Here is a 70,782-nt window from a genome sequence, read left to right on the forward strand (position 1 = left end):
CAATAAATGTAGGGGTTTGTGCATTTACTGGGCCAATTGTTAATTGTAGCAGTAAGTCACAAAATGATTCTCGAATGCCCATGGAACTTTCAACCAATGAGCAACCGTAGTTCCTCCAGGTAAAACTCCAGCTCCTCCTGGACATCCTCAGACTCAGCTCAGACAGTCACATAACGGCCAATGTGTCTGAGTGCCAGGACTTTTCCTTGTTCTAAGAGTCGAGAACGGATGTTGCCCGCGCGTAACCAAAGGATCCACCCGAGGTTAGCCCAGCAGCAAGCCTCGTGAACCCACCGCGAACGCTCACCTGATCAACGAGTGAACTACAGTCAGAGCTGTGGACAGCTGAATATATTCAGGACTCGCGCTACATCGGGAACGAACCAGTCTTCTTCCTGTCTAAAGATTGTGACTTTCTCGGATCTGCAGTCACTTTTCTGTGTGCAAACTCTCGTTAGTTTAAGCCAACACTAACTAACCAGTCTTCAGAGAGCATCAGCAGCGCACCGCAGCAGAAATCTCTCTCCTCCTTCTCCTTCTCTCACGTCGAAACAGCACTGCCTGGCACTGGGCCAAAGAGCGCCGATTGGACGCAGCAACAGCCTGCCTCTGCTTCTTTGCCTCCGCAGGACATCTGAATCCCCACAGAGCGGACTAGTATTCAACATTCTGCATTACAGCTCAAGAATTCAATTGTTACCTCACTCTGAGTTGATATCAATTGAATTCCTATGAATCATGTACTTGCTTTTGAGTATCTATTGTACAAGTTGTAACAAAGTTCATTTACAAAATGATCTAAATGAATGATATACGGAAAGTATGTCCCTCTTGGTTTGTAAGTCTTCGTGATTGAATATATACCTTTTGTATTCTGCTAACCCTCACTATAAGATCTGTTATGTTGATATGCACATTTTATGTAATAATAAATGTATTTCCGTGTATTAGTATCCATGTGTGTGTGCCTTGCTGAGTTATCCCGCTGGGTCGGTCTTCTAATAACCATCAAAGAATCATTTTGTGACATACTGCTACAATTAATAGTTGTCCCGGTAAATGCACAAGACACCTACATGTATTGGTGCCTCGTGAGAGGATGCCTACAAGCTCCTCCAGTAAGGACAGTAGGCTCTACTGTACACAGAGAGGGGTGGGGGCGTGGATTAAGCCGATACCCTGGCTTCTCTCCAGACACAGTTGGATGAGCTCCTCCAGTCAGGACAGAAGGCACTACTGTACACAGAGAGAGGTGGGGTGCGGAACAAGCTGATACCCTGGCTTCTCTCCAGACACAGCTGGATGAGCTCCTCCAGTGAGGACAGTAGGCTCTATTGTACACAGAGAGGGGTGGAGGTGTGGAACAAGCCGATACCCTGGCATCTCTCCCGACACAGCTGGATGAGCAGCTCCAGTTAACACAGGTGGCTCTACTGTATACAGAGAGGGTTGGGACAAGGGAACAAACTGCCCAGCCTTGTTGTTACCCTGTCGATACCCTGCCTACAATCTCCTCCAATTAGGACAGGTGGCTCTACTGTACACAGAGGGGGGAGCAAGCTGATACCCTGCTTCTGTGTACACCGAGAAGGGTGGAGGTGGGGGTGTGGATTAAGCCAATACCCTGGCTTCTCTCCAGACACAGCTGGGTGAGCTCCTCCAGTCAGGGCAGGAGGCACTATTATACACAGAGAGCGGTGGGGGTGTGGAACAAGCTGATACTCTGGCTCCTCTCCAGACACAGCTGGATGAGCTCCTCCAGTCAGGACAGGAGGCTCTACTGTACACAGAGGGTGGTGGGGGAGGGGAACAAGTTGATACCCTGGCGTCTCTCCAAACACAGCTGGGTGAGCTCCTCCAGTCAGGACAGGAGGCGCTACTTTACACAGAAGGGGGTGGGGGAGGGGAACAAGTTGATACCCTGGCGTCTCTCCAGACACAGCTGGGTGAGCTCCTCCACTCAGGACAGGAGTCTACAAACACTGCTGGATGAGGTTCTCCAGTTAGGACAGGAGGCTGTACTGTACACAGAGAGGGGTGGGAGAAGGGAACAAGCTGATACATGTTTGTCCAGTGCGGGACAAGCCAACACAAGGGAGCAAATTCGCAAACATCCAGGCATCGTAGTGTAGCAGGGTGTAACGGAACTGCTACACTATGGAAACCTGCAGGGTCTGCTGCTGGTGTCTCGCTTGCGTTTTGGGCTGAGAAAGGGAAGCGTCACTTTAGGCAGGGGGCGCTGGAGAGAGGAGCAAAGGGTGCAATGAAACAAAATGCTAAAACCCAGGATTAAACCAGGGACCTTTAGATCTTCAGTCTAACATTCTCCCAACTGAGCTATTTCAGCTGTGCGGACAGGGTCTATTCTTTTCTCGGGGTAGGAGTGAATGTTGAGTTGCCCTTAGAAATGAAGCAGAGCACTTCAACGGTACTGGTGGGTGGGTGGGTGTGTGTGTGTGTGTGTGTGTGTGTGCGCCCTGGTGATTCTGGGAGACAGATCGAACCTGGGCTAAAAGAGAGGGGGCTTAGCCCTCTTCCATTTGCTAGTTCAAAGTTGTACAACCCATTTGTATCTGCTAGGCGGCACAGCCGTCATGCACAAAGAACGATTTGAAAAGCGTCAAAGGCAAGTCATTCCGACCAAGTCATGGTCGTTTGTGTTTTCCATTCAGACGCAAAATGCTGAAATGATCTCTCGGCTCCTCGGTTGTCATTTCTGCTCCGTAAAGGAATCACAGCACGCGTCGGCTTCCAGCACGCTGGGTCGGGACACTGCCTCCGCCGCTGCCACTGCCTCTTTTTCCCCCGACTCTGGCAAGCCTGCGTCCCTCGGCCTTCGACGGGCCTGCCCTCCACCAGGTGAAGTCACTCTCCCTGCCACACCAACTCCTGCCGGCCCAAGTCCAAACTGGCCCCCACTCCAGGTCCAGCCCCAGAATGCAGTCCTCCTGGATGGGTGCGAGGTAGCAGGGGTGGCGCACCATTGCTGCACCTAGACGGAAGGCAAGCACCTGTTTCCCCCTGACTGCAGCGAGCTGTCCCGTTACGGTCCTTAGCCGCAGGCTGGAGGCCTCCCATCCTGAGGGGTTGGTGCCCTCAGTGTCGGGGAGGACGCCCGGCCGGAGTAGGGTTACCGATGAACCGGTGTCGAGTAGGGCCAGGCAGGGTTGGTCCTCGATTTTGCAGTGGAGGTACAGGCCCCGGCTACAGCCGACTCGCCCCACGGTGGCGTGAGGGGCGCCTGTCTTAACAGCGCTCTCCGGAGCGGGGGTTGAGGTGTTCGAGGGGCGGCCTTCCCCACGCTGAGCCGCCCCATTCCCGTTTCCCGACGCCGATCGGGGAGTGCGAGGTTCGGGTGCCCGGCAGAACCGGGCTCGGTGTCCCCTCTTCCCGCAGCGGTTGCAAATCAGCGTGCGGGGCTGATCCGCAGGGGTCGCTGCCCGGGCTGGCTCCTCTTCCCCTTCGCTGGATTCCTCCGTCGCCGTCTCGGTCAGCCGGCAGGGCGCACTGCGTCTGCTGGCACTTCCAGTCACCCCAAACACGGCCTCAGCCCGTGTAGCAAGGGCCAAGGCCTGCTCCAGCGATGTTGGCGCGGCCAGCTGCACGTGGAACTGCAGCTCCTCGGGTGAGAGGGCCTTGAGAAAGGCCTGGAGAGCCATCTCCCGCTGCGCCTCCCGGGGGAAAGTTGGGTATCCTCGGCGGGCGAGGAACGCAACATCAGCGGCAACCGGGCCCAGTCGCTCTCCTGGTCGGCGCCGCCGCAGGGCCAGCCTTTCCCGCATCAAGTCCGGCGCCTCCTCTACACCGAAACGCAGCTGGAGAGCCGCCGCCAGCGCCGTGTATTCGCCTCTGTCCTCCTCCGGGATGTCCAGGAGCACCTGGCAGGCCACTCCTTCCATCTCCGCCCGGCTCCAGCCATTCGTCCGGGCCGCGAGCTGGAACTGCGCCTCGTAGATTTCCCACGGCGCTTCCCCATTGTAGCGATCTGGTCGCACCCGCGCTGATGGGTATGGGAATCGCTGATCGGCTCCGGCAGGGAAAGTATCCTCTATCTGGGGTGCCCGCTGACCAGGAGTAGCGGCCAGTCGCCCCAATTCTACCGGCAGAACCACTATTGAATAGCCCTGGTAAGCACCCAGGAGTTGCTCAGGCTCCCTATGTGCGCTGCCGATGGGTTCTGTTTCTTCCAGCGTCAGCCGGCGCTTAACAGAATCGGGTAGTGTCTACCACGAGTTGTCCATTCTGCCCAATTTAGTGTTTGCAGGTTCTTTTCAGAACAAGGACGAGTGGAGACGCGATTAACAAACAAGCATTAGCTTTAATCGTTTACAACCACACAAAACCAAACACAGGAGTACACACACATGAGGAGACTGACGGAACACGTACACATGTTTAGGGTGGTAATTACCTAACAACACACTATACTTTTACAGGACAACACAGGGCACTAGAATTACTAGGACATTATTTACACAGGTAGGGTCAGCCGCTGGTCATCGTGCTGACCCTCAGACTCTCCCCGGCTACCACTCCCAGCATACCCAGCGGTACTACGAGCGCCTAGGGGCGCTTCCTCCTCACCACCAGGTTAGGGCGTTACAATATGGACTCCCAGGAGGCTCCCATACTTCGGATTCTTGCGTTCTTATCAGAACATACTGATGCGCAAACATATTCATTACCATATTTCAAAGCATTGGAATAATATATGTCTTACAGCAACACAAAAACAGGAAGACAAGTATCACAGCTACTATAATCGGTGTTAGTAACTTAAAGAAAAACATTCCCCCTGGCCCAAACAGTGATTCTAACCAGGAGAGAAGTGGGTGAGGCTGTAGAATGAGGCATTAAAGCACATACATAACAAGATGCATTAAATTTCTTTAACTTTACAGTATGATTTATAAGTTTATACCACAAATTACTCATATCCCCCTCATTATCAGTTGCATTCAGCCAGTTTGTATACAAAGAGGCTTCACATTTAGATTCTTCCTCTTTCTGGGTGGTGACAGGCTTCGACATAAAAAGGAAAAAGGCTGTGCAGATCAGTCCCAAGCATGTGATCCCCATCTATCCCTGTGGAGACATCACTCCTGCGCTTTGCTCAGTTCGTTTGTGACCTTTTTACAGTGGGAAGCATGAATTCAGGACACCCTTTCCGTGACTTTCACAGCAGTCGCAGTGGTCAGCAGCCTTGGTACGGCACCCTCCACCTGAGTGAAGACATACTTTTTCCTGAAGTATTTCACCAGAAGAGTAATAACTCTTAGAAAAATCTACACATTGTTCCACTGCCTCAGCTGTGCCATTTTGCAGAACAATTCTAGCTGAAATTGTAAAATTTCTCATTGTCCCGTTCCTGCAAAACATCTTATTATGAACAAACAAATCATAATAATGTGCATCTAGGGGAATCAGTCCCAAGGGTAACCCCCCCTTAAAACTATATTGTTCTACCCATCAGGTTCTGCCACTAGATAGGAGAACCTTTCCCATGAAATCATTTTTTGACCTTCATGATCCCTTCAGGGCGTACAATTAGCACAGAAGCAGCAGCTTTAGTCCACATGTTTTTCAAGCAGGATATTAACAGTATGATCATAATGAATAATACCAGACACACAAATATGTATTAAACCAGAGACCCTCTCCAGGTTCCTAGCACAGACTGTAGCCATGCACCAAGGCCCCAATCATCTGGATTATAATTATGATATATATTTTTCTTCATCATAGATGTGCTTTGCTAAGTCATTAATTTGCTAATAATTGTCTAGAATACAAGTACTGTTTAGTCTTTGCTCACCTAAACAGCTGTCTATCACACTAATAGAGAATGGCCTAAAACTGTGATTATAGCAAGGAGCATACAGTTATTTCCATTCTAATACATCTGAGTTACACTCAGACTAAAAGCAGGGCTATTTACCCATGCCAGTAAACCTAAATAATCACCTCTATCAAAGGGGATTACTCCCATGAGCATCTTTTATAGCAATACAATCCCAACATGAGCTCTGGTTATTATTTGTGGCTGACTGATAAAGTATTGATTCCATATCCCCATTTTATCAAAGTAAAGCTCCTTACACTTAACAGGTACACTGTCGCCCCCCCTCAGGAAGCTCAACAAACACAGAAACAGTGACAATATAATAATTAATGTTCACTCAGTCTCTGGTGCAGTGGTTCGGTGTCGGCGCAATGCGTAGATCCAGCGATCTCATTCTGTCACTCAGATGGCAGAGTCGGTAGTCAGTTGCACTTGATATGGTCCTTCCCAGCAGGGTTGCAACATCTGGCAGGGTATATCTTCCTCACCACACCCACTCGCCAGGTATCAGGTCGTGTCTTCCCTCTACTGGAGGTCTCCAAGTGTCCAGCACCTGTTCACCAGCCCCGTGCACCACTTCAATTAACAACCTACAATACTACAATAGAGAATTAGCAAATTCAACAATCCATTAGCCAAATTCATCCCTCCAGGAAGTTTCGTTGATTGGCCTGTGATGATATCAAACAGGCTCTATTACACAGTTCTGTTTGATCCAGCCCGCATCCCATGGCGTTCCTTCAGTCTGATGTCTAGTCGATCTTTTAGAGTTCTGTTCCTTCATTCCACTGTTCCAGCAGACTGAGGGTGATCTCAGTCCATCTCACCCCGAATAATCCAGCCACAGCCTGTCCCTTGATCATAATACAAGCGGTAGGTCAGTGCCCACCGAGGGCTTATCTCCATCATCAAGTGTTTGGTAGACACAGAGGCAGTGACAGCAACCCACTGGGAAAACAGATGATAAGAGCCAAGGTTTCCCTTTACAATTGTAAATTGTAAACATTTGCTACTGCGTGAAAGGTTTCTCAGGAGCAGGCCTTTTGAGCTGTAACACCTGCACCTGAACTGTAGTTGAGTTCCTTTGATAAGCATCACATTGAGTTACCACATAAGTGGCTACTGCTTCAAACACGGTCCCCACCCAGGTGTCCGACAGAGTGCATTTGTCGAGCTACAAAGGGCATTAGGCTGTGAGGGCATGCAGAGCATCCAGTGTGCTGGCAGCACCACACTCTTTTCTAACCATGTCCTTTTCTCTGCTTTAGAGGCCTCAGCCTGAATATCCTGTAGCTGTCCCCTTTTCACCAACAGAGGTCTCACAGGGGTCTCAGACTCCTGTTCTACCAGGACTGTGCACCTGACAGCTACATCTGCAAAGTTGTTCCCTCGAGTTACTGGAAACATTTCTTTATTATGTGATCTATACTTTACCACAGCTACTTCAGCCAGTAGCTGCAAAGCTTCTAACAGTTCAGAGACAAACCCAGCATTCTTGACTTCCATGTTGGGGAAATCCCTATTCCTTCACTGCCATCCAAAATTGTAGCATACACCAAATGTATATATACAGTCTATATAAATTGCTACAATTTTCCATTTAGCATATTTACAAGTTTCAATTAAATATTTTCATTCGGTCTGCTAGTTCTACACCAGATTATTCACAGTTTATACAGCCAGGCAGGTAGCCTGCACAACACATAAACACGGCCCCTTGGCCACCGCATCAAGGGGTCCTGAATAATAATAACCCACCAGACGATGCCTATCTCCATGCTCCTGCACCAGCACAATGGCTCACAACCCATTTCTTTCACTTACAGACAGATTACATACAGATGATCTGTCTGAGGGAATACAGTCCAGGGCCAGTGTCTGCAAGAAAGCTTGTTTCAAAACATCAAAAACGGTTTCTGCTGCAGGGGTCAAGGCAATTTTGTCTTTAGACTGCACTACCCCCCTTAAACCAATACGTCACTGGACAAGCTCGTTCTGAGAAGGCATTCACCCTGGCTTTATCATGTAGTTGGTTTTATACTCCTTTTTTTCCTCTTTAGATCCAATACTTGGAGTAGCCCGGCCTTATGGATTCCCTAATTAGGTAAAACAATCACAATATCACATAACTCTATTGAGTTAGTTTACATAAATGCTATTTCATGCAGTAATTCCTTATAAAATGCTGCAGTCTGGGCCTAAAATAGGTCTGGGGTGTCCCCCACCCACATCAGTAGTTGAAACTGTACATCTTTTTCCAAGCAGACTGTGACAGCTTATATTTGCTTTAAACACAACCCTTGCACCCCTTCTCCTGTAGCCTCCTGTTACCCGTTAGAAAACTTTATATCACATCTTTATGCTGTTTTAGTCTAAAAACAGAACAGCTGTGCGTCCCCCAGTTACTGCACACTGTAAGATTATTTCACTTTTATTTCAATCCTGAGATAAATTTAGGAAGGCTAAAGAGGGGTTTACTAGATTAAAGCTGTTAGTTCACGCACGGCTCTCGTTTCAGCTTCTGACATTTTCTTTAATTGTGAAATCAAGCCTCTTTCTTACAATTTCTCCAAAAAACACCTTTTTTTTAGTAACTGCACACCAGCTTATTAGTAGTTTTGTCTTTGGGGTTTTATATCTCGGTATAACATTAAAGTCGCACAATAATTTCGACAAACTGGCGGCTCCCTTTTCTCCTCCTTGGGAGTCTTTTTACCTCCCATTTGCAGCGCTTGCACTTCTGCATGCATGCTTCGCGAGTTATTAAATCAAATCTGTCTCCGCTGTCTGTAATATCAGGAAAGCATAGTTGTACATTCTTGGCAACATCAGGTTTTAACCCACTCAAGTAAATTTGTTTTATTACTGTGGAAGTATCTTCATTCACTTCCTTCTCATCGGCTAACCCGGAGTATACTATCCATAAAGCTATAAACCTTTCTGTAAAATCTGAAACATCCTCACTTCCTTTTGCTGACATGCTCTTACTTTTCTCTAATCAGTTTTTGGTGGGTAATGCTCTTTCAAAAATCTCCACACTAATTCCCACCCTTCTCCTAGATTCTCTCTTAAGGTGTTCTATTTCTTCTTTTGCTGTTTCTTTTTCTGCATATATAAATTCGTTTCGTTCAGCCATTGCTTTTAGCTTTTCCATCAGAGATTTTTGCGTCTCATCTATGATATTCTGTTGAATTCTCAAATATTCCTCTAAATATTGTTTATTTTTATCCAAATGTTCATACACTTTTCTACATTCCTGTTCAGCCTAAATTCCGTCTGACATATTTCTTTTAAGTTTCACTTTGGATTAATCAAACTTTTTTTTTTCTTCACACCAAACCATTTTCACGTCTCCCACGCGCCCCGCGGAACCCCCCAGTCGAGACAAACTGACGAACTATCACAATTCGGGAACACGGACCAGGTTCCAAATCCTGGCTTTAAACACACAGTTGAATCGAGTTACCATTTTCGGCTCTTCTGCGAGTACAGTTCTAGTTACTACCTTCAGCCGTACTGCAGTTGTGTACCAGGATGCAACACCTGGATTGTTTCGCACGGGCAGGGCGAAACGCTATTCCTTCAGCAATCCCTTTTTTTCTACACCACCTTCACAAAACAGGCATCTAAAAACACTTACACCATTAACTCATTTTTCTGTTGTACTTGCTTCAGCACCACAGCAACATGGAGAGGACAAGGGACTTTTTAGAAAAGAGGAGTCCTTACCTCTTTATAGAAGCGGCTGCCTAACTTTTCCTCTCCATGTCCGTGTGGTTTAATTTAGATGGATACTTCTTCATCATTTGGGTCATGTATCCGCCAATCTGCCTCCTCCTTTTTAGAGGACGTTGTAAACCTTTAGGAACAATATAATCTAGCAACAAGGTTATGTCACTGTAATTAGGCTTAAGACAATCAAGAACAAGGCTTGCCTTTCTTCTAAATTCTTTACGGTCATCAGGCAATTTAGGAAAAGACTCAACTAATGCAAATAATTCACTAGGAGACCAATGTCAATGTACATATGCTGGAGTTCCTTCAGGACCTGTTAAAGTGCACATTGGCATTTCACGAACAAGTGTAAAGGCTATGGCTCCGGACCGCTTTCTAGTTTCGGTGGAGACTTTTTCTTTTTAGAAGGCATGGCCATGACTTTAGCTGCAGCTTGCTGTTCTTTAGTTTCAAGACTAGTCTTTTTTGAAGCTTCCCATTATTTCTGTGATTCCTCTTTCCATTACATAAGTTTTCCAATTCACTTTCTTTCCTTTCTTCTCCTTCTCTTCTAAGTTTCCCCTTCTTCAGGAAACTTCTTTTTCCTAATTCAACTTTCCTCTGTCCATTCTGATTCGCTTACAAAGATCCTTCATAGTTATGGGCCCCTAATTATCATATATAAATTATGTGCAAGTTCCCTTACACCTATTACCCTAGCTTTAAAGTTCATGAACATAAAACATTTTTTTTTTACTCTAACCCAGGCTATAATTGTTTCTCTGAATTTGTCGTACATGTACTTTTGCTGGACTGCTCGGTCCCATTTTCATCTTTGAATTTTAATTTCCCATTTTTACTGATCGGTGCCTTACTTAGAACCTTATCACATCAACTACTCCGCAGAGCAAAAACCACACGTCTGTGTTAAGATAAGTTCTTTATATGAGTCCCAGACTCATCAAACCCGCGTGAGAACACCCCTGTGGCTCGCTTCTCAAACTATTAATTTTTAAGGATCATTTAATGGCGTCAGACAGCTGCCAATTCTCCAGACGCGTCTCTGGAAGGATAAACAATTTATCCTCCGAGGTTCGTCCAATTTTGCTAAAATTGTCAGGGTCCGGATGGAGTTTTAGAAGCCGTTCGCGTTCAGGTTTCTGATCCCGGACGAGCCCTCAAATTGTCATGGAACTATCAAGGAAGTCACAAGAGAGAGTTCTCACCTGAGTAAGGTCTTTATTTCAATATTGCAAGCCCTTCTGCCACTTCGCAAAGTGCAACCAGAGACTCAATTTGTTACAAGCAGTACAGGGTTTTTAAAAGATGTTGCGCTGTAAAAAAGCTCAGCGCTTTGTCCCTTCTAAAAGTTCCCCTTTCCCTAAGAGAAAACAGATTACATCAAAAAGCGAGAGAAGAAGCACTATATTTTGTTATTCAAAGCTAATCAGTTACTTTCAGCTAATTCTAACGACCCAGACAGCATATATTGTTTTGGTACCTTGTCTTCTAAAGTAACCTAAACAGTGTACTTTGTTGATGCACTGTTTTCTAAAATTCTGTACGTACTGTAGCACAGCATTTACATCCTTGAAATATATTATCTTAAAGCACCAATATATTTTTTGCAAAGCTTTCTACATTTTAAGAATCAATTTACTTATTAGATTTCCACTTCAAGACTTGTTCGGCTGGCGTTCTGGGTGTTGCGTTTTTCAGAATTGTATTGAGATCGTTTTCCACAGAGCTCAGATGTCAAAGCACAGCAGCAGCTCTCCACAGCGATCGTCTATAGCGCCCTTTCTCCCGCAGCTTCGTCCTCATGGAAGCAAGAGTGAAAGGCTGAAGTGAAATACAGATGCAGCCATTCAAAATGAGCGTTAAAAACCCGCGGTTCAGTAACCAACCCGCAGGGCAACGTAGGGCACCGCGGTAAGTGATTGGCTAGCCAAAATGACCGACAGGGGCACTCGTGGTGCATTGGTTGGTAGTGAAAAGATTTAATCATTTTATGTCTTTACTGTGCACGTTTCAATCCGCTTAGTTTTGAATATTTATATGGAATTTTACCACTAAAGGGAAATTTTAGTAGCTGAGCATAAAAAGAAGAGGAGCATAATGCATCTGAAGGTCATAAACGATATTAATTTAGGAACATAAACATTACTGTATGTACATAAACTGTACTGTGTATGGCTGGTCTTGATAGTTTAAAGAAAAAATACACACCAGTTTTCCATTTCTCCCTAAACATTTTAAGCATGAAAGTTTTATGAAACGGTACCCAAATATGTGATTGCTGTATAGAATGAATTTTAATTTTTAAAAATTATTTAACACGAAAATTAAGCTGTTTACATCTTCCGCCTGAGAACAGTCACCCGTTGCTACCCAACGCAGAAACACAGCCACTAACTAGCAAAGAGAGGACATTAGCTAGCCAATATGATAAAGAAATAATTTAAAGAAACAAAATGATTATTTTGTTTATTTCTTTTGCACATTTATTTGAACATTTCCATCGATTGTACAAGCACTTGGAAACTATCCAATCCCTAGTTCATCAAGCATTTACCAGTCTGGCGCCGGTCTGTGTCTTCTAGGATATAATGCCAGCGAACTCTTGTTTTTATGTCCACTATAACTACGCTGGGCAAACGTTCCAAGGTCAAATTCTTCCAGCACGGGGGTACCTTTAAAGCGGATATGATGGCACCGAAATTTTTTGGCGCGCCTTCTCTTTAAAGCTCTGGCCAAATATGAAGACAGTACGTACAGTTATAATTCAAACAAATTCAAATTAAAAACTACACATCCCAGTTACCATGGTGGTGCTTGTGATCATTGCGTTTAACAAACGAAACAGGGCGAAAAATCAGTCACATGACTTTGGGGCAGAGTTTCGAAAGCTTAACCTATCAGCAACAAAGCGAAATTTACACGATAGTGTCACGGATGTCCAAAGGGACTAACCGTGGGGAGCAGGAGAGCAGAAAAAGACCCATATGCATAGCGGCGAGACGGGCTCATTAGTGCAAAGAGTTCAGGAATGCTGTTTAGAAACCTATGCCCTCAGGGAGCGGACGTGGGGCGCCCTGGTGCTAGGCGGGTCTCAGGACATCCGAACGTCAATGCTGAGCGAGGACAGAGTACAAGACCCTGAAATATATAGCCCAAGGGAAAGAGAGGAACTGGAAGGACAACAGACCGGAAACCAGGGTCAGGACAGAGAAGGAGCGCCCTCTGGCTGCAGAGGGCGTGACAAGTCTCATTGAAACCCAAATACTGACATATCCAGCCAATCAGATGTTTGAGGTTGATCAGCTGCTGATCTATTATGAGAGAGTGAGGTCTGGGCAGAGCAAAGCTCTGGATTCCCCAAGACTAGGAATTCTGTTCACTGACTGCAGAGAGAATTAGTCCAGAAAATACTGTCAAAGTATTTCTTCACTGTGGTTTTAGAGCACTGGAGCTTCATAAGCATAAGTGAAATCTGCACTGAACCATCAACTCTTCCTAAAAAATACAATTTGATTTAAAAAATGTCCTATTCAAGGCTTTTGACTAAATGATTGTAACAACTGTTCTGTATATTGATTTTGTAGCATCCAGGTTCATAAAGAGAGAGATTTAAGTGTAGGTCGTATTCTATTTGATTTTTAAAAAAGCGGCTACTGTATATCTCTTCTTTTGGCCTGTGTAGGTGTTCTGTAAAAGTTAAATACTTGGTGACACTTTGTGGTTTCTCTGGGTGGTTAGGAAGTAGTTGCCTAAAACACCTTGTTAGTAAATTTGTACAATGCATGTGTGCTGTATGTTTATTCTGTGTGTTGTTTAGTGTGAGTATTGTCATTGTTAACAAATATTTAACTCATTGTGTCTGAAATATTACTTGTTTTCCCAAAGCTGTACCAAAGAACAAAGAACGCATCTGCCTTTAACTATACCAAAAGCTTGGGTATATTCTTAGCAAAATTTTAACAATTTTTACAAGGTGGGGGCTATGATTTTTTAAATTATTAATTTATCTACTCTGTCATTTCTGATATTCACCATTTTCATAACCCCTATTTGTAATTTGTAATATTATTTCAATACCTGACTCATTTGACAAACCGAAATTCAAGTATTTATTATGTGATACTATCTATTTCTAGCATTGTTTATAGGCAATTAATTCCTATAGATTTCAAAATCGCACATATACAATTTAAAAAATGCATACTGTACCCATGATTAAAAATTGATGGGTCCAATTTTAAAGACCTGCAAAACCAAAAATATCAGCTTAGAGTGTCGTCCCTTTCCATCAGCTGTCCACTGCCTGTCTCAGAGGCTGTGTCTCTCTGTCAGGTGTCCCCCACACTTGCCCTGGAGTGGACAGGGTCCTGCCCACAATGCCCTCTGAAGAAGGAGCCCCTACCCCTCACAGGACTGACTACGATGATGTTGGGGACGAGTCTCAGGGAGAGGATGGGTGCTGTGAGACTGACAGGGCTGTCTGGGAGAAGTTCCTCCTGCAGGTCTAGACACAGAAGAGCTTCACCAACAGAGTCACACAGTCTTAGAACAACTCTGAGCACTGAGACTGTCTGACATTGTCTGTGGCCTGAGTCCACTTCACTCCACGGTTTCCACACTGACACTGTCTGTGACCTGAGTCCACTTCACTCCACTGTTTGCACACTGATACTGTCTGTGACCTGAGTCCACTTCACTCCACTGTTTCCACACTATCCTCAGTGTCTGTGTCTACAGTACCTGCAGCTTGTGTTTTAGAAAAGGGAGGCTTGAAGATCCCATTTCTGCTCAGTCTTTCTTCTTTTTATATTTTGATGTTTTAGAAATTAGAAATAAAACCATTCATTGATGTACAATTCTGAATGTACCACTTTTGATGGTAACAATTTTTATAAATGTTATTAAAAAGATGTTTTGCAATAAACTTTTTAAAACTATTTTTGTTATCTGTGTGTTATTTCTAATGTTTGATATCAAAAGTATCAATAAAAAATTAAGGAGCCCTTGGCCAATCACAATGATAATCTTCACCCCACAGGAAAAGGAGATTTAAATGTTTATAAACTTAGTCATATAAACTGATCTACACAAAGGACACTGTAGACAAAACCAGACACAACATGAGACAACCTGGTATTGAAATTTCCCTACAAGAAGGCACAGAATCCCAAATTTTAAAACTTCAGAAATGTTATAACTACAGACATCTACTAAAGCATCTGGATTCAAATGACAGGAACACAGGAGAGTTAAAAGTATGCTCAAACAATACACACTTTGACAAGTGTGACAAACTGACATTACAAAACTCATGATCCTGAAAGAATGAGCCTTTTAAGCTCACTTCCTAATGTAGATTAAGCCGACTCAGGGACGCCAAATATGTAATCATAGTGGCTCTCTGAAGGCACCAGTTCTGTAGGGTTTGGGCATTTACTGAGACAATTATTAATTGTAGCAGTAAATCACAAAGTTGATTCTTTTGATGGCTTTAGAATCCAACCATGCGACATAGCTCAAACAACGCGCACACACAGGTACTAATACACGAGGATACATTTATTAATACATAGAATATGCATATAAATCTAACAGATCTTATCGAGAGGGTTATCAGAATACAAAAGATATATTCTGTCAGTTACAAAGAGTTACACATATCAAGAGGACATACGTTCAGTATATCATTCATTAAGACCGTTTCGTAAAGTGAACTTGGTTACAACTTCTACATTAGATACTCAAACAAGTACATAACTCTTAGGAATTAAATTGATATCAACTGGTTTGGATAACAATTGAATTCTCGAGCTGTAATGCATTGAAGTTGAATACTCATCCAATCTTTGGGGATTCAGATCTCCTGCGGGCACAAAGAAACAGTTGCAGGCTGTTGCTGTCCAATCCGCGCTCTCTGGCTCCGTGCCAGGCTGTGCTGTGCGGCTTGCGACGGTGCGCTGCTGATGCTCACTGTTGGCATTAACTAGCAAAGTTTGTGCACAGGAGAAAAGATGACTGTGGGTCCCAGCAAATCAGGAAGAGGACCGGTTCGTTCCTGATGAAGAGCTAGTTCTGAATAGTGATTCAGCTGTCCACAGTTCCGACCTGTTCACGAGGCCTGCTGCTGGTGCTAACCTCGGGTGGATCCTCTGGTTATTCTCTGGCAACCTCCGCTCTAGACTCTTAGAACAAAGGAAAGTTCTGGCACTCGGACACACTGGCCGTTCCGTGGTTGTCCGGGCTGAGTCTCAGGATGGTCAGGAGGCGCACTGCGAGAATGTCCTGCCCTTGGGAGCCTTCTGCTCCTGGGCCGTCCTGCCCTGGAATTCTCCTTTGAATTCCCTTTAGAATTGTTGAATCTGAATCTGAATCTTGTCTGAATCTGAATCTTGTCTCTCTCAGGCTCTCTGTGTTGCCTGTTTTTACCTGGAGGAACTTCAGCTCATTGATTGGCTGAAAGTTCCATGGGCATCAGAGTCCCACGTGGGTTACTCGGCCCTACCAGTCCCTGATTGGTTGATCAAGGTGAGATATGAGTCACTTAGTCCTGACACTTAGGAATGCAATCCAGATGTCCAACTGGCACTCCCTAGACAGATAGGCGCCAATGGGTGACCATTGATCATGATAGCCAGGCTTAGCTAAGTGCATCCCCCTTTGGGAGCTGTCCTTGGACCTTAAATCACCTTGCATGAATGGTTTCTCTGTGGCTGCACCACAGAGATGAACAGAGAAATGAGGCCTCATTTGGGAAGCTCAGAAACACTTAATTCTGCCTTATTATTAAGCCTCGCCGCTACATATCCCCCTTTTTGAAGGTCACGAGGTCCCGAGGCATTGTTGCCTTCAAAACAAAACAGAGTTAAGTGATGTCCCTTGCCATTAGAACATTAATCTTAAATGTCTACATTACTCCTCGAGAATTCATACCGGAACCAGCATTGGATACAAACAGGATGAATAACATCTGGAGTATGTATAAACACGGTAGGAGACATTATCTCAGTCTAGGAATTACACATGAGGAAGTTCACTGTCAATATCTGATACCTCTGTAGTAGATATTTGGGGAGAAGTCACTTCCTTTCTTTTGACATGCTACCTTTGACTCATTCATGCTACCCAGAGTACATCTTGATGTGAGACTACATCATTCAGAGTACACTGTCAGTCATGATCCAGCTACCTGGCAGTAGTGTTACAATAACAACAGTTCCTGTTCCCAGCCCCCCGATAAACCACAACACCTGTTTTGGGTATCTGCTAGGGTGGTTTGGAGGTTTGTTCCATTAAAGCAAACTAACTACCTGTACCTCTTCAGGGCTTACTGTTTCTTGGATTTCTATCCAATTCAATAGTGTGGCACCTGAAGGCATCCATGACCTCAAGTTTGGTCTTATGTTGTCTGGTTCCAGACCGTACAGTGTTAAGTTACCATGCTGTACTATGGCCTCCTCGGGAAAACTATTGGTTAGGTAGCTGCATTGTGGTAGCTGTATCATGCCCGTCACAAGTCATAGTGTCAGTTAAATGTGGTGTGCTGACCAGTCATTTACTTCCCACCTGCTCTTCATGGGGTTCATTAACCTCCCTCTGCTCGTTAATAGCTTTACACCCTTCATTGGTGAATCGTTTAGACACAGCCAATGGATAGCTTTGGTAGCCATACCCATCTCAAGATTTGGAACCGAATTCAATCTTGGATTGCCTTCTGGGTGAGCTATGAGCGATGGGGTTAATGTCACACACTCCTCTACTGAGAAGAGTGGAATCAAGTGGGTTGGGATTTGTGCCGTGGTTAGACTGGCTACAGTGGCACTAAACTCCCTTAACAGGTCTTGTGTCAACATTCTGGCCTGTTGCACACAAGCATATACCCACTGTATAACACCAACAATCATGACCACTGTTTGGGGAATAAGGTTTAACCCTGTTGCATAGGAAGTTGCCTTTAGGGTTTTCCCTAAGCTTTCCAACTTTTGCTGCTGTTGATACAGTCTGTCACTACCCTCTGGCATCTCTGACACCTGCCTTCTTGGGGCAGTCAGGGTGAGAGTGCCAGTAGCACACAAACCTACCAGAAATAGCAAATGCACAACAGTGGTGGCAGCAATCAGTCCTCCCAAAAGTCTTTTCGGGTGGCTGATCCCAGTCATCTCCTTCTGAGTGACTGTTGCCTTTCTAAGCTGGCGCAGCATGTACATGGTGTCTTTCTCAGTATGCCCTGTGGCATCTTGGGCACCAACATCCTGGAAATCTGGGGAGATCTGACGCAGCGGCTGATGCTGCTCCTCCGTTTCCAGGGCATCTGCTTTTTCGATTTGTTCATGCCTGTGCTCTAGGAACCCTGCAGGGGGCGGTGCAGCGGTGGAGCATGCCTGACCCTCGGCTGAGTGGTCATCTGGAGCACCTGAGTGATCTGGGATTGTTATCCCATTCTCACTGTTCAGGTCCACCCTGCACACTTCCTGATTGAGGAATCCCTCTATCGGCATGTTTACAATCGTTCGCTGGGGGTAGGTGTAGGACACCTGCTCGCTCCCCCCTTCCCTCGCTAGGGGTTCAGGGAGCTACCCCAGCAGTGAGATAGCTAGTTCACTGTCTTTGAACTCACTATCACTCACCAGGCCCATGTCAGTGCAGGCGGGGATTCTGACACCCCTCTTTGCGATGTCCTGCACTGGCAGGCGGGTGACTTTACCATCCAGCTCCAGTCTGGCTGAACCACTGTTGGTCAGACTCAGACTGACAAACTGAGCTGGTGGCTGTAAGAAAACCGGCTCGGCTTTCATTCCCTGTCCCTTCTGGGGGACTGGGTGTGTAGGCAACCCTGACGTTGAGGCAGGAACAATCAGGTCAGTCTCACTCACTACCTGGTAGTTGTGAGAAATAATGTTACCTGACTGCAGGTTCCCTGGGTCAAAGCAGAGGGAATCGGCATCTGGGATCAGGTGTGTCCACAGCGCAGTAGTCTCAGCGTCGAGCTGGACCTCCTGTCTAACCTGTGAATGTTGCACCAGGGGCACCTGGCGGTGGCCCTGTGACAGCTGCTCAAGCAGATCCTCACTAATAGAGGACCTCTCAGGGCTAAGGGTGAGGGCTACATCACCAACCTGCTCTCCTGCCATCTGGATCCCTTCCACCACTGCAGGGTGGTGGTCCTGACCCCTCTTGGGTGCCAGGGTGCACAGGGAAAGATCCTTTTCATCGCCAGGTGGGGAGATCTGCTCCTCTTTAGGGATGTAAAAGGGGTGTGCTTTACCTGGTGGATCAGGCGGCTGCTCGGAGCAGCGCTCCTGTGGCAGGGAGGCTGTTGGGACCTCAGCCGGGACACGACTTCCCTGTATATCTGGGGAACAAGGAAATATTTTTATTTCTTGTCCAGAGGGAACAGAAGGAATCTCCGCATAGGCTTCTGTGTTCGGTGGGCACTGTGTGAGCACAGTCTGCCTCTTGGCCCCCCTTTCCTTCTGTACAGAAGGCTTAGGAGCCTTGACCTGTTTCCACACCTTGCCTTTCTGGTGATCCACCAAAGGTTCCTCTCTGAGTCGCATGCCCTTTTCTTTTTCTACCCGTTTGAGCTTGCCGTGTGACATCAAACACCTTTCAACCTCAGTGTCAATCAGTGTCTCACTGTGTAAGACATCTCCCATGGCAGCCTTGAGGTAAAAGCTTTCTGCTTTTCCTCTGTGTTTTACTGCCTGCTCTGTGACTTCAGGGGTGGAGTCAGGACTCACTTGGGAGTGGCTGACCTTATCCAGGCAGGAACCCTTCCGCTCAATCAGATAGACTGAGGGAGGGAGAGGGGGCGGGTCTCCGCCTCCTCCATTGGAGAGTATCAGCTCATTCACGCTTCCGGCAGCCTTGGGGAGCGGTTGTCCCTGTCCTAATAAAGCTTGTTCAAGCCTGGCCAGGCGGGCGGCTACTGAATGCTTTTGTTCAGCTTTATCTAGCCCTTTCCCTCCCCCGGTGTTCTCATGGCACTTAGGACGCTGGGTGCGGTCCTGTGTGAGTGCTTTGGAACGGGGCTTAGCCAGCTCAGGAGCCTGTGCTCCTTCGAGCAGGGGGGAATTAACCCTCCTGGCTCTGACGGCGAACACAGTCGCTTTAACAGCTTTTTGCTCAGAGCGACTTTGGACATCATACTCCCAGGCTTTCTGCACGAATCTCTTGATATCAGTCATTTTCATGGTCTGTGCATCTATATGCATTAAGATCATCTTTCTGACTGACGGGTGGAGATTCGCAATGAATAAACCCTTGAAATGTGTGTTCTCTTCGCAACCCTCATCATTTCGCCCTGCAAAATAAGTTCGTCTAAGTCTCTCGTAAAATTCGCGAGGGGACTGCTCTCTCGTGCTTAATGTTAAGTGCGGCGACTGTCGCGGCAGTCGGGTCAATAAACGCACTGTATTCTTCGATAAGTGCTTGACACAGCTGCTCAAAATCATTACAGACTTCTTTCATCTGTCTAGCCATCCACTCATGTACAGCTCTGCTGGTAGTTTTCCTGACCAGAAACACTTTCTCCTGTTCTGTGGCGTTTGGCAGGTACTGCAGGTTATACCTGAGGTCTTGAATATAACTCTTGATATTATTCTCTGACACTGCGGGGTCAAATCTCTCTATGTCCTCCGCTAGCTCTCTCAGAGAATGGAGATTTATCCTTCTAGCTTCTCCGCTGACGGAGATATGGAAGAGATCGCGGTCAGACCTGTCGCTGCTAGAGAGAGTGCTTAATAGCGATTCGAATTCAGACCTTTTAGCAACCATCGTTAAACTTAAAGAGTATTACTTTTAAGTACGAAATCACAGTTTTACCACAGAAAACCACAAGATCAAGTATGCAATCAACCCGGTAGATCGCAAAAGATCACAAAACAATCAAGCACTGCTTAAAGAGCAAGGGGAACTTTTTTCCTTTCGGCTTTCAGCACACTGTATTGTCGTGTATGAAAACCCGCGGCGTTTTATATTGAATTATTCCGCTTGGTTGACTCATTTCAGTCTTGCCACGCCCGTGCCAGGGACGCCAAATAATGTAGATTAAGCCGACTCAGGGACGCCAAATATGTAATCATAGTGGCTCTCTGAAGGCACCAGTTCTGTAGGGTTTGGGCATTTACTGAGACAATTATTAATTGTAGCAGTAAATCACAAAGTTGATTCTTTTGATGGCTTTAGAATCCAACCATGCGACATAACTCAAACAACGCGCACACACAGGTACTAATACACGAGGATACATTTATTAATACATAGAATATGCATATAAATCTAACAGATCTTATCGAGAGGGTTATCAGAATACAAAAGATATATTCGGTCAGTTACAAAGAGTTACACATATCAAGAGGACATACGTTCAGTATATCATTCATTAAGACCGTTTCGTAAAGTGAACTTGGTTACAACTTCTACATTAGATACTCAAACAAGTACATAACTCTTAGGAATTAAATTGATATCAACTGGTTTGGATAACAATTGAATTCTCGAGCTGTAATGCATTGAAGTTGAATACTCATCCAATCTTTGGGGATTCAGATCTCCTGCGGGCACAAAGAAACAGTTGCAGGCTGTTGCTGTCCAATCCGCGCTCTCTGGCTCTGTGCCAGGCTGTGCTGTGCGGCTTGCGACGGTGCGCTGCTGATGCTCACTGTTGGCATTAACTAGCAAAGTTTGTGCACAGGAGAAAAGATGACTGTGGGTCCCAGCAAATCAGGAAGAGGACCGGTTCGTTCCTGATGAAGAGCTAGTTCTGAATAGTGATTCAGCTGTCCACAGTTCCGACCTGTTCACGAGGCCTGCTGCTGGTGCTAACCTCGGGTGGATCCTCTGGTTATTCTCTGGCAACCTCCGCTCTAGACTCTTAGAACAAAGGAAAGTTCTGGCACTCGGACACACTGGCCGTTCCGTGGTTGTCCGGGCTGAGTCTCAGGATGGTCAGGAGGCGCACTGCGAGAATGTCCTGCCCTTGGGAGCCTTCTGCTCCTGGGCCGTCCTGCCCCGGAATTCTCCTTTGAATTCCCTTTAGAATTGTTGAATCTGAATCTGAATCTTGTCTGAATCTGAATCTTGTCTCTCTCAGGCTCTCTGTGTTGCCTGTTTTTACCTGGAGGAACTTCAGCTCATTGATTGGCTGAAAGTTCCATGGGCATCAGAGTCCCACGTGGGTTACTCGGCCCTACCAGTCCCTGATTGGTTGATCAAGGTGAGATATGAGTCACTTAGTCCTGACACTTAGGAATGCAATCCAGATGTCCAACTGGCACTCCCTAGACAGATAGGCGCCAATGGGTGACCATTGATCATGATAGCCAGGCTTAGCTAAGTGCATCCCCCTTTGGGAGCTGTCCTTGGACCTTAAATCACCTTGCATGAATGGTTTCTCTGTGGCTGCACCACAGAGATGAACAGAGAAATGAGCCCTCATTTGGGAAGCTCAGAAACACTTAATTCTGCCTTATTATTAAGCCTCGCCGCTACACTAAAATAATATCAGAATGTTTTAGTTTAGGAGGAAACTGGAGCGCCTGGAGGAAACTTATGCAAACATGGGGGACAACATACAGACTCCGCACAGATAGCACACAGGTCAGGAATGAAATACAGGGCTCCAGCACTACATGGCAGCAATGTTAACCACGGTGCCACCTGTAAAATAAATATAATTTGTGAAACACTAAGGGATTGTGTAAAACTATATTCTATATACTTTCAGTCTGGATCTTTAACAATGTATTTAACCTTTTGTCTGCAGAAAATGTTAGGTTGCCTGGTTTTGGGAGGAAAGGGAATTTTCCAAATTAAATGAAATTAGCAATTATTAACAGAATATATTTCTACATATCAACACTATAATAAAATATGCAAAATATTATTTAATGATTTGAGTTCTATAATACTGACACAGTAATTGTATTTGAAAAGGTATTTTCAGTCTTGTTACTGTTATTTCCAGATGTTTTTAGCACCAAAACCAGACAATAACAGTTCAGTTTCAAGTAAAGAATCCTGCCGCTACATCACAGAAAGTCTTTCCCACTTCAATCTGCATCTCTCCACTATATTCTCACCAGTGAGGAAGTTAAACACAGTGTTTTTAAACACACTGACTTCATACAAGTCACCCCACTGACCTGACAGCTCCAGTTTCGTGTGCATTTCTTCTTTTATTATTCCAGTAACTTCACAGGAAAGCAACTCAGACCACGTGTATCCACTTCCAGGAAGTAAGGACACGTATTTGCAAGAGTTTCAATTCTTAGTAAAAGAAGCTCTAAAACACAGTCTATGTTGCACAGTGAGCAATCCTTCCCTCTTCCAAGGAGGACTGGGATAGAAAATCAATGACCATTTTGTCCACTTCCAGAGAGTCCAAACACTTAATTGGGAGAGTTTCAATTCAGTGTAGGAAAAAAAATCTCTAAATGAAATTTTATGCTACACAGAGAGCACTTTCTTCTGTATGGCCGGTTAGCTCAGTTGGTTAGAGTGTGGTGCTAATAACACCAAGATTGCTTGTTCCTATACGGGCCAGGAGAGCTCCTTCTCTTCTGCCAAAACCCTTTGATCTTTCTTTCCATGGTGAAATATGATGCAAAGATACCACTAACTATAGATAAATGAGTGTGAAGAGGAAAGTGCTCAAATATTTAAAATCTGGTATGTGAAGAACAGATAGAGTGTCGCTATTTGCAAAAAATGAGGCTTTCAAATAATTTTTTCGTAAAGACGCTCAAATCCAGCCTATTAAGTCTCAGGACCAGATGATTGGCTCAATACTTAGGTGAAGATGGCCAATTAGAGAACTTAGATATTAAAATTGTGTCAGAGTGGATGTTTATTAGTCTTTTAAGGCAGGAATTTGGGTCTCAAGTCCTATATGGGGTGGGGTGTGTCTCACTTCTGTGCTCAAATCCCAAGATTACACTCAAAGTGAGGACGAAGTGTGTTGCGGCAAATGTGATGTCAAATCAACTGCTTTTCCAGAAGCCAATGTGATATAAATTAAAGTTCTCGTTTGACCGAGGATCATCGTGTGCTGAAATTGGTCCTGGAGAAGTGCATACAGTAAGGCAGAAGGTTTGTGTTGTTTATAATAATAATAATAATAATAATAATAATAATAATAATAATAATAATAATTGCTTACACTTATATAGCGCTTTTTCTGGACACTCCACTCAAAGCGCTTTACAAGTAATGGGGATCCCCTCCACCACCACCAATGTGCAGCATCCACCCGGATATACTGTGTCAGGCCAATAGCTCCCTGTTGTTATTACAATATTTTATATAACTAAATATTTATTGTGCATCACTGTTCTTATAGTAGTAAAAAGTAGACGTTTTGCTATGAGAAGCTGGAATGGGTTCATGGAATGACAGTGTGACAAGCCTTGGAAAAAGACATGGTGTGTGCCCATCTTCAAGCGATCAAATCCTATGATTAAATGATGTTCCAGCAAAAGTGCTCTGTTTTACTAAGTCATTATTTCTATGTCTTGTAGAGAAATAGGTGTTTCTATCGGTTCAGGTATAGAACACAAACACCCATTGTAAGCAATTGAGCATTCATAATCCTGAATTTTAAACTGCCAGAATATTTATACTTTGTTTTAGTATTTGTGAATATTAGAGCTTTAAAAAAATGTTTTTACAAATTGTGTGAGCATTTTCTGTTACATCACTTCATTGTTTTGTGCATTCTGCTGACTTTTTAGAAATATATATTTTTATAAAAATATTGTTGTCTTTTGAATGTATTTCTAAATGATTGTTTTTAATATAAATTGCATGAAACACAAACAACACCCATGATAAGAAATTCATTATTGATCGTTCATTTTAAACTTTTTTACTGTATTTAATTATGCTGAGTTTTTTTACATACTGTTAGTATATCACTTTTTATCAAGTGTGCTTTAAATCTTTCGCTACACCATTGATATTCAGTTACACCTACAGTATTTAAAAGTATGTTGTACAAAAATATTTACCGTTTTATTATTTTTGCACGTTACTTCCTAGCACTAAATAGCAATGCATGTATTTGGTCCAGCTAAAGATTAGCAAGAAGCAAATCTCTTTCCTTGCTTTAGTAGATGAATCAAGGACTCTGCTCTCAATGTATTTTAACTAGACACTAGGACAGATAAACGCAGTTAATACGTGCCAAATTATAGTATGAAATTGCTTGAGCAAAACATTGTTCATTATTGCAACCATTATTGGTAGCTTAGTTCCTCTCTATTTTTATACAGTAGTTTCTTTAAAAAAAACATGCCTGTCAGAAGGCCAAAGAAACGAGGTGAACGTAATAACCACCGCGCTATGGAAACGACAGTACACCCCACTCCCAGAGCAGGATTGGAGACTCCATATTCTACAGTTCTCTAGCAATAGAGGAGTTCCGACTAGAGAAATGGGGATAACCTCCTCTTCAAGATGTGGAAATATATTTACCGAGACCAGTCCTTTTTTTGAAGGTCAGCACTCTCTGCCAGTCACTCCTCCCCTCCTCGCGCAATGTATCTCTGTTAACACACCAAAGCGATAACTATTATTACACGTTTTTGCACTCCGCATGCTGTTTTACAGGGCTCTCTTCTGCGCTGAGCTGCTCCTTTGAAATCCAAAAGGCAACAGACGCGCTCCTATACCCGAAGTCGAACCCAGTCCGCCTGGGTGACGGCGGTTTAGAGATTACAAATAATTTAAAAAGACATTAAAATGCTTATAATATGTAACAAAATGTAAAAAAAACGTTAACAAGACTGCAGACAGTTTTTGAAAAGGAGCTCTGTAAAATTCACAAATACTAAGACAAGGTATGAATACTCCATGGGTTTAAAATTCAGGAATATTAATAATTTCAAATTTGTAATTTGTTTACAATTGGAATTTTTATGGTTCGTATGATTTAGCGACTTTTTTACAATATGTAAAAGAAAACAGTACAGCTAAATAAGAAAGCCTTAGAGCCACAGAGGGAAAAAAAATGCGTTTAAAGTTATTTTAAAGACGAGGTAATATTGCACCATAAACTCAAATGTTTGTCCTCTTTGTGGCGCTTGCTTTTTGTTGCTTTAGCTAATTTCATGCAGTTTATTTCTGACCCATGACGTAAAGAGCTTGTGTATTTACGACAAAAAGCAGGGCAACAATTTTCATCGGTCTTATTGAAACTGTTAAAAAGTAAATGAGATCCTGTGTCCAAAATCCTGAGGTGCCTTTTTTCCTGTCTTGTCATACAGAATGTATCATTAAGGACAATCACATAGGGCTTGATTTTGTTAAATGCAAGTACAGTATTTATTTCCTATCTTGGAACCACTTGTTTTTCGAGAAATTCAAACAATTTGTGAAATATGAAATAGAAATCTTGCTTATCGGTGCAGGAGAAATACTGCCAGTTGGCAAGAAAACGACAGCATTTTTTTTCTTTAACCAAAAACCTGCATAGGGAGATGTAGAACAAAAATCCGCTTGAGACGTTTTCGCTGGGGAGGAGGGATGTGAAAGGGCAAAAAAATGTATCTGTTCCGTTACGAACGGCGAAGGTCGCAGGCGATTCACTCCTCTTGACTAGGTGGCGCTAGGAGGTGCAGTGAAGTTTATATCCGGCTGCAGGAACTCCTCTTTCTCAGCTCCGCTTCTCGGTTGTCTTGAAGCCGCATCCGCGCTAAGGAATGACGTCATCATACTGCGCGACACTGCGTGTATTTCACCAACGTGTGGGTGACTGAATCATTTTCTTATCATTATTCATTATTATTTTTTAAATGACTTCAGGTTCTGAATACGTAACGTCTCGTCGGCTGTGTTTATGCTTGAACAGAGCAGGATCTGTGAAGAATAAAAATAAAGAAGCTATTCTGTTTAAACTTCGGAAGTGAGCCTTTGTTTCTGACCGACTCTGAAGAAGGATGGCGGAGTGCTTGTTAAATCTGCAAACCCAGCTTGACTCTTTCATGCAGGTTTTGCTCAAATCGATCGTGTATGAAGTTTCAGAAGTTTTCCGAAACAGAATTTCTGACTCTGAGGACGAGTTTCAAGACAAACTCCTCAGCGTCTCCCAGATTCTGGTGAGACGGGCCGTGTTTAAAATCACGCAGTGTGTGGAGGACAGTGTCGGGAGTGAAATGGCGCAGCTAAAGAAGGAAAACGAATGCCTGAAGTGGAGATTTCAGCTGTGGGAGAAGGATTCGGGAGCAAGAGGAGATCAGGGTCGGACAGATCAGGGTACCCAGACGCTTCCCTGTGAAGTCACTGCAGAAATAAAAGAAGAAATGTTGTCAGGTCAGTGTGGTGACTTGTATGAAGTCAGAGTGTGTGTGTTAAAAACCACTGTATATAACTAACTCACTGGTGAGATTTTTTAAATAACAAACTTTATTTTAAAGAAAACATCTCACAATAGTGAACATTCTCATTCTCATTCTCAGTACGCATTCTAACAAAGTATCTAACAAAGTAACAAGGTATCAAACTGTCATCAAATAAACTTTGAGAGATGCAGAGTGACGTGGGAAAGACATGTGTGATGTAGCAACGGGATTCTTTACTGGAAACTGAACTGTTTTGTCCGGTTACGGTGCTGAAAACCCCTCGTTCACATTCAACAATTGTTCCACTGAATCAATTTGTAATCCAACGTCATTAGGAGACACCATTTATAAATATTGTATTCACGTTGTATCGGTCTAGATTTTTTTATTTATACTAATGATTGTGTAAATAAAAATTATTTTGATTGGTTTAGATATTACCGTCCTCCAGGGTCTGTCTGTATTAACTCCTCTGGAATATTAATCCGGTGTGTCTGTATTAACCTCTCTCTCTCTAAGTGCATTGTTTATGTACTGTACTGTGCAGTAAGTGTGTGTGAATCAACCCCTCTCTCTCTCAGTGCAGTGTTTATATGCTGTAGTGTCCAGTCAATGTATCTGTGTTCACCCCTCTCTCAGTGCAGTGTTAATGCATTGTAGTGTTAAGTCTGTATGTATGTATTAACCTGCCTCTCTCTGTGCAGTTTTAAACTACTGTAATGTGTGGTCAGTGTGTCTGTATTAATTCCTCTCTTTCTCAATGCAGTGTTAATGTCCTGTAGTGTCAAGTCAGTGTGTTTGTATTTATCCCTCTATCTCTCTCAGTACAATGTTAATGTACTATAGTGTCCAGTCAGTCTGTCTGCATTTACCCCCCTCTCTCTGAGCACTGTTAATGTACGGTCTGTATAAATGCCTCTGTCTCAGTGTAGTGTTAATGTACTATACTGTCCAGTCAGCATGTCTGTATAAACCCCTTTCAGTGCAGTGCTAATATGCTGCAGTGTCCAGTCAGTATGTATCTATTAACACCTCTCTCTCAGTGCAGTGTTAATGTACTGTTATGTCCAATCATTGTCTGTATTTACCCCTCTGTCTCAGTGTGGTGTTAATGTACTGTAGTGTGCAGTCAATTTGTCTGTTAACCCACCTCTCTCTCTCAGTGCATTGTTAATGTACTGTTATGTCCAGTGTCTGTATTTACCCCCCTCTGTCAATGCAGTGTTAATATGCTTTTATTTCCAGTTTGTCCGTGTCTGTATAAAGCCCTCTCTCTCACTGTAGTGTTAATGTACTGTAGTGTCCAGTCAATGTGTCTGTATTAACCCCTCTCTCTCTCAGTGCACTGTTAAAGTAAATGTAACGTGATTGTGATATTATTACAGTAGACTTTCTTTTTAGATGGTAGTTAGGTTTTTGACAAAGCTAAATCAGAACACCCCCTTATACCCATTTATTCCGCTATGTTTAAACAACCCAAATTGATTGTCAGTGTACTAGTACGCATGTGTGTAGTTTAAAGCTTTTTAGATCACATGGCCTCAGCTATCACTACTATGCTGATGATACTCAAATATACATCCATACCAAACCTGACGCTGATGTGTCTGTCTCTATTCTATTTAGTTGCATCTCCCATATAAAATCTTGGATGACTCAAAATGTCCTTCATCTTAACTGTGACAAGACTGAAGTCATGCTTATTGGCACCACCCATCAACTTTGTAAAACCAATGCTGTAACTCTATCTGTAGATAATCTTATACTTGAGCTTCAGTCTATATTGAAAAACTTAGGGATGCTATTTGACGTTTGACCCATATGTGCAGCAAAAATATTGCTCCACTACGCCCTATGTTATCACTAACTGTGGCTGAAAAGTGTTGTCTAATCTTGAATCGACTACTGTAATGCTGTACTCTCTGGGGATTCTAAATCCACATTGAACAAACTCCAGTATGTCCATAATTCAGCAGCCAGAATCCTGACCAGGTCTAGAAGAAGTGTTCACATTATTCCTATCCTGAGTCCTTGCACTGGCTTCCTGTCAAGTTGCATGTCGACTTAACAATCCTCCTGCTCACCTATAAGGCTCTCCATGGCTTGGCACCTCAGTACCTGTCTGGTTTATCACCCTACTCCCCACGTCACAACCTTCACTCTTCTAATTGTGTTCTCCTATCTGTCCCCCAGTCCGTCTATAATCAATGGGTGACATGGCCTTCTCCTGTTATGCCCCCAAGCTCTGGAACTCCCCAAGGATATCAGAGAGTCACCTTCTCTAAACTCCTTCAAATCCAGATTCAAAACCTTCTTCTTTAGAAGGCCCTTCATTGAACTGTTCTTTACCCCTCTGCTCCTACTGTATTTAGTACCACCATCTAGTGTCTCCTCTAACTGTGTGTTCTAATCGTGCTTATTTTGTGTATTTTTTGTTGTTGGCATTCTGTAAAATGCTTTGAGAAGCCACCTTTAAAGGTGCTATATAAAATAAAGTTTTTTATTATTATTATAAAGATTTTATCTTGTTCTGTGTTTACAGGCTCAGAGGCCAGTGCTCTCTTTGAGGCTGGGGAAAGGGCTGCTCTTGAACAGAAGCATAGTGCGGAGGAGTGGGGCTCCAGTCTGATGCAGGAGACAGAGCTCACTGCTCCAGAAGGGAAAAAGACTCTCAGTGAGCAGCACACAGAGAGCAGACAGATTGTTGAGGTTCTGAACTCTGTGCCCATGATGAAGATGGAGTCTGAGAGTGGGACACCTGGACTCTTAGTATGTGATGATTTTACAGATAAGATGAATAATCTGTACTCAAACAATATTACGCAGGTTTGTAATGAACTAGGCTGTTTCTCTGTACAAGAGCACAAAGAAGAACTGTGTGAGTTTAATCTTACAGAGCAGGACATGGATCCCCAGTTGATTGACCCTGCAGAGCAGACGACTGATGTACCTGGTGAAGAGAACAATACTGAGTCACAGCACACTGAGAAGAGTCAGTACAGGGAGGAGCAACAGCAGCTCCTACAGGGCTTGATAATCATTAGACCTTGTTCTGTTCAAGTGGAGAGACTGTCATTGCAGAGTCTCAAACAACCATATGATCCCTTAGTATCTGATGACTTTACACACAGGTTTAATGATCTGGTTACTGAGAAAATTGTTGAAAGTTTTAATGAACTGGAGAGTATGTCTGTTCTTCGGCAAAGAGAGGAACAACTGAATGAACTGGATGGTTTTAGTCTCAGAGAGCTGGAGAAGGAGCCCCAGATGATTCACACTGCTGAGCAGCACACTGAGGGACAAGGTGGAGAAAACAAATCTCAGTTTCAGCACACAGAGCAAGATCATTCCATGGAGCATTTTCAGAGTAAGAGACCCCAGCACAATCAGAGGATGAGGAAAGATCAGTCAAGGCCTTGCTCAGATGGAGTGGACAAACTGCCATTATGGCACAGGGAGGAGCAGCGTTTCTGTCAGTCTAGCATTTCAAAACCCTACCAGCACCTTCACACAGGAGAGAGACCTTTCAGCTGCAGTCAGTGTGGGAAGAGTTTTAGTCGGTCACGTAACTTAATAAACCACCAGCGCATTCACACGGGAGAGAGACCTTTCAGCTGCAGTCAGTGTGGGAAGAGTTTTATTCAATCATATGACTTAAAAAGGCACCAGCGCATTCACACAGGAGAGAGACCATTCAGCTGCAGTCAGTGTGGGAAGAGTTTTAGTCGGTCAAGTAGCTTAATAGCCCACCAGCGCATTCACACAGGAGAGAGACCATTCAGCTGCAGTCAGTGTGGGAAGAGTTTTATTCGGTCAGGTGATTTAAAACCCCACCAGCGCATTCACACAGGAGAGAGACCATTCAGCTGCAGTCAGTGTGGGAAGAATTTAAGTCAGTCAAGTAGCTTAATAGCCCACCAGCGCATTCACACAGGAGAGAGACCATTCAGCTGCAGTCAGTGTGGGAAGAGTTTTATTCGGTCTTGTGACTTAAAAACCCACCAGCGCATTCACACAGGAGAGAAACCATTCAGCTGCAGTCAGTGTGGGAAGAGTTTTAGACAGTCAAGTAGCTTAATAGCCCACCAGCGCATTCACACAGGAGAGAGACCATTCAGCTGAAGTCAGCGAGGGAAGAGTTTTAGTCAGATAAGCCACTTGCAATCACACCAGCACATTCACATAGGAGAGTAACCATTCAGGTGCAGTCAGTGTGGGAAGAGTTTTATTCAGTCACATGACTTAAAAATGCACCAGCGCATTCACACAGGAGAGAGACCATTCCGCTGCAGTTAAGAGTGGGTTTTTTTCCAGTCAGGTGACTTAAAAACACCAATCTAGTCAGCAGGTCAGTTGTCAGTCAAGTAAACTAAAATGTCTTTCAGTGCAAGTAGGCATGTGACATCCGAAGAAGGCTCCACAGCCGAAACATTTATTTTCTTCTCTTTTCAGCATGGAACAAACCTTTACTTTAATAAAATATCTATTAGTCACAGTCACTTTGTACTCACCCACTTTTGAGTTCATCTGGTCAATTAAATTATGACTATACTCTTATTTACGATTGACTAAAATAGAAATAGCTCCTGTCACAGAGTTTAATTTATGTGTATAATAAAATGTTTTTAGTTTTATTCAATTTTAAAATGAATGAGGTCTAAATTGAATAAATTTCATTGTCAATTGAATTGGATTCCTTATAGTCTTGGAATGTTAATTTTAGTCCTGTTTAATTTTCCAATTAAGACTGTTCTCATTGGATAAGCTTGTAATTGTGTAACAGCTTTTAACTTACCATGTTATACACAGAATGTGTATAAAACAGATTAAGATCCTTAACTGTCACTCTTTAGGAAAAAAAGTCACACATCTGATTAAATTCTACAAACAAAAGCTCAAAGTCTTTGTTGCACAATCTAAAGTGTATTTTCCCCAGAGAGGATATATATCAAATACAAGAAATATTTATACAATAAAGGGTAAATAATAAAGAACAAGATATCGTATGAATTAGCAATATTTCTATAATAGTCATTTTTTTCAATGCAACTATTTTTTAAACAAGACAAGCAATATATACAGTGCCTTCAGAAAGTATTCATGCCCCATTGTTTATAATGTTAAAATGAAATTAAATATTTATAGTTCTGAAGTAATCTATTAAATAAAAATGGAAAATTACTTAATTGATAAGTATTCACTCCCTTTGTTTTAACAACCTAATTTGGGTCAATTATCTTGAGAGGTCATACTAAATTATGTTAACAAGGTACACCTGTGTTCCTTTCAAGTTCACCGGTGTTCACTTGCTCGATAAATTGCACAATAAATATCACTGACTGTGAGGTCTCACAACTAAAACAGCAGATCAGATCAGTCCTGCTGTCATGAGGACCAAGGAGCTGCCTGTGGAGCTTTGAGATAAAGTTGTTAGGAGGAGAAAAGCTGGAGAAGGTTATAAAAAGATTGGCAAAGCTTTGAATCTTCCTAGGAGCCCAGTGAAGTCCATTGTAACTGAAGTGGGACATGTGTATATATCTCACTTATCCAGCATCACAGTATCACCACTTAAGCACACTGTGAGAGGTGTTGATGGGGTCTGTTAATCTAGCCTCAAACATAAGTTAAACTAAGATGCCATAAAGCTGACCTGCTTTAGCAGCCCCAGTGGCTTAATGCTACATAATAAAAAACAGGAACAACACCCACAAACAGGATAAATCACACCAATGTCTGCTGCATATCAAAGGACAGAACCTAGAGCAAGAAAGAGTAGGACAAGAAGTAATTAGATATCAAAGAACAGGACAAGCACTCAGGTGGTGAAACAAACTTTCTTCTGACTGTATATAAGAATTGGGAAACCCTTGCGGTTTGTCTGTTTTGTGGGGCAGACCCAGCACGCATTGTCAGACTTATTGAGCTCAATAAAACTGAATCTGCACAAGACTGTGTCCTTCTCCTCTGATGAAGAATTTCCCACAACAGTTGGCGTAGTCGACAGGATTCTCCAAGTCTTCGGTAATTCCCAGACAGCACACAGGGTGAGTATATTTTTTATGTTACCACACAATTAGGTTACCGAAAAGGAAGGACCGGAAACATACAGAGAATATAAAGAATCATTTATAGGGAAAAGAGTAAGGACACGCCTCTGAGATTCAGGGTAAAAATACCTTAACCGAGACAAGACATGATTCCTCTGAGCTTGGTTTTGAAACCAAGACAAGACGTGGTTCCTCTGAGCTCTGGGCGGGTCTCTAAACCAGGGAGCTTTCCCCCTGGGGCGAGGCAAAGTCCCTAAACGGAACAAGGTGAGCTAAGCGACGATATTGTGCCAGCAAGATTCCCTCTGAGTCCAGACAGGCACCCCTAAGGTTAATAATATTATTAAGATTATATTATTAACAATATAAGTATAGACCAGTTGTGCTAGCAGTTTAATCACCAGTGACTGCTGAACTGAGTGTTAACTGAGGAGTTGGCCCTGTACGCTAACACCAGACTCATATTCACTGACTGCTTCACAAGGATACTTGTAAGTGTGCTGGCAGCTCCGCTTTTAACAATTTATTAAAATGCTAACAATATGTAAAATAAAAACAACAGCACCGTTAAATGCTGGGGAGACGGGTAGTTTTTTTTTTACAGTCAGATTCCAATCTCTAATGCTGTGTGTGAGAGCTTGTAATGTAAGTTTACTTTTCTCACATTTTCTGACAACTATTCCAAAGGGGCACCCTGTCAACTCGTTATACTTTTTAAAATGTCTGCCTGCATGTTTGATTTTTGTCGTTTTATTTAGAAAAAGTTCAATATTGATCATAACTAAAGAAAATTAGGATCACGAATAAAAAAAGGGGCTAAAGATATGAGTCGCTCTTGAATCAGAGCTGGGTGACACGGGCTTCTGTTCTGATATAGTTGTACGAGAAGCAGGAGGAATCACTTCTCTCCTATGGAGCATGAGCTGAATCAGGAGGGAGACATTTCCTATACTCGTGCATATGTCAACGTTTGACCTACATCGTAAAACTAAAACTAAATTAAAAACTAACATTAAGTTGTCAGAGACATTCATTTATATACGAAAAAGAGACAAAGTAATAATTCTACATTAACTTGTCCTACACTGATCAGACTAATTGAAATGTATGGATGCCCGTTTCCGCCAGGGAGTAAAAATAAAACGCGCTATGGTATCTCAGGATTCCGACTTAGTAACTCAGAATTCCAACTTTATATCTCAGAATTTCAAATTAAAAACTCAGAATTGCGACTTTATATCTCGTAATTTTGACTTTCTATCTCACATTCGCGATTTCGAAATAGCCCATATTTCATTGTCTGTCCTTTCGTTATTGTAATGGATTCAGGTTCTAAGGGCTTGTGCCCTCGCCACTCCCACCCTAGTTCGTGCCTCACTGCATTGGCTCGAACCCAGGTCTTGCCAGCTGAGCTTAAGAACACTTTCTTTAGCCCCGGCGGCCAGCATCCCTGTTATGCGCAGGGGAGGGCGGTGCCATCACCACACTGCAACCAGATCGTACAAATTGTATGTTGCAAAGGAACAAGTAATAGGTTTATTCAATGCTGAAAAAAAAGAAAGAAAACACAATGATCATAGGATCTATAGGCCTGAAGACTTGATAAAAATCCGGATGGAATAGCGGCTTTTAAAAAAAATATTTAAACACCAGAAATACAAAAACAGACACAGAATATGAAATAAGATACAGAAGCGGCGAGGGCACAAGCCCTAGAACCTGAATCCATTACAATAATAAAAGGACAGACAATGAAATATGGGCTATTTCGAAGTCGCAAATGTGAGATATAAAGTCAGAATTCTGAGTGTTTAAGTCGCAATTACGAGATATAAATTCGGAATTCTGAGTTTCTAAGTCGCAATTCTGAGATACCATAGTTTTATTTTTTACTCCCTGGCGGAAACGGGCTTCCATAGGTTCTCAGTGCTGCGAAGCAAAAGCAATCTGAAAAATCAGACAAATTATTATCAGATCATGTCAAAAGCTGATCAGTATTTCTTTACTGGGAAGCAAAGAAATGCTTGTATTACACATTTTAATATGACATGCAAAAATGAAAAATAGTAAACTTATTTTAATTGCGTTACATGTTGATAGAACAGCCCCCTTGATAAAGTAAAGTGTGGACGGACGTGTCGCATGTTCCGTACTCTGTCTGACAGTGAGTTTAACACACTGTCCTCGTAAATTAGAAACTAATTGAACAATAAATTCATCTGAGCCAAATCTACACGTGTGGGTGATTTAATTCTGTCTAAATTGCGTGGAACTCCTCCGCTGAGGTCGGATACACACGGGAAAGTGTTCAGGCGGCTTCCCGGAGTCCCGCCTCAGACTGGAAGCAGGTTCTAATTAGACGCTGAGAACAAGAGTCTCTGTGTGTAATTGATTGTGTTGATTGAGCGGTAGTGTGACCATGTGTGTGGTAGAAGGTCCTGCCAGTATAAAAACCTAGTCACCGCGTTCACACTTTATGCTTTCTTGCTTCAACACAGTTTGGTGGTTTACTTATTTTACTCCTGTAGCAATTTAGCGGGACGTTAATTTGGCGATGCGCTCGTTTCTCTTTGTGCTGTGCCTGTGCACAGGGGCCGGGCTCCCCGCATTGATCTCCGCCGGGCCGGCTGGCTGGGACTCTCGGGCATCAAGAGCGTCCTGTTTCCTCCCCAGCGAGGGCGGCAGCCGGCTCGCCCGGCCATCGGGGGCACCCGAGGAGTGGCCGTGTGGTGCGACTCCAGCAGGATGAACGTGAGGGTCAGTCGGCTCCTGTTCGGCTTCAGCTGTCGGCCATCGGAGGTGACCTTGGGCAACTGCAGCGTCAGCCGAACCACAGGCCGTTACTTCTACTTCATCTACGGGCTTCACGAGTGCGGTACCGAGCGATCGGTAAGCGGGTCTTCCTCTACAGGCAGTGTATCGATGTGAGCTGTAGGGCTAGTGTCAGGGTTGCCTTTCCTGGGAATACCCCTTCCTCTGTGACCTTGCAGGTTGTCCAGGGCCGCCTGGTGTACTCCAACACTCTCCGCTATGCCCCGCCCTCCTCCAGTGCACCTGTGCATCGCTTCATTCCCTTCTCTGTGCCGGTCAAGTGCTCCTACAACAGGTAGGCAGGGCTCTGCTGCTGCTGAGAAGCCGCTGGGAAAGTGTCCAGAAGCCCCTCATCCCCTCTGTCCTGCAGGTTCCACTACTCCTACAAGGTTGGCTATGTCCCCACGTGGGCCAGGAGAAGGACCTTCTTCAAGGACCTAAAGAACAAGCACAGCTTTGTGCTGCTCACCACCAACTGTAAGCTCCTTGAGTGAGTGGCTCCTCCTGCCTGCAGGGGGTGCTGTGTACAGGTGTAATGCTGCCTCTCTCTCTCCAGCCCACTGGGTCCGGCTCTCTCCTAAGGATGAGTACTTCCTGGGTCAGCCCATGTACTTCCAGGCCACTGCCTACTTTGCCACAGTGGAGCAGAGGCTGTACATCCACTCGTGTTACGTAACAGAGAAACCGGACCAGCACTCCCAGCCCCGTTTCCCTGTGATCGACAACTTGGGGTACGGCCCCTTCTGGGAGGGGAGGTGGGCAGGGGCCCTGAGAGCCTGCAGGGGTTCATCCTTGTCCTTGTCCCCAGGTGCATGGTGGACAGCAAGGCAGATGGCTGCCTGTCCAGGTTTGTCCCCTCCAAGCAGAAGGATGTGCTCCGCTTCACGATTGATGCCTTCCTCTTCCAGAAGAAGCTGTCCAGGAAGGTGCTGCTCTCAAAGGCTGCTCAGCCTTCTTGCTCTACTGATCCATTGTCTGCTTTTTCATTCATGATCTAGATGTGAACTAGACTGTGGCAGCTGTAGTGCCTAGAGCTGCCAGCTTGCCTTCACTGATGGCAGAAGGTCCTTCTCTGTCCCTCTATTGGCCTTGATCCCTTAATGCTGTGACCTTCCCTCTTGCAGCATGAAGTGACTGAGCTGTACATGCACTGTGTCATGGCTGTGGCTCCTGCTAAAGCAACACCAGGGACCAAGTCCTGCACCTACAGCAGAGCTCCAGTGAAGATGCTGAGAGCACCAGTGAGGATGTGGAGGGAGCAGAGGACTTTGGAGATGTTGGCCAGTGGACAGGTAGGGTCTGGCAGGAGGAGCTCCTGTAGGGGTGCGTGTCCTGCAGTTCAGCTGGATTGTTCTCCTTCTTCCTCCCCAGGTGCCTGAATGAAGGCTCCAGCCTGGCCCTTGTGACTCTCCTGCCTCCACTTGCCTTGTAATGGCAACATCTCAATAAAGCTGTGAAAGACCCTTCTGCCTACCCTTGTTTCTTTATGGTTTATAGGTTTGAATGGGGTGGAGGAATTCAAGGGAAGTATTTGTGGGGGTTCCCCTTTCAAGAATGCTTCCCGTATTGCTGCCAATGAGGACTGAAAATGGCTGGAGTAATAAAGCGTTGTACTGGGGGAAGATAGCCGCACTATTCCTTGGGCAGGTCATTGTGACTTTTTTTTACTGGGGGAGAGACAGAGGTGTTCAATATACTGGCAGTCCTCCTGTTTCCTAGAGGGGTAGTGCTTATGGAGTGTGAGTTGCTACTGTAGTGCCCAGTAAGAGTGAGATCTGAGGTCCTATTCTAGGCTGCACAAACTGACTAAAAGAAACACAAGGAAGGGATTGTCAACAGGGGCTTGGTGTAAAGTAGGCCTTCCCTTCCTTAGCAGTGGAACAATTCTGGTGCCCAAACATCAGTGAATAAAGGTACAGTTAGAATCTTGGAGGTCTTGTCTTATGGGTGTTGGTTTCACAGTATTGGACAGTCACGGGAAGTATTAGGATTGAAACTGGAGATCCCAGTACTTGATCCGGAAGACAAGTGTTCACAACCACCTCTACCAGCAGCACAGACTGCGTAGATTGAGACTGAACCCTTACTACACAAAGCCTCTCCACTGTTTCAGTGTCCCATGTCATGAATTTCAAGTGAATCCTAGTCTCCCGTTGTGACTACCTATAATTTGCACAAATCCTGCTGGCCCACTAACACTGTTAATTTTTAGCCCTACTGCCCTGCCCTATTAAAGTTTCAAGGATTTAGGATAAACTATTTTATATAATGGTTCCAAAGGTGGCTTCTCAAAGCACTTGTCTTAATTACAATAAGAATACACAGGATAAAACAATTCCAATAGACAGAGGAGACCATGGATGGTGGTACTAAGGAAAGTAGAAGCAGAGGGCTAAAGAATGGAACCAGTTCAGTAAAGGCTCTTCTACGGAACAAGGTGTTGAGTCTGAATTTGAAGGAGTTTAGGGAAGGTGACTCTGGTATCCTTGGGGAGAGAGTTCCAGAGCTTGGGGGCATAACAGGAGAAGGCCTTGTCACTCATACAGTGTAGACGGGCTTGGGGGACAGTTAGGAGACCAGAATTAGAAGAGTGAAGGTTCTGAGGTGGGGAGTAGGGTGATGATAGATCAGACTGCTACTGAGGTGCAACTGAAATGTGACGGCATGTTCTACAATTTATGCAAGAAAGGGTAATGTTAGGCTTTTATGGACCGTTGGTACAACAGCAGTGCTCAAGGATTCATTTCTAATATTGAGGACAATGGGTTATATACCCATCGTTCTTACCAAAGGATCAGAGACCTTTTGCTATATAAAAAGACTCCTTTCCACCACTAATTTATACAGGTTTGGTTCATTTGGGTTTTATCAGTTAAACATTTCAGTGAAGTCATTGTCCTGCTCGCGGCCGAGCCCGACACACTGTACCGTCTGGTTTCTGTCGCTGGGCGCTCACCCTGCGGTCCATATGGGTCCTAATGCCCCAGTATATGGTAGTGGCAATTTCCCTAAGGAAACAAATACTCCACATTAGTCTGAATGCCACATTCTTCATTGGTCCCATTACATCAAAGAAAAACAAAACTACTCACTCTTTAATCTCGTCTAATCCAAGACGCACCGAATATCACAGTCTTCTTTTAACACGCGTGCTGTGATTCCTCTATGTAGCAGAAATGACAACCGAGGAGCCGAGAGATTATTTCAGCATTTCGCGTCTGAACGGAAAACACAAACGACCAACTTGGAATGACTTGCTTTTGACGCTTTTCAAAGCCTTCTTTGTGCACGACGACTGCGCCACCAAGCAAACTACATAAATATGAGAAAACACGCAAGAGAGTTGTCACTCAGAGTGTCGAAGGGTCGATGTATTCTGGGGATCAGTTGAAATGCAACGTCAGGACTTTTCCGAATTATGTCACACGAAGAGAGCACAGCCCTTTCCGCCCTGCCGCGTGTGTCTCGGTAACTCGCTGTGATCGTATAGTGGTCAGTACTTTGCGTTGTGGCCGCAACGACCCCGGTTCGAATCCGGGTCACGGCAGAATAGGGGCGTCTGCTTTTACTACTCGCACGAATGAAGGCAAAAAAAAGCCAATCGACGTGAACGAACGGCGCTTTACAGAGGGGTACTGCCTGACTGGATCGTTGATGAACGACAGAGGCCACTCCGACCTCTTCTCGGTTTTCTTCAATGACTTACTAAGGATCTTCTTCACATTCGCCCATGCAGGGGAAGCCAGTTACACCAAAGCAAACGCAGGAAAGTGCATTTCAAGCAGAGACCAGGAGGGACTTGTTTACACCGAGAGTGGGCGGAGAATGGAACAATGCGCCCAGCCCTGTTGCTGGAGCCGATTCTTGATGAGCTCTTGGGCTCACTAAGAGGCCCCCGCTGGATGCTAATCTTTCTGTTGTTCTTGCAGGTCCTGCGCTGCTTTTGAGCCGACAGAGCTCGACCTGGTCTGTCGGCACAGCCCAATTGCAAATGATCGGCTCCGCGTACAGAAGGAACGTGCGTTTGGTACAAGAGTGCACGAAGGCACCGGAAATACATTGGGAACAAATGACCGGTCGCTCAAGACCTCTGTGAAGTACAGGAGCGTGCAAAACGAGGCTGTTTCCGCCCGGTCTCGAACCGGGGACCTTTCGCGTGTTAGGCGAACGTGATAGCCGCTACACTACGGAAACCTGTAGGGACTGCTGCTGGTGTCTCGCTTGCGTTTCGGGCTGAGAAAGGGACACGTCACTTTAGGCAGGTGGCGCTGGAGAGAGGAACAAAGGGCGCGATGAAACAAAATGCCGAAACCCGGGATCGAACCAGGGACCTTTAGAACTTCAGTCTAACGCTCTCCCAACTGAGCTATTTCGGCAGTGCGCAAAGCCCACAGCCACCTGCTCCAGCCTTCCTGTGTTGTGGCATGAGCGCACCAAGAGTAGCGGGAGAGTGTTGCAGGAACGTCACTCAGAAGGAAAGCCACCCAGCTGCGCCCTCTGAGCTCTGTCCAGCGCATCTTCCTCGCATGGACTCCTGCCTGCGACGGGCAGGAAACAATTAGCAAGAACAGAACGACACGCCATGGGTGTCTCATGACCGCACCTTAGGTTGTGACACGTGCAGGTGTGAGGGGTTGCCGGGCTACTTTGGAGCAGAGCTTGGGCGGAGGGGGGGCGGGAAAGCAGACAAAGAGGTGACACCTCAAGGTCTGCACGATCACAGCTCTCCGCCGCCCCAGGCTTCCGCTCGATAAGCTACTGGACACACCCGCCCCTCCTCACACAGACCGTGGAAAAGCCCCCGAGTGGGAGGGCTCTCTCTTCCTCCCAGGAGCTCTTGGACACGACGCCCAGACAGGGCGCGGGGAGCCGCTGCCTGCAAACACGGCTCCAGGCAGGACTCCACTCCGCAGGAGCCACAAAGCAGAGGAGATGAGGGCAGCTTAGCTCCTGTGCAGAGACCTGAGCTGTTGTTGCTGTGGATGCTGTCTTTTCTGCACTCGGGGTAGGAGTGAATGTTGAGTTGCACTTAGAAATGAAGCAGAGCACTTCAACGGCACGGGTGTGTGTGTGTGCGTGCGCCCTGGTGATTCTGGGAGACAGATCGAACCTGGGCTAAAAGAGAGGGGGCTTAGCCCTCTTCCATTTGCTAGTTCAAAGTTGTACAACCCCTTTGTATCTGCTAGGCGGCGCAGTCATCGTGCACAAAGAACGCTTTGAAAAGCATCAAAGGCAAGTCATTCCGAGTTGGTCGTTTGTGTTTTCCGTTCAGACGCGAAATGCTGAAATGATCTCTCGGCTCCTCGGTTGTCATTTCTGCTCCGTAAAGGGATTACAGCACGCGTCGGCTTCCAGCACGGTGGGTCGGGACACGATGCCGGGGGTCGGAGAGAGCGATGTCTTCCTCGTTAGTATAGAACCTGTCACCTGTCCCCACCTGTCACGCGGGAGACCGGGGTACATCAGGACGCGCATTGAAGTGAAAGCAGGATAGGCTGCAACATGCACTGTGCAGATCCCGCCACACTAAGAGGTGAGTGGGTCTGTTCGATTACAGCGCTAGGCGAATCCCCAATCCCCTTTTGTGCCTGGCGACAAAAGATGTCTGTTTCCGCCCGGTTTCGAACCAGGAACCTTTCACGTGTGAGGCGAACGTGATAAGCACTACACTACGGAAACGGTGGTAAGACGTGCCCAGCGGCCCAGCGCTGAGCTTCGCCAATGCGATTTAGCTGCTTCCAGTGCCTTTATTGGAGTGCGCTGATGGACCGTGCTCTCTCTCCAGAGACCAGCATGCTTGTCATGGACGGAGCAGGAAAGGCGGCGCCACATTCTACAGCCCTCTCCACGCAATCGACGAAATCGGGCTACTGAAGTGGAGAAAATCGCCTCTCCAGAAAGTGCAAATATCATCTTGGAGACTATAAATCCTATTGCCGAAGGTCAGCCCTGTCTACCAGAGTAACCCTCCCACAGCGATGATCAGCTCGTCTCACACGCGAGAAGTTTCGGTTGGAAACAAGCGCCCCCTCTTCTCGCACGTTTTGCACGTTCGAGTAGTTTTAATGCGGCTCTTTCGTACACGGTGCTGATCTTTTGGAAAGCAGGAGGCAAAACCGAGTCGAACCGCCTGGGTGAAAACCAGGAACCCTAACCGCTAGACTATATGGCAGCGAACAACCATGCTGTTCCCGGCATCATGCAAGCAAACTACATAAATATGAGAAAACACGCAAGAGAGTTGTCACTCAGAGTGTCGAAGGGTCGATGTATACAGGGGCTCAGTTGAAATGCAACGTCAGGACTTTTCCGAATTATGTCACACGAAGAGAGCACAGCCCTTTCCGCCCTGTCACGTGTGTCTCGGTAACTTGCTGTGATCGTATAGTGGTCAGTACTTTGCGTTGTGGCCGCAACAACCCCAGTTCGAATCCGGGTCACGGCAGAATAGGGGCGTCTGCTTTTACTACTTGCACGAATGAAGGCAAAAAAAAGCCAATCGATGTGAACGAACGGCGCTTTACAGAGGAGTACTGCCTGACTGGATCGTTGATGAACGACAGAGGCCACTCCGACCTCTTCTAGGTTTTCTTCAATGACTTACTAAGGATCTTCTTCACATTCGCCCATGCAGGGAAAGCCAGTTACACCAAAGCAAACGCAGGAAAGTGCATTTCAAGCAGAGACCAGGAGGGACTTGTTTACACCGAGAGTGGGCGGAGAATGGAACAATGCGCCCAACCCCGTTTGCTGGAGCCGATTCTTGATGAGATCTTGGGCTCACTAAGAGGCCCCCGCTGGATGCTAATCTATCTGTTACTCTTGCAGGTCCTGCGCTGCTTTTGAGCCGACAGAGCTCGTCCTGGTCTGTCGGCACAGCAAAATTGCAAATGATCGGCTCCGTGTACAGAAGGAACGTGCGTTTGGTACAAGAGTGCATGAAGGCATTACTGCTCCCAACCAGTTGATATCAATTTAATTCCTAAGGGTTATGTACTTGTTTTGAGTATCTAATGTAGAAGTTGTAAACAAGTTCAATTACGAAACGGTCTAAATGAATGATATACCGAACTTATGTCCTCTTGATATGTGTAACTCTTTGTAACTGAATGAATTTATATCTTTTGTATTCTGATAACCCTTATGATAAGATCTGTTAGGTTTGCATGCATATTTTATATCTTAATAAATGTATCCTCGTGTATTAGTACCTGTGTGTGCTTTGTTTGAGTTATATCGCATGGTTGAATTCTAATACCATTAAAAGAATCAATTTTGTGATTTATTGCTACAATTAATAATTGTCCCAGTAAATGCCCAAACCCCTACAGAACTGGTGCCTCGTGAGAGCACACTACAACAGTGTGTGATCTCCTCTCCCAGCCTGAGGAGCAGACAGCGAGCCTGTCTCTCAATAATACTAATAATACAGTGTGTGATTCCCTGCCCCAGCCAGAGGAACAGACAGTGAGCCTGTCTCTCAATAATAATAATACAGTGTGTGATCACCTTTCCCAGCCTGGGAAACAGTGAGTCAGCCTCTCAATAATTATAATACAGTGTGATCTACTGTCCCAGTCTGAGGAACACACAGTGAGCCTGTCTCTCAATAATAATAATACAGTGTGTGACCTCCTGTCCCAGCTTGGGGGACAGTGAACCAGACTCTCAATAATAATAATACAGTGTGATCTACTGTCTCAGCCTGAGGAACAGTGAGTTTATTTGTCAATAATAATAATACAGTGATCTCCTGTCCCAGCATGAGGAACAGTGAGCTTGTTTCTCAATAATAATAATACAGTATGATCTCCTGTCCCAGCCTGAGGAACAGACAGTGAACCTGTCTCTCAATAATAATACAGTGTGTCATCTCCTGTCCCGTGCCTGAGGAACAGTGAGCTTGTCTCTCAATATTAATAATACAGTCTGATCTCCTGTCCCAGCCTGAGGAACAGTGAGCCTGTCTCTAAATAATAATAATACAGTGTATGATCACCTGTTCCAGCCTGGGGAACAGACAGTAAGCCTCTCTCAATAATAATAATACAGTGTGTGATCTCCTTTCCCAACTTGAGGAACAGACAGGAGTGAGCCAGTTTCTCAATAATAATAAAGCAGATTATGATCTGCTGTCCCAGCCTAAGGAACAGTCAGGAAAGAGAAGGTCTTTCTATAATAATAATACAGTGTGTGATCACCTGTTCCAGCCTGGGGAACAGACAGTAAGCCTTTCTCAATAATAATAATACAGTATGTGATCTCCTGTCTTACCCTGAGGAACAGACAGTGATCCTGTCTCTCAATAATAATAATCCAGTGTGGGATGTCCTGTCCCAGCCTGAGGAACAAACAGTGAGCATGTCTCTCAATAATAATACTACAGTGTTGGATCTCCTGTCCCAGCCTGGGGAACAGTGAGCCAGACTCTCAATAATAATAATAATACAGTGTGATCTTCTCTCCCAGCCTGGGGAAAAGACCGTGAGCCTATCTCACAATAATAATAATAATACAGTGTGTGATCTCTTGTCCCAGCCTGAGGAACAGACAGAGAGCCTGTCTCTCAATAATAATAATACAGAGTGTGATCTCCTATCCCAGCCTGGGGAACACTGAGGCTGTCTCTCAATACTAATAATACAGTGTGTGATATCCTACCCTAACCTGAGGAACAGACAGTGAGCCTGTCTCTCAATAATAATAATACAGTGTGTCATCTCCTGTCCCAGCCTGAGGAACAGTGAGCTTGTCTCTCAATATTAATAATACAGTCTGATCTCCTGTCCCAGCCTGAGGAACAGTGAGCCTGTCTCTAAATAATAATAATACAGTGTGTGATCACCTGTTCCAGCCTGGGGAACAGACAGTAAGCCTTTCTCAATAATAATAATACAGTATGTGATCTCCTGTCTTACCCTGAGGAACAGACAGTGATCCTGTCTCTCAATAATAATAATCCAGTGTGGGATGTCCTGTCCCAGCCTGAGGAACAAACAGTGAGCATGTCTCTCAATAATAATACTACAGTGTTGGATCTCCTGTCCCAGCCTGGGGAACAGTGAGCCAGACTCTCAATAATAATAATAATACAGTGTGATCTTCTCTCCCAGCCTGGGGAAAAGACCGTGAGCCTATCTCACAATAATAATAATACAGTGTGTGATCTCTTGTCCCAGCCTGAGGAACAGACAGAGAGCCTGTCTCTCAATACTAATAATACAGTGTGTGATCTCCTGTCCCAGCCTGAGGAACAGACATTGAGCCTGTCTCAATAATAATACAGTGTGTGACCACCTGTCCCAGACTGAGGAAAAGACAGTGAGTTTGTCTCTAAATAATAATAATACAGTGTGGGATCTCCTTTCCCAGCCTGGGGAACAGTGAGCCAGACTCTCAATAATAATAATAATAATACAGTGTGATCTACTGTCCCAGCCTGAGGAACAAACAGTGAGCATGTCTCTCAATAATAATAATATAGTGTGGGATCTCTTGTCCCAGCCTGGGGAACAGTGAGCCAGACTCTCAATAATAATACTAATATACTGTGATCTACTCTTCCAGCCTGAGGAACAGACAGTGAGCCTGTCTCAATAATAATACAGTGTGTGACCACCTGTCCCAGACTGAGGAAAAGACAGTGAGTTTGTCTCTAAATAATAATAATACAGTGTGGGATCTCCTGTCCCAGCCTGGGGAACAGTGAACCAGACTCTCAATAATAATAATAATAATACAGTGTGATCTACTGTCCCAGCCTGAGGAACAGACAGTGAGTTTGTCTCTCAATAATAATACAGTGTTATCTCCTGTCCCAGGCTGGGGAACAGACAGTGAGCCTGTCTCTCAATAATAATAATACAGTGTGTGAGCTCCTGACCCAGCCTGGGGAACATACAGTGAGCCTGTCTCTCTATAATAATAATTCAGTGTGGGATCTCCTGTCCAACTCTGAGGAACAGACAGTGAGCCTGTCTCTCAATAATAATAATACAGTTTGTGATCTCCTTGCCCAGCCTGAGGAACAGTGAGCCTGTCAATCAATAATAATACAGTATGTGATGTCCTGTCTCAGCTTGAGGAACAGAGAGTAAGCCTGTCTCTCAATAATAATAATTCAGTGTGGGATCTCCTGTCCCAGCCTGAGGAACAAACAGTGAGCCTGTCTTGAAATAATAATAATACAGTTTGGGATCTCCTGTCACAGCCTGGGGAACAGTGAGCCAGACTCTCAATAATATTAATAATAATAATAATAATACAGTGTGATCTACTGTCCCAGCCTGAGGTACAGACAGTGAGCCTGTCTCTCAATAATAATATAGTGTGTGACCACCTGTCCCAGACTGAGGAAAAGACAGTGAGTCTGTCTCTCAATAATTATAATACAGTGTGTGACCTCCTGTCCCAGACTGAGGAAAAGACAGTGAGTCTGTCTCTCAATAATAATACAGTGTGGGATCTCCTGTCCCAGCCTCGGGAACAGTGAGCCAGACTCTCAATAATAATAATACAGTGTGATCTACTGTCCCAGCCTGAGGAACAGACAGTGAGTTTGTCTCTCATTAATAATAATACAGTGCGTGATCTCTTGTCCCAGCCTGGGGAACAGACAGTGAGCCTGTCTCTCAATAATAATAATAATACAGTGTGTGATCTCCTGTCCCAGCCTGAGGAACAGTGAGCAGTCCTAATAGTTACCGCTTTCCTCATTTAGCTCAGCAGCTTTTATTTCGCCTGAAGCGCAAGCAACTTGTGAGAACAGGTTGGGTTTGCTGTGCTCAACCGGCTCGGCATCTTTGTGGCATAGCGCCGCAACGGTGTGTTTTTCTTCCTTCTCTTTTCAGCCCGGAAGAAACATTTTACTTGTTCCTTTTGTAGCCTATGCATGCCGACGCCTGTGTTGTGTTGTGGATTTTCTCCTTCTTGAATTAGTACTCCTCCTCCCTCTCTCTACCTACCTCTACCTCTCCCGCTCTCTACCTCTCCCTTTTCCCCTCCCTACCTCTCTCCCTACCTCTATCTCTCCCTCTCTCTACCTCTCCCTCTCTCCCTAACCCTCTCTCTCTCCACCTCTCTCCCTCTCCCTCGCCCTCCACCTCTCTCCCTCTCTCTACCTCTCTACCGCTCTACCTCTCTCTACCTCTCCCTACCCCTCTCTGCTCTCTCTCTCTCACTCTGGAGTTTATTTTCCAGACAGAAATCCAGCTCCGTCCCTCCTGTGGAAGATAGGTGATGCAGGATGAGAGCCCCTAAGCGAGAGCACTGCAGCGGCAGGTTCTGTGGTCTGTTTCAAATCCGCCCGTGATGAGACACTGAGGAGAAATGAAGAGCCCTAGAAAATCACCCGGGAAAGAGACTTTCAATGTAGGAAAAAAAAGTCGTTAGTAACAGACATAATATGTTTGTTTTGTTTTTTTAATCGCTGCGATGTGTGACTAAGCTCATACGACTAAGAGTTGCCCCCGTTGTCTAGATCTGGTAACCTGCTCGTCGCTGGTGGGCCAGATCGTGTCCCCCATCACTATACTGGTGCATAAGGACCCACACAGACCACAGGGTGAGCACCCCCTGCTGGCCCCACAGAGAGGGAGAGGTAGAGCACCACAACCCAGACTCAACCACATCACAGCACAGATCAAACAGCAATATCTCACACACTGGGACACACACAAACACAACATAAACTGGAATGCTACAGAACCTTAAACAGACAATACACACTAGCTGAATATTTGACCAAAATAAAAAATAACAAACAGAAACAGACCCTGACGAAGTACAGGCTCATTGACCACAACCTGGCCATAGAAACTGGGCGACACAGGCAGACCTGGCTGCCCAGAGAGGACAAGCTGTGCTCCCACTGCCAGCGGGGAGAAATAGAGACAGAGGTGCACTTCCTACTGCACTGTGACAGATACTCTGGGATTAGAGAAACATTCTTCCCGAAATTCAGAAATCTAATCCCAGAGTTCCCACACCTGCCAAAACCACAACAGGTCCCAATCCTACTGGGAGAGGGAGGAGGGAACTCAGTTGATCTGTCTCCCAATAATGCTCCAGCCGCCTACAGTATATGTCAATATTTTATAATATGTCTTTGTTGTAAATGTCTGTAACATGTCTGTAGATTTTATTTTACTTCTATTTCTTGTTTTGTTCCATGTTAATTTTATTATTTTTATTTGCTTTGGCAACACTGATTGTACCCATCGGTCATGCTAATAAAGCACCTTGAATTGAAATAGAGGTAGGGAGAGAGGTAGGGAGGGGAAAAGGGAGAGGTAGGGAGAGAGGTAGAGAGAGGGAGAGGTAGAGGTAGGGAGAGAGAGGAGGAGTACAAATTCAAGCACAAGCCTGTCGTATGGCCCTGACATCAATCCCTCAACTCTCTGCATAAAGCAGTGTCTTATGGCCATGACATCCCACCCCCACCACTCTCAGTGGAAAGCACTGTCGTAACCCACCTCCTCCGCTCTCTGCGAAAAGCAGTATCTTCAGGCCCTGACATCCCACCCCCGCCACTCTCTGCGTAAAGAAGAATCGTCAGGCCCTGACATCCCACCCCTGCCACTCTCTACGTAAAGAAGTGTCGTATGGCACTGACACCCACCCTTTCACTCTCTGCGTTAAGCTGTGTTGTCAGGCGCTGACATCCCACCCCCGCCACTCTCTGTGTAAAGCACTGTTGTATGGCCCTGACATCCCACCCCCACCACTCTCTGTGTAAAGAAATGTCGTATGGCCCTGACATCACACCCCCACCACTCTCTGCGGAAAGCACAGTCATATAGCCCTGACACCCACCCCTCCACTCTTTGAATAAAGCAGTGTCGTCTAGCCCTGACATCCCACCCCCGCCACTCTCTACGTAAAGAAGTGTCGTATGGCCCTGACATCCCACCCCCACCACTAACTGCGTAAAGTAGTATCGTCAGGCCCTGACATCACACTCCCGCCACTGTCTCCGTAAAGAAGTGTCGTATGGCCCTAACACCCACCCCTCCACTCTCTGCGTTAAGCTGTGCTGTCAGGCCCTGACATCCCACACCCGCAACTCTCTGTGTAAAGCAGTGTCATATGGCCCTGACACCAATCCCTCCACTCTCTGTAAAAACCAGTGTCTTATGGCCCTGAAACCCTCCCCTCCACTCTCTACATAAAGCAGTGTCTTCAAGCCCTAACATCCCTTCCCCGCCACTCTCTGTGTAAAGCACTGTCGTATGGCCCTGACATCACACCCCCACCACTCTCTGCGTAAAGCACTGTCATATACCCCTGACACCCACCCCTCCACTCTCTGCTTAATGCAGTGTCGTTAAGCCCTGACATCCCACCCCCGCCACTCTCTACGTAAAGAAGTGTCGTATGGCCCTGACACCCACCCCTCCACACTCTGCGTTAAGCTGTGTTGTCAGGCCCTGACATCCCACCCCCGCCACTCTCTGTGTAAAGCACTGTTGTATGGCCCTGACATCACACCCCCACCACTCTCTGTGTAAAGAAATGTCGTATGGCCCTGACATCACACCCCCACCACTCTCTGCGGAAAGCAGTGTCGTCTAGCCCTGACATCCCACCCCCGCCACTCTCTACGTAAAGAAGTGTCGTATGGCCCTGACATCACACCCCCACCACTCTCTGTGTAAAGCACTCTCGTATGGCCTTGACATCACACCCCCACCACTCTCTGCGGAAAGCAGTGTCGTCTAGCCCTGACATCCCACCCCCACCACTAACTGCATAAAGTAGTATCGTCAGGCCCTGACATCCCACCCCTGCCACTCCCTGCGTAAAGAAGTGTCGTCAGGCTCTGACATCCCACCTCATCCGCTCTATGCATAAAGCAGTGTCGTACAACCCTGACATCCCTCCCCCGCCACTCTCTGTGTAAAGCACTGTCATATGGCCCTGACATCACACCCCCACCACTCTCTGCTTAAAGCACTGTCGTATAACCCTGAGACCCACCCCTCCACACTCTGCATAAAGCAGTGTCGTCAAGCCCTGACATCCCATCCCCGCCACTCTCTGCGTTAAGCTGTGTTGTCAGGCCCTGACATCCCACCCTCGCCACTCACTGTGTAAAGTAGTGTCGTATAGCCCTGAGACCCACCCCTCCACTCTCAGCATAATGCAGTCTCGTCAGCCCCTGACATCCCACCCTTATCACTCTCTGCGTAAAGCAGTATCGTCAGGCTGACATCCCACCCCTGCCACTCTCTGCGTAAAGAAGTTCCGTATGGCCCTGAAACCCACCCCTCCACTCTCAGCGTTAAGCAGTGTTGTCAGGCCCTGACATCCCTTCCCCTCCACTCTCTGCGTAAAGCACTGTCGTATGGCCCTGAAATCCTGCCTCCTCTCCTCTCTCCGTAAACCACTGTCGTCAGCCTCTGACATCCCACCCCCACCACTCTCTGCATAAAGTGGTGTCTTACTGCCCTGACATCCCACCCCCTCCACTCTCTGCATAAAGCGGTGTCTTACTGCCCTGACATCCAACCCCTGCCACTCTCAGCGTAAAGCAGTATCGTCAGGCCCTTACATCCCACCCCTGCCACTCTCTGCGTAAAGAAGTGTCGTATGGCCCTGACACCCACCCTCCACTCTCTGCATAAAGCAGTGTCGTCAAGCCCTGACATCCCACCCCCGCCACTCTCTACGTAAAGAAGTGTCGTATGGCCCTGACACCCACCCTCCACTCTCTGCGTTAAGCTGTGTTGTCAGGCCCTGACATCCCACCCTCGCCACTCACTGTGTAAAGCAGTGTCGTATAGCCCTGAGACCCACCCCTCCACTCTCTGCGTAAGGCAGTATCGTCAGGCCCTGACATCCCACCCCTGCCACTCTCTGCGTAAAGAAGTGTCGTATGGCCCTGACACCCACCCCTCCACTCTCAGCGTTAAGCAGTGTTGTCAGGCCCTGACATCCCTCCCCCTCCACTCTCTGCGTAAAGCACTGTCATATGGCCCTGAAATCCTGCCTCCTCTCCTCTCTGCGTAAACCACTGTCATCAGCCTCTGACATCCCACCCCCACCACTCTCTGCATAAAGTGGTGTCTTACTGACCTGACATCCCACCCTCTCCACTCTCTGCATAAAGCGGTGTCTTACTGGCCTGACATCCACACCCCTCCATTCTCTGCATAATGCAGTGTCGTCAGACCCTGACATCCTACCCCCTGTACTCTCTGCGTAACGCGGTATCGTCAGGCCTTGACATCCCACCCCCGCCACTCTCTGCATAAAGCAATGTCTTATGGCCCTGACATCCCACCCCCTCCACTCTCTGCATAAAGTGGTGTCTTACTGCCCTGACATCCAACCCCTGCCACTCTCAGCGTAAAGCAGTATCGTCAGGCCCTAACATCCCACCCCTGCTAATTTCTGCGTAAAGCAGTATCGTCAGGCCCTGACATCCTACCCCCACCACTCTCTGCGTAAAGAAGTGTTGTATGGCACCGACATCCCACCTCCTCTGCTCTCTGCGTAAACAGTGTCGTATGGCCCTGACATCCAACCCCGCCACTCTCTACGTAATGCAGTACAGTCAGGCCATGACATCCCACCCCCGCCACTCTATGTGTAAAGCAGTCGTATGGCCCTGACATCCCGCCTCCTACGCTCTCTGCGTAAAGCACTGTCAACAGCCTCTGACATCCCACCCTCACCACTCTCTGCGAAAAGCAGTATCTTCTGGCCCTGACATCCCACCCCTGCCACTCTCTGCATAATGCAGTCTCGTCAGGCCCTGACATCCCACCCCCCGCCACTCTTTGCGTAAAGCAGTATCATCAGGCCCTGACATCCTACCCCCACCACTCTCTGCGTAAAAAAGTATCGTATGGCGCCGACATCCCACCTCCTCTGCTCTCTGCGTAAACAGTATCTTCTGGCCCTGACATCCCACCCCTGCCACTCTCTGCATAATGCAGTCTCGTCAGGCCCTGACATCCCACCCCCCGCCACTCTTTGCGTAAAGCAGTATCATCAGGCCCTGACATCCTACCCCCACCACTCTCTGCGTAAAAAAGTATCGTATGGCGCCGACATCCCACCTCCTCTGCTCTCTGCGTAAACAGTGTCGTATGGCCCTGACATCCAACCCCGCCACTCTCTGCATAAAGCAGTATCATCAGGCCCTGACATCCCACCCCTGCCACTCTCTGCGTAAAGAAGTGTCGTATGGCCCTGACATCCAACCCCGCCACTCTCTGCATAAAGCAGTATCGTCAGGCCCTGACATCCAATCCCCGCCACTCTCTACGTAAAGAAGTGTCGTACGACCCTGGCATCCCACCTTCGCCACTCACTGTGTAAAGCAGTGTCGTATGGCCATGACACCCACCCTGCTACTCTCTACGTTAAGAAGTGTCGTATGGCGTTGACACCCACCCTCCACTCTCTGCGTTAAGCAGTGTTGTCAGGCCCTGACATACCTTCCCCTCCACTCTCTGCGTAAAGCACTGTTGTCAGGCTCTGACATCCCACCCCCACCACTCTCTGCATAAAGAAATGTCCTATGGACCTAACACCCACCCCTTCATTCTCTGCATAATGGAGTGTTGTCAGGCCCTGACATCCCACCCTTGCCACTCTCTGGGTAAAGAATTGTCGTACGACCCTGACATCCGTCCCCCACCACTCTCTGCGTAAAGCAATGTCGTATGGCCCTGACATCCCACCCCCTCCACTTTCTGCATAAAGCACTGTCGTATGGCCCTGACATCCCACTCGTGCCACTCTCTGCATAAAGCAGTGACGTCAAGCTCTGACATTCCACCCCCTCCACTCCCTGCGTTAAGCACTGTCGTATGGCCCTGACATCCCACTCGTGCCACTATCTGCGTTAAGCAGTATCGTCAGGCCCTGACATCCCACCCCTGCCACTCCTTGCGTAAAGAAGTGTCCACCCTGTCGTACGACCCTGACATCCCACCCTCGCCACTCACTGTGTAAAGCAGTGTCGTATGGCCATGACACCCACCCTCCACTCTCTGCGTTAAGCAGTGTTGTCAGGCCCTGACATCCCACCCTCGCCACTCACTGTGTAAAGCAGTGTCGTATGGCCATGACACCCACCCTGCTACTCTCTACGTTAAGAAGTGTCGTATGGCGCTGACACCCACCCTCCACTCTCTGCGTTAAGCAGTGTTGTCAGGCTCTGACATCCCACCCCCACCACTCTCTGCATAAAGAAATGTCCTATGGACCTAACACCCACCCCTTCATTCTCTGCATAATGGAGTGTCGTCAGGCCCTGACATCCCACTCGTGCCACTCTCTGCATAAAGCAGTGACGTCAAGCTCTGACATTCCACCTCCTCCACTCCCTGCGTTAAGCACTGTCGTATGGCCCTGACATCCCACTCGTGCCACTATCTGCGTTTAGCAGTATCGTCAGGCCCTGACATCCCACCCCTGCCACTCCCTGCGTAAAGAAGTGTCGTATGGCCCTGACACCCACCCTCCAGCTCTCCGCCGCCCCAGGCTTCCACTCGATAAGCTACTGGACACACCTGCCCCTTCTCACACAGACCGTGGAAAAGCCCCCGAGTGGGAGGGCTCTCTCTTCCTCCCAGGAGCTCTTGGACACGATGCACAGACAGAGCACGGGGAGCAAACACAGCTCCAGGCAGGACTCCGCTCCGCAGGAGCCACAGAGCGGAGGAGATGGGGGCTGCTTAGCCCCTGTGCAGAGACTTGAGCTGTTGTTGCTGCGGACGCTGTCTTTTCTTTTCACGGGGTAGGAGTGAATGTTAAGTTGCCCTTAGAAATGAAGCAGAGCACTTCAACGGCACGGGTGTGTGTGTGTGCGCCCTGGTGATTCTGGGAGACAGATCGAACCTGGGCTAAAAGGCTAGTTCAAAGTTGTACAACCCATTTGTATCTGCTAAGCGGCGCAGTCGTCGTGCACAAAGAACACTTTGAAAAGCGTCAAAGGCAAGTCATTCCGAGTTGGTCGTTTGTGTTTTCCGTTCAGACGCGAAATGCTGAAATGATCTCTCGGCTCCTCGGTTGTCATTTCTGCTCCGTAAAAGGATCACAGCACGCGTCGGCTTCCAGCATGCTGGGTCGGGACACGATGCCGGGGGTTGGAGAGAGCGATGTCTTCCTCGTTAGTATAGTGGCAAGTATCCCCGCCTGTCACGCGGGAGACCGGGGTTCGATTCCCCGACGGGGCGTAGCTTTTCTTTCACCTCCTTAGAGAAAGGACTGCCTTTCACTTCTCTGTTTTCTTTCACAGCGTCGTGCACCTTTTCATTGCTCTCGGTGTCTGACCGGGGTAAAGTTAGCTTGAAGTTCGAAAACGATTTTGCCACGCCTGTAGCGTTTACACGAAACCTCTTAGAATCGCGAGAATACTTGCTTTGTGCATAAAATACATTGTGAATGCTTTCTCAGCCTTTACTTTTTCGTTTATATTACATTTTTTGGACCAAGCACGAATATTCTTTTGTCCATATCTTCGCAACGGAAGCACAGAACGCCTTCAAACCAAATGCATTTTAACACAGCATTTGGTCCACAGCCTCTACATCAAAGTATCAGTGAGCTAATTATCTTTTTTTAAACCTCCGGTTTTTCATCGATGCGTAATTACGCACTAACTGGAACCCGGGGGACCGCTGTATACACAAGTTCACAACGCGAGAAATACTGTTCAATACGGCTTCATGCGAATAACCCATATATGACCATAGGAAGCATAACAGCGCAGTCTCCAATTACTCAGACTATAAGCACGGGAATAAAGCTTTGTCTGAATTCTGAAACCCTTCCTTTACGTCCTGTTTTCATTCAGGTAAGAGTCAACTATATGCACAATACTACTGACAGCAGGAAGATTAAAATATATTCTTTACTCAGCAGCTTATTAAAAACAGCTCCCATGATGTTCAAACCGATTTTTTACACAGAACACTGACACAGCTTTGCGATCTGAATCTCTTTTTCTTGTGCTTTTATTTAATGTGGCACAATGCACTGGGATAGGGGTATTCTGTTCACAAACCAATAGCATTTAAACCACAGCACCCACAATGCTGCAAGTAAGTGTTTTACACACTAAGCAGAGAGCGATGTCTTCCTCGTTAGTATAGTGGCAAGTATCCCCACCTGTCACGCGGGAGACCAGGGTACATCAGGACATGCATTGAAGTGAAAGCAGGATGCGCTGCGACATCCACTGTGCAGATCCCGCCACACTCAGAGGTGAGTGGGTCTGTTCGATCACAGCGCTAGGCGAATCCCCAAACAGTGTGGGTGGCAACAAACGAAACGGGCCTGTTTCCGCCCGGTTTCGATCCGGGGAAATCGGGCCAGGTAGTGGCGGGATCTGTACAGTGCATGTCGCAAAGCTTCAATGTGCTTCCTGATGTCCTACCTCGAGTGCAGAAAAGACAGCATCCACAGCAACAACAGCTCAGGTCTCTGCACAGGAGCTAAGCTGCCCTCATCTCCTCTGCTCTGCGGCTCCTGCGGAGTGGAGTCCCGCCTGGAGCCGTGTTTGCAGGCGGCGGCTCCCCGCGCCCTGTCTGGGCGTCGTGTCCAAGAGCTCCTGGGAGGAAGAGAGAGCCCTCCCACTCGGGGGCTTTTCCACGGTCTGTGTGAGGAGGGGCGGGTGTGTCCAGTAGCTTATCGAGCGGAAGCCTGGGGCGGCGGAGAGCTGTGATCATGCAGACCTTGAGGTGTCACCTCTTTGTCTGCTTTCCCGCCCCCCCTCCGCCCAAGCTCTGCTCCAAAGTAGCCCGCCAACCCCTCACACCTGCACGTGTCACAACCTAAGGTGCGGTCATGAGACACCCATGGGGTGTCGTTCTGTTCTTGCTAATTGTTTCCTGCCCGTCGCAGGCAGGAGTCCATGCGAGGAAGATGCGCTGGACAGAGCTCAGAGGGCGCAGCTGGGTGGCTTTCCTTCTGAGTGACGTTCCTGCAACACTCTCCCGCTACTCTTGGTGCGCTCATGCCACAACACAGGAAGGCTGGAGCAGGTGGCTGTGGGCTTTACTGCTGAAATAGCTCAGTTGGGAGAGCGTTAGACTGAAGATCTAAAGGTCCCTGGTTCGATCCCGGGTTTCGGCATTTTGTTTCATCGCGCCCTTTGTTCCTCTCTCCAGCGCCCCCTTCCTAAAGTGACGCGTCCCTTTCTCAGCCCGAAACGCAAGCGAGACACCAGCAGCAGTCCCTACAGGTTTCCGTAGTGTAGCGGCTATCACGTTCGCCTAGCACGCGTAAGGTCCCCGGTTCGAGACCGGGCGGAAACAGCCTCGTTTTGCACGCTCCTGTACTTCACAGAGGTCTTGAGCGACCGGTCATTTGTTCCCAATGTATTTCCGGTGCCTTCGTGCACTCTTGTACCAAACGCACGTTCCTTCTGTACGCGGAGCCGATCATTTGCAATTGGGCTGTGCCGACAGACCAGGTAGAGCTCTGTCGGCTCAAAAGCAGCGCAGGACCTGCTAGAACAACAGAAAGATTAGCATCCAGCGGGGGCCTCTTAGTGAGCCCAAGAGCTCATCAAGAATCGGCTCCAGCAACAGGGCTGGGCGCATTGTTCCATTCTCCGCCCACTCTCGGTGTAAACAAGACCCTCCTGGTCTCTGCTTGAAATGCACTTTCCTGCGTTTGCTTTGGTGTAACTGGCTTGACGTTGACGTTGCATTTCAACTGAGCCCCAGTATACATCGACCCTTCGACACTCTGAGTGACAACTCTCTTGCGTGTTTTCTCATATTTATGTAGTTTGCTTGCATGATGCCGGGAACAGCATGGTTGTTCGCTGCCATATAGTCTAGCGGTTAGGGTTCCTGGTTTTCACCCAGGCGGTTCGACTCGGTTTTGCCTCCTGCTTTCCAAAAGATCAGCACCGTGTACGAAAGAGCCGCATTAAAACTACTCGAACGTGCAAAACGTGCGAGAAGAGGGGGCGCTTGTTTCCAACCGAAACTTCTCGCGTGTGAGACGAGCTGATCATCGCTGTGGGAGGGTTACTCTGGTAGACAGGGCTGACCTTCGGCAATAGGATTTATAGTCTCCAAGATGATATTTGCACTTTCTGGAGAGGCGATTTTCTCCACTTCAGTAGCCCGATTTCGTCGATTGCGTGGAGAGGGCTGTAGAATGTGGCGCCGCCTTTCCTGCTCCGTCCATGACAGGCGTGCTGGTCTCTGGAGAGAGAGCACGGTCCATCAGCGCACTCCAATAAAGGCACTGGAAGCAGCTAAATCGCATTGGCGAAGCTCAGCGCTGGGCCGCTGGGCACGTCTTACTACCGTTTCCGTAGTGTAGTGGTTATCACGTTCGCCTCACACGCGAAAGGTCCCCGGTTCGAAACCGGGCGGAAACAGACATCTTTTGTCGCCAGGCACAAAAGGGGATTGGGGATTCGACTAGCGCTGTGATCGAACAGACCCACTGGACCCACCTCTTAGTGTGGCGGGATCTGCACAGTGCATGTCGCAGCGCATCCTGCTTTCACTGCAATGCGCGTCCTGATGTACCCCGGTCTCCCGCGTGACAGGTGGGGACAGGTGACAGGTCCTATACTAACGAGGAAGACATCGCTCTCTCCGACCCCCGGCATCGTGTCCCGACCCACCGTGCTGGAAGCCGACGCGTGCTGTGATTCCTTTACGGAGCAGAAATGACAACCGAGGAGCCGAGAGATCATTTCAGCATTTCGCGTCTGAACGGAAAACACAAACGACCAACTCGGAATGACTTGCCTTTGACGCTTCTCAAAGCGTTCTTTGTGCATCGAACAGACCCACTCACCTCTTAGTGTGGCGGGATCTGCACAGTGCATGTCGCAGCGCTTCCTGCTTTCACTTCAATGTGCTTCCTGATGTCGAGTCGACTGCCGTGCGGAGGCTCTGAAAGCGAGAGCAATGAAAAGGTGCACGACGCTGTGAAAGAAAACAGAGAAGTGAAAGGCAGTCATTTCTCTAAGGAGGTGAAAGAAAAGCTACTCCCCGTCGGGGAATCGAACCCCGGTCTCCCGCGTGACAGGCGGGGATACTTGCCACTATACTAACGAGGAAGACATCGCTCTCTCCAACCCCCGGCATCGTGTCCCGACCCAGCATGCTGGAAGCCGACGCGTGCTGTGATCCCTTTACGGAGCAGAAATGACAACCGAGGAGCCGAGAGATCATGTCAGCATTTCGCGGCTGAACGGAAAACACAAACGACCAACTCGGAATGACTTGCCTTTGACGCTTTTCAACGTGTTCTTTGTGCACGACGACTGCGCCGCCTAGCAGATACAAAAGGGTTGTACAACTTTGAACTAGCAAATGGAAGAGGGCTAAGCCCCCTCTCTTTTAGCCCAGGTTCGATCTGTCTCCCAGAATCACCAGGGCGCACACACACACACACCCGTGCCGTTGAAGTGCTCTGCTTCATTTCTAAGTGCAACTCAACATTCACTCCTACCCCGAGTGCCGAAAAGACAGCATCCACAGCAACAACAGCTCAGGTCTCTGCACAGGAGCTAAGCTGCCCTCATCTCCTCTGCTCTGCGGCTCCTGCGGAGTGGAGTCCTGCCTGGAGCCGTGTTTGCAGGCGGCGGCTCCCCGCGCCCTGTCTGGGCGTCGTGTCCAAGAGCTCCTGGGAGGAAGAGCGAGCCCTCCCACTCGGGGGCTTTTCCACGGTCTGTGTGAGGAGGGGCGGGTGTGTCCAGTAGCTTATCGAGCGGAAGCCTGGGGCGGCGGAGAGCTGTGATCGTGCAGACCTTGAGGTGTCACCTCTTTGTCTGCTTTCCCGCCCCCCCTCCGCCCAAGCTCTGCTCCAAAGTAGCCCGCCATCCCCTCACACCTGCACGTGTCACAACCTAAGGTGCGGTCATGAGACACCCATGGGGTGTCGTTTTGTTCTTGCTAATTGTTTCCTGCCCGTCGCAAGCAGGAGTCCATGCGAGGAAGATGCGCTGGACAGAGCTCAGAGGGCGCAGCTGGGTGGCTTTCCTTCTGAGTGACGTTCCTGCAACACTCTCCCGCTACTCTTGGTGCGCTCATGCCACAACACAGGAAGGCTGGAGCAGTTGGCTGTGGGCTTTGCGCACTGCCGAAATAGCTCAGTTGGGAGAGCGTTAGACTGAAGATCTAAAGGTCCCTGGTTCAATCCCGGGTTTCGGCATTTTGTTTCATCGCGCCCTTTGTTCCTCTCTCCAGCGCCACCTGCCTAAAGTGACGCGTCCCTTTCTCAGCCCGAAACGCAAGCGAGACACCAGCAGCAGTCCCTACAGGTTTCCGTAGTGTAGCGGCTATTACGTTCACCTAACACGCGAAAGGTCCCCGGTTCGAGACCGGGTGGAAACAGCCTCGTTTTGCACGCTCCTGTACTTCACAGAGGTCTTGAGCGACCGGTCATTTGTTCCCAATGTATTTCTGGTGCCTTCGTGCACTCTTGTACCAAACGCACGTTCCTTCTGTACGCGGAGCCGATCATTTGCAATTGGGCTGTGCCGACAGACCAGGTCGAGCTCTGTCGGCTCAAAAGCAGCGCAGGACCTGCAAGAACAATAGAAAGATAAGCATCCAGCGGGGGCCTCTTAGTGAGCCCAAGAGCTCATCAAGAATCGGCTCCAGCAACAGGGCTGGGCGCATTGTTCCATTCTCCGCCCACTCTCGGTGTAAACAAGTCCCTCCTGGTCTCTGCTTGAAATGCACTTTCCTGCGTTTGCTTTGGTGTGACTGGCTTCCCCTGCATGGGCGAATGTGAAGAAGATCCTTAGTAAGTCATTGAAGAAAACCGAGAAGAGGTCGGAGTGGCTTCTGTCGTTCATCAACGATCCAGTCAGGCAGTACTCCTCTGTAAAGCGCCGTTCGTTCACGTCGATTGGCTTTTTTTTGCCTTCATTCGTGCGAGTAGTAAAAGCAGACGCCCCTATTCTGCCGCGACCCGGATTCGAACCGGGGTTGTTGCGGCCACAACGCAAAGTACTGACCACTATACGATCACAGCGAGTTGCCAAGACACACGCGGCAGGGCGGAAAGGGCTGTGCTCTCTTCGTGTGACATAATTCGGAAAAGTCCTGACGTTGCATTTCAACTGAGCCCCAGTATACATCGACCCTTCGACACTCTGAGTGACAACTCTCTTGCGTGTTTTCTCATATTTATGTAGTTTGCTTGCATGATGCCGGGAACAGCATGGTTGTTCGCTGCCATATAGTCTAGCAGTTAGGGTTCCTGGTTTTCACCCAGGCGGTTCGACTCGGTTTTGCCTCCTGCTTTCCAAAAGATCAGCACCGTGTACGAAAGAGCCGCATTAAAACTACTCGAACGTGCGAGAAGAGGGGGCGCTTGTTTCCAACCGAAACTTCTCGCGTGTGAGACGAGCTGATCATCGCTGTGGGAGGGTTACTCTGGTAGACAGGGCTGACCTACCGGGGTAAAGTTAGCTTGAAGTTCGAAAACGATTTTGGCACGCCTGTTGCGCTTTCACGAAATCTCTTAGAGTTACAAAAACACTTGCTTTGTGTATAAAATACATTGTGGATGATTTCTCAGCCTTTACTTTTTCGTTTTTATGACATTTTTTTGACCAAGCACGAATATGCTTTTGTCCATATCTCCGCAATGGAAGCACAGAACGCCTTCAAACCAAAAGCATTTTAAAGACCACGACTTGTGGATATTTCCACAGCCTTTACATCAAACTATCGGTGAGCTAATTATCTTTTTTTAAACCTCCGGTTTTTCATCGATGCGTAATTACGCACGAACTGGAACCCGGGGGACCGCTGTGTGCACACGTTCACAAAGCGAGAAATACTGTTCAATACGGCTTCATGCGAAAAACCCGTATATGACCATAGGAAGCAGAACAGCGCAGTCTCCCATTACCCAGACTGTAAGCACGGGAATAAAGCTTTGTTTGATTTCTGAAACCCTTCCTTTACGCCCTGTTTTCATTCAGGTAAGGGTCAACTATATTGAAAATACTACTGACAGCAGGAAGATTAAAATATTCTTTACTCAGCAGCTTATTAAAAACAGCTCCCATGATGTTCAAACCGATTTTTTACACAGAACACTGACACAGCTTTGTGTTCTGAATCTCTTTTTCTCTTGCTTTTATTTAATGTGGCACAATGCACTGGGATAGGGGTATTCTGTTCACAAACCAATAGCATTTAAACCACAGCACCCACAATGCTGCAGGTAAGTGTTTTGCACACTAAGCAGGTCATCTGACTATTCCCAGCTTTGTTTTGGGTTATGGAACCTTTATTTTTTTATGATTGTCTGAAGATAACACTACAGGTGGGATGGGTGGGTTGTCTTCATGGCTCAATAGCATTTCAAATACAGCACCCACACTGCTGAAACCAAGTGTTTTACACACCAGACAGGCCCCCGAACCTCATACAACCTTACTGTGGCTGTGGCCCCTTTCTTTATTTTGTAATGAGTTTCTGAAGATTACACTACAGGTAATACACTGGGACAGGTGGGTCGTCTTCATGGCTCAATAGCATTTCAAATACAGCACCCACTCTGCTGAAACCAAGCGTTTTACACACCAGACAGGCCCCCAAACCTCATACAACCTTCCTGTGGCTGTGGCACCTTTCTTTATTTTGTCATTAGTTTCTGAAGATAACACTACATGTAATACACTGGGACAGGTGGGTCATCTTCATGGCTCAATAGCATTTCAAATACAACAGCCACACTGCTGAAACCAAGTGTTTTACACACCAGACAGGCCCCCTAACTTTATATAACCTTGCTGTGGCTGTGGCCCCTTTCTTTAATTTTTTATGATTTTCTGAAGATTACACTACAGGTAATACACTGGGACAGATGGGTCGTCTTCATGGCTCAATAGCATTTCAAATACAGCACCCACACTGCTGAAACCAAGTGTTTTACACACCAGACAGGCCCCCGGACCTCGTACAACCTTGCTGTGGCTGTGGCCCCTTTCTTTAATTTTTTATGATTTTCTGAAGATTACACTACAGGTAATACACTGGGACAGATGGGTCGTCTTCATGGCTCAATAGCATTTCAAATACAGCACCCACACTGCTGAAACCAGGTGTTTTACACACCAGACAGCCCCCAGAACCTTATACAACCTTGCTGTGGTTGTGGCCCCTTTCTTTATTTTTTTATGAGTTTTTCAATATGGCACCATTAGACAGGCGGTACATGGGGATAGTACATCGTGCTCTTCACGAGTCAATAGCTCTTCAAGCACAACAGCCACAGTGCTGCAACCAGGTGTTTTACACACCAGACAGCTCCCCTAACCTTATACAACCTCGCTTTGAGTTGTTTAACATTTCTTTCAAATCACTTGGGTTCATCAATCATTTGATCATTTTTCAGCGTGGAATAAACCTATTACTTGTTCCTTGGAGATTACCATCTGCTGATAAGATATGATAGCTATATTGACCATATACAATTTCTTGCATAAGGAATTCATATTTTGCATACACCGATCCCCCCGGAGTCCCAAGTGATTCTGGTTTTGGAAAGCTAAAGGACAATGAGCTTCACGATACCAGGGGGACAGTGGGTGGTCAAGTCTCCCCTAAACAATGGATCTTGTCAGATTATGATGTCAGTGCATTTAATAAATGTTGTTGAACTCTCTTTAGCCCAAATACAGAGGAGCCCAGACCCAGAATGTTACACATACTGACAGAGAGTGATCTCATTATGTGTGTTTGGATTTTAACAACTATTTTTATTGTTTGCTAGAACCAAAACAATCTATGTTAGACATTTTCATCTTCAGCCAAAAATACAAACCTGTGTACGTAGTGTGGTGCAGGTTCTTGTCCCATCCTGCTCTTGGTCCAGGTTGGAGGGTTGCACCGATTCTGAATCTTGTAAGCTGGTATGGATGGGTTTGGGGGTGTTGATACCAGAGTGGTCCAGGAGGGGGATTCAGGTGTCTCGGGGGCATTCTTGTTTTTCTATGAGTTCAGGTTGATTCTGTTGGTTCTGTCATGAATCTCCCTCACGCAGGCAAGCGCTCCCGCATTCCCTCGAGCTCTCCCCATACCAAACGTGCACATGTCAATCAGTCCTCTACTTAAACCCTCATCTGTCCCCCGGTCATTGCTCACGATTGAGATTCTCTCCCGGAGCTTACCTACTAACTACGCCTTTGCCTTACTATGACTTCTCCCCTGGACCTCGACCCCGCTTTTCCGACAACTGCTTTAGCCACTCGATTTTGTACCTTCGCCTGTTTTACGCTTTCTCGGATCCTGACCCCAGCCTGTCTCTTCATTTACGCCTCTGCCTACCGACGCAACTTCTACGCCTTCCCGGACTCCGACCCCTGCCAGTCCCTCGACTACGCCTTCGCCTGTCGATTCTGTGCCTACGCCTGTACTACGCCTTCCCAGACTCGGGCCCCTGCCTGTTTACTCCGACTACGCCTGCGTCTCGCGCCAACCCTACCAAGGGCACCGCATTGGATCCCTATCCTCAGCAGTCAGCCCCTGCGTGACAGGTTCTGAGTGTCTTGGTTACATCCGTTTGTGTGTATAGATGAAAAAGCTATTGAAGAGCACCCCCACACCCCCCACCCGTCTCGGTGGAAGTTGCCATATTCAAAAAATCCTAAAAAGATAATTAAAGTTGCACACAACAAAGCATGACTGTGAAAGGTCAGGAGGCCTGCCTAGTGAGCACAACACTTGATTACAGTCAAAAAAACAATTAAAAAATAAATAAATGTTCCACAACTCAAAGCGAGGTTGTATAAGGTTAGGGGAAATGTCTGGTGTAAAACACCTGGTTGCAGCACTGTGGCTGTTGTGCTTGAAGAGCTATTGACTCATGAATAGCACCCCCCAATCCCCATGTACCGCCTGTCTAATGGTGCCATATTGATCCTTTTCACTCAGACTTTGATCAAAAGCTCAATAAACGACGAAGCAGAGGCTCTTGTTCCGAATTCAGCTCACGTCTGATTGTCTTGTTTTGGCCAAGATCTGATCTTTGAATTCAGGGACTACTCTGTCTACTTTGTACAGTAATTCAAAAGTAGATACAAATGTCACATTTTTATTGTAGATATAAAGGTGTTCTCTGTTTTCAAAGGATAGGTACTTAATTGGCTTTATGATTTGGTTTTGATTTTGTATCGTTGTATTATTAAGTTTGTGCTTTTTGTGTTTTTAACATATTGTGAACTTATTTTTGAAACAAATGCTTACAAAGGCAGACATGGCACACATCTGTTTATACCAGCGGTGAATTGTATATTTTTATTAAGTAGAAGCTACTGTGCACTTCTGGGAGTATAACAGGTTCGATATAAAGTGGCAAAAATATAAAAGGGGAAAATACCCCAGACTGGGTGTAAACGCCTCGTTGTGACTGTTGTTTTATTGTTGAATACGGCATACTGTGCACGAAATGTTGCAGAAACACAATCTGATAGTTAAATAATTCTTATTTTAATAATTTGATAAGTATGAGGCCCCGGATCCAAATATTCAGTTCTGATTTTTTTTAAGTTATATCTTCCCTTCCTCTGGTGGAAGTAACACGATGTGAGCAATTGTTTTTTGTTCTTTTTTTTCACGTTGCGATCCAAAAAGCCATAGATGCACAGTCTGACAGCAACCAAACCAGAATGGATTCTGCTGGGAGCCGGACTGAGCTCATTCTTGCTCCCTGTGCTGAAAACAGAATTAGCTCTTACCCGAGCACCATCTACAGCTGCTGGATGGTACTCTACGCCCTGGTGCTCCAGCAATTATTTTGACGAAAGACAGATCACTTGTACGCTTTTAACCTTCTCGCAGCTACAGGCATATATATAAAGGCACGCGCTGGTACACCTTCTCTAACTTTCACAATCGCGATAAACATTTTTTTAAGACCTTTGAAAAACTAGATATAGATATAGATATAGATAAAACTAGATAAAAAACATGAGCTTTATCGGTTTTTACATTAATCGGTTTTGAATCAAATTTGATCTTTTTACATTGCATTTTACGTTGAAATGTAGCATGCATACCTAATCCACCAACGGACAGAGCAATATTTTACGTTGCCTTCCAGAGCTTCCAACGTGTGATGGATTTGTATGGGTGTCTGTATGATACCACTACAGCACTGGCGCAGGTGCAAAATCCACTTTCACAAGACTTTTTCAGTGTCTTCTCTCTCAAATGGATCAAAGCACAGGAGCCAATATTAGAGAAAACGACAGGTGTTTAAACAGAGGATGTCCCAATGTCTGGGACAACACATTGTGATTTTGTATAAACGCAAATGGTTTCTCATTTAAAAGCCAACAATATTCTTTTTCTCCCTGGCGCTAATAAGCTACCACACACAAAATTCCAATGTCCATAGGAAGGCAGAATAAAATCCAGAACTGTGTTGGTGATATCGATAAACAGGGCTCATGTTCACAACAAAACTTTACTGTATAAAAAGTTAAAATTCGTAAATATTTTTTTTTATTATGCAAAGTGTCTGTTAAACCATTCATGAAGGATTTTTAGACAAAAAAACACACCATTATATGAGAAAATATATTTACTATATCTGCATTTAACTCACTTTTTAACAATATCAATTTCAAGGCCGATATAAATTGTTGCCCTGCTTTTTTGTCATAAATACACAAGCTTGTTATGTCTTGTGTCAGAAATAAACTGCATGAAATTTGCCAAAGCAACAAAAAGTAAGCGCCACAAAGAAGACAGACATTTGCGTTTATAGTGCAATGTTATCTCGAGCCTTTAAAATTACTTTAAATGCAATTTGTTTTTCTCTGTGGCTCTAAGGCTTTGTCATTTACAGTAGTTATTGAGGAGAACATTATGTTAATCGTATAGATGAAACGTTTAATATATTCAAGTGGGTAGCTACGTCAGCATGCGTATCTGCAAAGGAACAAGTAATATTGTAGGTTTATTATATGCTGAAAAGAGAAGAGAGAAAACAAACCTGAAGAAGGTTTCGCAGCTGAAACGTTGTGTTTTCTCTCTTCTCTTTTCAGCATGGAATAAACCTATTACTTGTTCCTTTAATATATTGTTCGGTTTGACTCAAAATGCTTTACTACTACAAGAGAGAATTATAATATGGAGGATGAGACAAATTTATGATTTCTTGGAAGAAAATGTTTTTTCTTTGCATTCGAAATGAATCGAAACTTTAGCGCGACACACAAACCCTTTGTCATTTTTAAAGATATAATATTTTTAAACAGACAGTATAGAAAACGTTTTTTTTTACTAAGCAATTTTGGCTGGGGGCGACGCATTACTAGTAGTGGCGCTGAGGTCACTATGGTGCAGTTGAGCACCGTAAGATTAGGGCCAGTGACGTAATGTATAACGCATCTGACTGTCTGAAGATCAGCTCCTCCTCTGAGCTCAATAGCAATGCAAAACTGTGCGAAACAAAGCTGGAGAGCAGCTGATCTTGTGCTCAGTAGTCAGTACGGTGCTGAGGGTTCAGTTCTGGCGTTGTTCTAATTAGCACGAACTGCAATGGCTCTGAATCTGACCATTTCTATGGAAGCCCGTTTCAGCCAGGGAGTAAAAATAAAAACGCGCTATGGTATCTCAGAATTCCGACTTAGTAACTGAGAATTGCGACTTAAAAACTCAGAATTCCGACTTTATATCTCACATTTGGGACTTCAAAATAACCCATATTTCATTGTCTGTCCTTTTGTTATTGTAACGGATTCGGGTTCCAGGGCTTGTGCCCTCGCCGCTCCCACCCTAGTTCGTGCCTCACTGCATTGGCTCGAACCCAGGCCTTGCCAGCTGAGCTAAAGAAGAGTTTCTTTTTTAAGTAAAAAAGGACATACAATGGAAATATTTAAAAAGTATAAGTTTCAGCTTTTATAATTGTGAATTATTCTGGATGTGAAGTGTCTATTTCTGTATCTTATTTCATATTCTGTCTTTGTTTTTGTATTTCTGGTGTTTAAATAAAAAAATAATTTAAAAGCCCACCGTCCACTATTCCATCCGTGTACTATGGAAGCCTCACTACCGGAAATGGGATTCCATAAAAATTAGTGGAATTAATTTGATTTTTATCAGGGCACTGTACAAGACAAGTCTTCAGGCTTATAGATCCTATGATCTTGTACGATTCATCAATATAGTGTAACGGAACGGCCGACATACAATTTGTAGTTCAGGTGGGTAGCTGCGTCAGCATGCGTGGGCTGCAAAGGAACAAGTAATAGGTTTATTCCATGCTGAAAAAAAAGAAGAAAGAAAATATGTTTTGGCCGAAACGTACCAGTAAACTTTACATTTACAATACCAGCCAACGATACATTATCATTTCACACCGGTTCTACAGGAATCTACAGCAGAGCCCTGAGTTGACTCCCGGAGTCCCACTGAGCCCATAGAATTCCACATCACCCATCACTCCTGCGCACAGTACGCTGAGAGCGCCTGTCCATAAACTACTGGATTAAGAATGGGATCAAATAATTCCCCATTTTCTTAATTCTACATCAAAGGACTGTTAAAGGTCTATTTGAAGGCATCGATTTGTATTCTTAAACCAGATGAACGCCTGGAATAAGTTAATATTACTTTAAAAAATAAACAGTCGTGCTACAGTACTCCAGTTGAAGGCACGCTTCTAGCTTTGCGGTACTCTGGTGCGTCACAAATTTATGTTTGAATTTCTGTGGATGAACTACTATAGGTGTACCCTCGCTCACTTTCTTTAGCGACAGTCGTTGCTCCTCATCTGAGTGATGTATTTGCCTTGTTTACAGTTCACTTCCCTGCAAGGAATATTCACCTCAGAGCTCTCTTTCACAGACTGCAGGCGCTATGTTTGTTAACAGGTATTATAGTGATGACATCTTTCTGTATGATCAGGACAGGAGCTGCAAGTCCACTGTGTTGTGGCTGCAGTACAATTTTAGCTTATTATTATAATACTTTTTAACAGCGACAGATTCTTAAGATCACGAGGTGTTTACGATATTATTTCAGTATTAAGCTGTTACTACATTCGGAACTGTCCCATAGGATTCAGTGTTCCATTAGTTTGGCACTAAACTGCTTAGTCTATTGCAGGAATTGTACTTAGTCCTGTCCTGTAGTGTCCTCTAGAGAGCAGCAGCTGTTTCCTTGGGCTCATTGCAATTGGGAACATTGTGATTACTAAGCAGGGGACTAAAGTCAGCAGACGAGCGAGTTGCAAATCGGTATTAATCTGGCGTACAGAGCTGCATGCTAATCTCTGGATCATCTCCAGTTAGTGCGATGCTGTTCTTACCTTGCAATTGACCCAATCTGACTACTGGCACCTACAACCCTGTTATTACAAATAAACTTCTTGTGTACCTACCGTGATACATAAGTTTGCTGGAGAGGTTTGGCAGCCTATATTCAGTCAAAGGTGTGTGTGCAGATCACTGTGATATACAGGCATCAACAAACTGACATACAATATTAAATGTTTAACCGATAAAACCCAAATGAACCAAACCTGAATAAATTAGTGGTGGAAAGGAGTCTTTTTATATAGCAAAACGTCTCTGAGCCTTTGGTAATAACGATGGGTATATAACCCATTGTCCTCAATATTAGAAATGAATCCTTGAGCACTGCTGTTGTACCAACAGTCCTCAAAAGTGCTGCCATTACCCCCGTCCCATAAAAGCCTAACATTACCCTTTCTTGCATAAACTGTAGAACGTGCCTTCACATTTCAGTTGCAGTTTAATCTATTATCACCCTACTCCCCACTTCATAACCTTCACTCTAATTCTGGTCTCCTAACTGTCCCCCAAGCCCGTCTACACTGTATGGGTGACAAGGCCTTCTCCTGTTATGCCCCCATGCTCTGGAACTCTCACCCCAAGGATAGCAGAGTCAGCTTCCCTAAACTCCTTCAAATTCAGACTCAACACCTTCTTCTGTAGAAGAGCCTTTACTGAACTGGTTCCATTCTTTAGCCCTCTGCTTCTACTTTCCTTAGTACCACCATCCATGGTCTCCTCTGTCTATTGGAATTGTTTTATCCTGTGTATTCTTATTGTAATTAAGACAAGTGCTTTGAGAAGCCACCTTTGGAACCATTATATAAAATAGTTTATCCTAAATCCTTGAAGCTTTAATAGGGCACTGCGGTAGGGCTAAGAATTGACAGTGTTAGTGGGCCAGCAGGATTTGTGCAAATTATAGGTAGGCACAAAGGAAGACTAGGATTCACTTGAAATTCATGACATGGGACACTGAAACAGGGGAGAGGCTTTGTGTAGTAAGTGTTCAGTCTCAATCTACACAGTCTGTGCTGCTGGTAGAGGTGGTTGTGAACACCCGCCTTCCCAGTCAAGTACTGGGTTCTCCAGTCTCAATCCTAATACTTGCCCATGACTGTCCAATACCACTACTGTGAAACCAACACCCATAAGACAAGACCTCAGAGATTCTAACTGCACAATTATTCACTGATGTTTGTGCACCAGTATTGTTCCTCTGCTAAGGATGGGAAGGCCTACTTTACACCAAGCCCCTGTTGACAATTCCTTCCTTGCGTTTCTTTTAGTCAGTTTGTGCAGCCTAGAATAGGACACCAGATCTCACTCTTACTGGGCACTACAGTAGCAACTCATACTCCATAAGCACTACCCCACTTGGAAATGGGAGGATTTCCAGTATATTGAACACCTCTGTCTCTCCCACAGTAAAAAAGTCACAATGCCCTGCCCAAGGAATAGTGCGGCCATCTTCCCCCACTACAACGCTTTATTACTCCAGCCATTTTCAGTCCTCATTGGCAGCAATACGGGAAGCATTCTTGAAAGGGGAACCCCCACAAATACTTCCCTTGAATTCCTCCACCCCATTCAAACCTATAAACCATAAAGAAACAAGGGCAGGCAGAAGGGTCTTTCACAGCTTTATTGAAATGTTGCCATTACAAGGCAAGTGGAGGCAGGAGAGTCACAAGGGCCAGGCTGGAGCATTCATTCAGGCACCTGGGGAGAAAGAAGGAGAACAATCCAGCTGAACTGCAGGACACCACCCCTACAGGAGCTCCTCCTGCCAGACCCTACCTGTCCACTGGCCAACATCTCCAAAGGCCTCTGCTCCCTCTACATCCTCACTGGTGCTCTCTGCATCTTCACTGGAGCTCTGAGGGTCTCCCTCCTCATCCTCAGTCCAGTCAGCTCCCACATCCAGAGGAGCTTCTACTGGTGCCACAGCCACCCGACTACTGGTCACCAGGCTCCTGGTACCTGTGAACAAGCAACACCCAGGAGTGAGGGATCTGCTATACCCAGAGTCCCACAGTGATGCTAAAGTCCCTTTGTCCAGCATGGGATCATTCCTCAGTTGTCCAAGCATGGTTGTCTCTTGAGCAGAGATGCATCCACAAGGGATAGAGAACCAGACCCACCTTCATTCCAACTGCCAGCACACCTGGACTCACAGCAGGCACAGACCTCATGGTCACCATACAGCTCCTCCCACCTGGAGGAGAGGAGGACAGGTGAGGCCTCCACCTGGCATGTCCCAGAGCACCCTCAGCAGGCTCCTTGCAGAAGTACCTCTTAGCCTCCCTGTTGTAGGTGCAGGACTTGGTCCCTGGTGTTGCTTTAGCAGGAGCCACAGCCATGACACAGTGCATGTACAGCTCAGTCACTTCATGCTGCAAGAGGGAAAGTCACAGCATTAAGGGATCAAGGCCAATAGAGGGACAGAGAAGGACCTTCTGCCATCAGTGAAGGCAAGCTGGCAGCTCTAGGCACTACAGCTGCCACAGTCTGGTTCACATCTAGATCATGGTTGTGAAAGCAGACCATGGATCAGTAGAGCAAGAAGGCTGAGCAGCCTTTGAGAACAGTACCTTCCTGGACAGCTTCTTCTGGAAGAGGAAGGCATCAATTGTGAAGCGGAGCACATCCTTCTGCTTGGAGGGGACAAACCTGGACAGGCAGCCATCTGCCTTGCTGTCCACCATGCACCTGGGGACAAGGACAAGGATGAACCCCTGCAGGCTCTCG

General features: G+C 46.1%; 2 protein-coding genes, 10 non-coding genes and 1 pseudogene across 12 annotated transcripts in view; 8 read left to right on the forward strand and 5 right to left on the reverse strand.

Annotated features, from left to right (window-relative positions):
- Positions 1-2,274: 2,274 nt before the first annotated feature.
- trnaf-gaa (transfer RNA phenylalanine (anticodon GAA)) lies at positions 2,275-2,347 on the reverse strand. The gene has a single exon. It is a non-coding gene; the product is annotated as a tRNA-Phe (tRNA).
- Positions 2,348-26,284: 23,937 nt separating this feature from the next.
- Positions 26,285-35,801, forward strand: LOC138242707 (uncharacterized; annotated as a pseudogene).
- A 462-nt stretch (positions 35,802-36,263) lies between these two features.
- On the forward strand, positions 36,264-37,234 carry LOC138242709 (zona pellucida sperm-binding protein 3-like). Its single transcript, XM_069198267.1, has 4 exons — positions 36,264-36,502; positions 36,580-36,697; positions 36,896-37,063; positions 37,143-37,234. Exons 1-4 carry the CDS (start codon positions 36,378-36,380, stop codon positions 37,152-37,154), a joined length of 423 nt encoding a protein of 140 aa, XP_069054368.1. The 5' UTR covers positions 36,264-36,377; the 3' UTR covers positions 37,155-37,234.
- A 2,012-nt stretch (positions 37,235-39,246) lies between these two features.
- Positions 39,247-39,318, forward strand: trnah-gug (transfer RNA histidin (anticodon GUG)). Its single transcript has one exon. It is a non-coding gene; the product is annotated as a tRNA-His (tRNA).
- Positions 39,319-39,892: 574 nt separating this feature from the next.
- On the reverse strand, positions 39,893-39,965 carry trnav-aac (transfer RNA valine (anticodon AAC)). Its single transcript has one exon. It is a non-coding gene; the product is annotated as a tRNA-Val (tRNA).
- A 109-nt stretch (positions 39,966-40,074) lies between these two features.
- trnaf-gaa (transfer RNA phenylalanine (anticodon GAA)) lies at positions 40,075-40,147 on the reverse strand. The gene has a single exon. It is a non-coding gene; the product is annotated as a tRNA-Phe (tRNA).
- Positions 40,148-53,890: 13,743 nt separating this feature from the next.
- On the forward strand, positions 53,891-53,962 carry trnad-guc (transfer RNA aspartic acid (anticodon GUC)). The gene has a single exon. It is a non-coding gene; the product is annotated as a tRNA-Asp (tRNA).
- A 1,827-nt stretch (positions 53,963-55,789) lies between these two features.
- Positions 55,790-55,862, forward strand: trnaf-gaa (transfer RNA phenylalanine (anticodon GAA)). The gene has a single exon. It is a non-coding gene; the product is annotated as a tRNA-Phe (tRNA).
- Positions 55,863-55,971: 109 nt separating this feature from the next.
- trnaa-agc (transfer RNA alanine (anticodon AGC)) lies at positions 55,972-56,044 on the forward strand. The gene has a single exon. It is a non-coding gene; the product is annotated as a tRNA-Ala (tRNA).
- A 1,009-nt stretch (positions 56,045-57,053) lies between these two features.
- Positions 57,054-57,126, forward strand: trnav-cac (transfer RNA valine (anticodon CAC)). The gene has a single exon. It is a non-coding gene; the product is annotated as a tRNA-Val (tRNA).
- A 621-nt stretch (positions 57,127-57,747) lies between these two features.
- On the reverse strand, positions 57,748-57,819 carry trnad-guc (transfer RNA aspartic acid (anticodon GUC)). The gene has a single exon. It is a non-coding gene; the product is annotated as a tRNA-Asp (tRNA).
- A 1,024-nt stretch (positions 57,820-58,843) lies between these two features.
- trnaf-gaa (transfer RNA phenylalanine (anticodon GAA)) lies at positions 58,844-58,916 on the forward strand. The gene has a single exon. It is a non-coding gene; the product is annotated as a tRNA-Phe (tRNA).
- A 10,886-nt stretch (positions 58,917-69,802) lies between these two features.
- Positions 69,803-70,782, reverse strand: part of LOC138242650 (zona pellucida sperm-binding protein 3-like) — a 2,144-nt gene continuing 1,164 nt past the window's right edge. The window contains exons 5-8 of the mRNA XM_069198203.1: positions 70,626-70,743; positions 70,327-70,427; positions 70,176-70,249; positions 69,803-70,014 (exon numbers count right to left, since the gene is read on the reverse strand). Of these exons, the coding sequence (XP_069054304.1) occupies positions 69,803-70,014; positions 70,176-70,249; positions 70,327-70,427; positions 70,626-70,743 (505 nt within the window). The remainder of the gene's footprint in view (positions 70,015-70,175; positions 70,250-70,326; positions 70,428-70,625; positions 70,744-70,782) is intronic.

The sequence above is a fragment of the Lepisosteus oculatus genome, chromosome 14, assembly GCF_040954835.1.
Source record: "Lepisosteus oculatus isolate fLepOcu1 chromosome 14, fLepOcu1.hap2, whole genome shotgun sequence".
NCBI lineage: Eukaryota > Metazoa > Chordata > Actinopteri > Semionotiformes > Lepisosteidae > Lepisosteus > Lepisosteus oculatus.

Coding starts and splice junctions, on each gene's coding strand:
- LOC138242709 (XM_069198267.1), top strand. CDS start 36,378: ATGTACTTCCAGGCCACTGCCTACTTTGCCACAGTGGAGCAGAGGCTG. Junction 36,503..36,579: donor CCTGTGATCGACAACTTGGG/GTACGGCCCCTT, acceptor CCTTGTCCCCAG/GTGCATGGTGGACAGCAAGG. Junction 36,698..36,895: donor AGAAGAAGCTGTCCAGGAAG/GTGCTGCTCTCA, acceptor TCCCTCTTGCAG/CATGAAGTGACTGAGCTGTA.